This window comes from Impatiens glandulifera, chromosome 4 (genome assembly GCF_907164915.1).
Source record: "Impatiens glandulifera chromosome 4, dImpGla2.1, whole genome shotgun sequence".
Classification (NCBI taxonomy): domain Eukaryota; kingdom Viridiplantae; phylum Streptophyta; class Magnoliopsida; order Ericales; family Balsaminaceae; genus Impatiens; species Impatiens glandulifera.
This window is the reverse complement of record NC_061865.1, coordinates 48,548,589-48,620,677: the sequence shown is the minus strand read 5'-3', so window position 1 is coordinate 48,620,677 and position 72,089 is coordinate 48,548,589. Positions and strand designations below refer to the sequence as shown.

Genomic DNA, 72,089 nt, shown 5'->3' with positions numbered 1-72,089 from the left:
TTTCTTATACCCATGTCAATTATAATTCAATTTTCAGATAAAAAATTAATTAAAAATGCTTATTATATATATAAAATGATAACTAGAGTAATTAAATCATTTTTAAAAACTTTAACAGAAATTAAGCTATTTAGGTAAAAGTTTTTTTTAGTTAAATAAAAAAAAATACATTTAATAAAAGAAAATTAATGGTTTTTGTTTATAAACATTTTTTTAATCCAAAAAAAATTACACAACATTATAATTGAGAAACAGTTGTCACAAGTAGGTCCAAAATTTGACACCTATTACAAAATATCTAAATTGAGTAACTTTTAGTTTTTATTTTTATATTACACATATTATCACACAATAAAAATAACATAAATATTGTCCCTAATTATATATTTTTATTATTTTCTAATTAAAGTTAGAATATAAATAAATAAATTATCTAAAGTTTTAACTAATGTTAATTACAAGTTTATATATATTAAAGATAAACAAAACACGACTTAAAAAAAAAAAATTTTATGATATGTTCATATTGGATGTCCACGTTAATGCGACACCACATGGTGTTAGTCACCATGCTAAAGATGATTTTTGTCATTTTCGTAAATGACTGCAATTCAACATTAGTAGACGGTGAGAGCGTGACCATTAAATTTAAATTTATTGTTAAATCATTAAAAAAATTCTAAAATAATTAATCTTTTATGAAAATTAAATCTTATTACACTTTCAGTGAAGGATATTACTTTAAGTAGTTAATGTAATTACTTGAAAATATATTTTACCAAGAAAAGAAAATGAAAGTTAAAGTAAGATCTTGCTTTCTAACTACCCTCTTTGCAATAATAAAGTCAAATATATGTAAGATTATCTTCTCTTCTTTAATCTTAAATCATATTTATAATTATGTCTTTACAGATCTTATTTAATAAAAAATAATATTAAACTGATTTTGGAATTTAAAATTATTGTTTTTTACTCTATAATACTTGTTGATATTTTAAGGATTTGACAATGTCATATGAAATAAGAAATTTCTAATATTTCTCAAAGTTTTAAAATAAAGTTTGATAAGAAAAGGAGGTCTCTGATAGCTTGTGTGTGTAAGAAGAGTAAGTTCTGGAAACATGCAACAAAACAGGCAGACATTACTTATTAATATTATTATTAAGATAAAATGTGGAATTTAATATTTTACTTTTTCTAAAATCCCAACCATTAAATAAAGAGTGTGTTCCCATTGCTGAAAACTAAGTTCACTTAAAATTATATCTCTCAAATATTTATTCAAAATTTATTTAACTGATAATGGGATAGCTAATGCAAAAGAAAAATATTTGTGACCCACAAAATTATAACATTTATATTAGTTATAAATTTTGAGAAATATATATATATATATATATATAAATTAAATATATAATTATTATAACTAATATATAAAAAAATTCTAATCTAAATCAAATTATTAATGTAATAAGAATAGAAATAAACATGACAAATAAAAATAGATGAATATATATTATAACTTATAATTAATTAGATAATTAATAAAAATTATATATTCAAAAGTTGGGGCTAGTAGATAGGGTGACCCTATGCATACAAGAACCTAGTGGCATCCCTTATTGATTTGGGATGAGATTACTATGATTTTCATTATAAATATTATGAGAATGTGAAATTATGTGGGTATTAAACGAAATTTGATTTTGTGTATGTACTTATTTCTTGATTAACAATAATACGACACGACCTTAGCACATGTATAAATAAATATCGTGTTATTTTTATAAATCGTGTTATGTCTTATTAATTCATTACCACAACTTGATTCATATTTTCAATAACACTAAATTTTAAAATGTAATACAAACTTCATTTTTAAAATAATAATACTAGTTTATAAAAATAAATAAAATTATATTTATTGTTTTATTAAATAATAATTATATTTTAACCAAAAATTTAATTATTAAAATATAATAGTTGTAATTTTTATTTGCTTAACATTTCAAAATTTAATATAAAAAAAGTAATTTAATTGTTTATGTATAATATTTAATTATATTTCAAAATGATATAACTTTACGACTTTAACTGTTAATTTATAATTTAATTTTATTTATAAAATATTATTTAATTATGTGATATAATGTAAAATTGGTAGGTCAACTTTTTCATTAATGAGTTATGAGAGGATTTAATCTATTATTATAAACAAAATGTTTACAGATATTTGTCACTGTTAAAAGCGTTTGATTAATATTTTATGAAAAAAAATAAAAATGTTTAATATTATATTTTTTAACTTTATGTAATAAATTAATAAAATTATTAAATTTACATAAATTGGAGATTTTGAAAAATATATGACAAATATAGCTTAAATGTTAGTATCATTTATTAAAAGATGTTGAGATTGATATTATTACATAAAGTTAACTTATTTGTTTAAATCAATTAATAAAAAAATCAATTATTTATTTAAATTAATTCAATTATGTTTTATTTTATTTTTATGTTATTGAGTTTAATTTTTTTTTCATATTTTAAAATCTTTATTTATTATTTTTATAAAACACAAATATTTATTTATTTTAAAATAATATTACAAATAATTTTTAAAAAAATTAATATATTTTCTATAATAAATGTGTTTGTTTCTTTTGTCTAACCTTTTAGTTATTAGTCTGATATTATTATAGTATATTCTTTTCTTTAATTTTATTGTTAAAAATATAAGGCCAGTCTTTTAAAAAAAACAATATTGGTTCAAGAAAAGTATAAAATTAATATTTTTTTATGAGAAAATAAATTAATTTGTAAAATGAGAAGTCACAAGTTATGTGAAAAAAAAAAACAATATGATATCTAAACGACAACCATACATTAAAAAAAAACTATAACAGAAAATAGTGTATTTGATGTAAGTAGTTATATATCTTTCTTAATTTCTCTTTCTTTCTCAGCCTAGCTACCACAATTTATCAATTATATGATTATTTAAATAAGTAAAATAATATATATATATATATATATATATATATATATATATATATATATATATATATATATATATATTTAAAGGGATAAAGAACAAAAAAAAATAATAGAGGTCTAAATAAAAATCAGAATGAAATTTTAATCACTTTAAATACACATTAAATATTATGTTGATCTAAGTAGACATTCATTTTATCAATGAGAAATGATATTCTCAACGAAATTCTCAAGAAAGTTAAGCCACGAATCTCACGTGTGGGTAGGAGAGAGTAAAAAAAATAATTAAATTGAAACTTTTCATTTTCCCCCAAAACCAAAACCCTCTTCTTTCTCCCTCTTTTGTTTCATTCTATCTCTTTCTCTTTTGTTTCATTTTCCCTAAACCCACTGGCGACTCTCTTCTTTCATTTTCATCAACTTCTCTTCCGATCGATCGAAATTGTAAGACTTCTTTCGTTTATGAAACGTTTCATTTTTTCCCAAAACCAAAACCCCCACGACAATATCTCTCTTTATCTTTCGTTTCACTTTCCTAAAACCCAATCCATTAACGATCTTACTGAAACGTTTCATCGACTTCTTCTCTTCCGATCGATTGAAATGGTAAGTCTTTTTTATTTCTTTCGTTCGAAATGATTGTCATATCAATATTTATGTTTAACGTTTATGGTTTAACTGTTGAATCGATTTAGATTAGGGTTGTAAAAGATTTAGATATCAATATTCTATTTTAGCTACATTTTTTGTTTAGCTGCTGAATCGATTTGGATTAGGGTTGTAAAAAAGAGTTCCGAAACCACTATTTCTGGTTCCAAAACCAAAATTTATGTTCCCGAAACCACTATTTTTAATCCCGAGACTAGCATTTCGAGGTGATTTCTGGTCCCAAATTTTGTGGGGTGATTTCGGGCCCCGAAATGGTTTCTATAAGAACTTTTATGGCTGTTTCATTTCTTTGTAATTAATTGTCATTTCTCCAGCGTAGACAGTGAAGAATAACAATGATCTATTGGAGAGGTCTGAAGAATAGATTACATTTGAGTTGTGTTGTTGGTTTATTGTAAAGAACAGGCATATATATATATATATATATATATATATATATATATATATATATATATATATATATATAATTTTTGCTCAAAGAATTTAAGTAAACTTGATTGTTTTTTCGTTGCACTTTTTCTATATAAAATCTCTAATACAAATGAATGAATAATGAATCATATGGACAAAAATGTCATCTCTGGTTATAGAGATCATAAGGAGTCCATTAATGCAGAGTAAAAAAATGATCTTTATGAAAAAGAAAGGTGATATGAAGAAGCGTCCAGCGTGTACTCCCCTGAAAAACACGTTAATTTAGCTTCAATATACATTAATTGAAAACTCATCAGTTTTTTTTATAAAGACTTGTTTGATGTAAGATTATTTAGAATTGTTTTAAAAATATATATTTGTTTGATTTATGCCATGTAGAAACACTTTTTTGAATATTTTTTAATCTGAAACATTATAATGAAGACTAGAAAATCAAAAATAATTGAAGACAATGTTGTTATATTAGAAATTTACATAATTAAAAACTTTATTTACAATGTTACAATTTGTCCTTTATAGCACATTTAAAATACAACTTATTATACATTTCGAGAGATCTCAAATAATCTCATTTCTTCATTAACTTGATCAATAAGAAGATCTGGATTTTCATACATGACCTATAAATCAAATTAACATTACAATAAGATTATTGGTTTAAAAAATAAATAAAATAACCATAAAAGATCGTATAGAAATCATTTCGGAGTCTGAAATAACCATTTTGGGTCTGAAATAACCATTTTGAGGCCCGAAATCACCCTGAAATGGTGATTTCGAGATAAGAAATGACCCCGAAATGGTAGTTTCGAGACCAAAAATTGTGGTTTCGGGACCAGAAATACTAGTTTCGGGATAAGAAAATGTGGTTTCAGGACTAAAAATGCTGGTTTTGGGACAAAAAAATGTGGTTTTGGGACCAGAAATACTGGTTTTGGGACCAGAAAAGCTAGTTTCGGGACCAGAAATGCTGGTTTCGGAAACAAAAATGTTGGTTTTGGGACAAAAAATGTGGTTTCGGGACTAGAAATACTGGTTTCGAGACCAAAATTGCTAATTTCGGGACAAAAAATGCGGTTTCGAACCAGAAATGCTGGTTTCGGGACCAGAAAAGCTAGTTTCGGAACTAGAAATGCTGGTTTCGGGACTAGAAATGCTGGTTTCGGAACCAGAAAAGCTAGTTTCGGGACCAGAAATACTGGTTTCAGGACTAGAAATGCTGGTTTCAGGACTAGAAAAGTTGGTTTCGGGACTAGAAAAGCTGGTTTCGGGACCAAAAATGCTGGTTTCGGGACCAAAAATGCTGGTTTCGGGACCAGAAATGCTAGTTTCGGGACCGAAAATGCTGGTTTCGGAACCAGAAATGCTAGTTTCTGGACCAGAAATGCTGGTTTTGGGACTAGAAATGCAGTTTTAGAACCAGAAAATGAAGTTTCAAGACCATAAATGCTGGTTTCGGGACTAGAAATATTGGTTTTGGAACCAGAAATGCTGGTTTTGGAACTAGAAAATGTGGTATCGGGACCAGAAATGTTGGTTTCGGGACCAGAAATGACTCTTTTTTACAGCCCTAATTGAAATTGTTTCTGCAGCTAAACTCAAAATGCAGTTAAACCCTAATCGCTAAATACTAAACCCTAAACCAATCATCTAATCATAATCATCTTAACCCTAATCTCATGCACTAAACCATTAATGCTAAACAGATTCGATTATAAAAAGATGAATACATTGTGTTTTTACCTAGGAGTTTGTGTTGTTTTGTCGGATGATGAAACTACACATGCCCTAACCTGAAGACGAGAAGAAGTATAAAATGAAAGATAAACAGAAGATAAACGGAAGATAATGAACAATAGATAAACGGAAGAAGACTTACAATTTCGATCGATCGAAAGAGAGTCGATAAAAACGAAAGAAGAGAATCGCCGGTAGGTTTAGGGGAAATGAAACGAAAGAGAAAGAGAGAGAAAAGGGGTTTTGGTTTTGGGGGGAAATGAACGTTTCAATTTATTTTATTTTTTGTCTCTCTCCTACCCACATGGCAATGCCACATAAGATTCGTGGTCTTGTTTTCGCTAATATTTCGTTGAATTTATCATTTATCTTTATCAATTTCAAAAATGTTAACAAAACTGTTTAAATAATTGTTATTTGGATTGAGAATCCCAATTTAGTTTGCCTACATTATTGGTTAAAATTACCAATGCTTATTATTAGGCTCAAAATGTGAGTGAAAATCTTAATTATGGAGGAGATGAAGAAGTTTCTAATTTTATTAAAATAAAAAATTAGTATTTTATAATCATGACAAATTTTGTTTGCCTTTTCAAATCAAAATTTGTTTAAATTAGATGAGCAAGAATAAAACAAATGATTGTATTTATGTAAATAATCTTATAAGAAGTGTGAACTTTTTTCGGTTAAAATTATTTAAATAAATTTAACTTAATCAAATATCATTTGCTCAATTTTTTATTTAAAGTGTGTTAAATTCTTTTTATTCTGAAGTAAAAAATTTTAATTTAATATTTTTTTTTAAGATTTACACATTTTAATCAATAAAAATAGTATGGTTCACTAAAAAAAATGTCTAAAATATTTAAGAATACCAACACCTTAAATGTATTTAAGTTTTAAAATTGAAAATTTGATATATATATATATTTAACATATTTATATTTTAAATTGTGTGTTTTTTCAAAATATATACATTTTAAATTGCCAAAATACCTTAATAATATATGAGAGTAAACAGATAAAAAAAAATTGTTATTTATTTTTACAAATATAATAAATTATTTAAGAAAAAAAAATACAAAAATGAACTTTCATTTTTTTTTTAAAACCTCAAATAGTTAAAATTGTGATATTTAGCACAACTCAAATTGAGTTTTGAATTTTAAATAGCAATTGAGAAAAAAAGAGAAGAAAAAAAAACAAGAAAAAGAAAACAGCAAAGCTCATACTTAACCTCAAACATTGTCTTTTCAGATACACTTTTCAGAAACAGAATAAAACCTGGAACTTCATAAATTCCATATCAAAGTAGAAAAGAAAATGAAATCAAGGAAAGAAAAACATCAAACTAACACTTGAATATGTATCAATATCAATATTTTTTGGGTTAGGATTGTTATTGTTGTCCAATCTTTAATTATTCAACATCTTTCTCTTCATCTCCATTAACACCAATTCAAAGGAAAATGATAGGAGGAAGAAGAAGAGGTTTAGGTGTAGTTAAGTGGAAAATGATTCAGATGAAGAGGGGCAGGATGCAAGTTGATTACCACCAACCAGATAATGAATCAAATTGTGTAACAGAAAAGTAAGAGATGTTTAAATTGAACAATTAAAGGTAATAAAAGCACAAGGAAATCAATTTTTATGCAAAAGAAAGATGCTAGCTTGTGTCTATGTAAAAAAGGAACTACAACATCTTTATCATGCTCACAAATAAATAATAGAATCATTAACACAAGAGTTGTTTACGTTGAAAACAAGTATCGACCAAAAAGGAAACAAGTAATCGATTAATCCTTAGAAAATCTTCAACAAACATTGAGAAAAAATGACCACTTACTTCTCAAGCCTATGTTTTAAGAATAGCATATAATGTCAATGATATTACACAATTTAAAGATGAGAAAGATAGGCACCTCAACTTTCAGTAGTAGTAGTAGTGATGTAACCTTCTTTCCTTCCTTCAAAACCAGGCCTCATGAGCTTCTTCTCTCTTTTTGCAATTTTCTTCATCTTCTTCTCATGAATTTTACCACTTATATTATCTGTCCTCTTCTTCTGTTTATCCTTCTTCATCTTATCCCTAGTCTCAATTCTATCCTTCCACTTCTCCACATTCTTCTCATGCTTCTTCTTCTCCTTGTGCATCCTTTGCTTCAGCAATTTCGGATCATCGTGCACCTTCACTCCAGACGCCCTGCTCAATGCAGCCGTCCAAGAATGTTTTTTCCCTTTCTCTGGGTCCTTCTTTTCTTCTGCCAAACTCATAGCCCTCTCCAGCTCCTTTTCTTTCGACAACTTCCTTCTCTTATTCTTCCTCAATTCACTTTCATCCTCTCCTCCAAGCTTCACTTTTCCAAATTGAATACCACTAGCAGCCTCTTCCACGTGCTTCTCTGTTTCCGCCTTGGCTACAACCTTTTTATTCTTCTCTCCATTCTCAGACATTCTTTTCCTCTTATTCATCAAATAGATATCTTTCTTCTCTCTCCTTATAGCCTTTGACTCCTCACTACCAAACCGGTCCCCTCTCATCTCTTCAAGCCTACGGTGAAGGCGCTGTCGGAGCTCGTCGTAGGTAACCGACTTATCATCAACACCACCAAAATTCTTAATTGGTTTGATATCTTCTTCCTCCTCCTCCTCCTCCTCCTCATCTTCTTCTTCTTCTTCTTCATTGTCTGACTCATTCTTCTCTCGTTCTTTTTCGATACTTTGTTTAAGCAAATCTAGGGTGGTGGTTTGAGATTTCTCCGGGTCGAGGCGTTCGCGACGTATAATCTTTTTGTGCTCTTTGTTTTGCTGTTTCGCGGAGGCCTTGGCAGCTTTGCTTAACCCTTGGAACCACGGTTTAGGCTCATCACTCGGAAGGTAAAATTTGGCTGGAATAAGTTCGATTAGATTATCGAAGAAGAGAGCATTTTCGCGAATCAGCGACTTGAAATCTGAGACAGAAACAATGGAAGCATCATGATTGGACTTTTCACTCTTCTTCTTCTTCATGGGTAAAGATCTCTGAATACACACAATACATTAAAATTAAATTTAGTTAATAATTATATCAAGTTGTCAGATAAATTAAAACTTTTAGAAATAAGATAAAAAAAAATTATTAGACAGTATCAATTATTATTAATAATAAATAACACATTATTATAGGGATAAAAAAGTTCAATATGTTTCCTCAATTTGCATTGCATCATGTCTCAAATTAGTTCTTTTGGCCGGTTTTAATCAAGTTATTAAATCATATATACCCAACATTTGTAGTTCCTTAATCTAAGTCCTTGGCTGAAATTGTTTTTTCCTTAAACAAACAACTAAGTTTTGATACCTTCATTAGCATGTCAGTATATCAATAAGCTTATAGAACACATAGGACATCATCCCTCTTAAGTTGTTTGCTTCATCATCCTTGTAGTCTAATCTTACTTCCACATACACTTGAATTCAATACTCATAATATAAATTCAACCCAATCAAATAAATTAAAAAACAGTTAACACACAAATTATTGAGAAAAACATGTTTGAATGTAACCCCCAATCAGGCCAAGTCAAAAACAACAACGATTAAAAGAAGCTAAGAATTTCTCGTTTGAATGAAAGCATTCATAGATATAATAAGCAAACATTAAGCTACATTATAAACCATGACGTCCATAAACTGTAAGAAATTGATAGATTCATGGAGATCAATGAAATGACTATGGAGATGGGGGCAGTAGGTTACCAAAAGGAAGACCATTAAGGTAACCCAGAGCATATACACACATAAATCATAAGAATAATGTGCATATATGAAGTTTCTATAGCGCAGTTATGACTCGACACGCTTTCATTATAGAGAAAGGCGATCTTAAGGATTGCGCAGTTGTAGCTAGCCAAAATAAGTACTCAAAAGCTAAAACGTTACAATCCATGTACACATAGAAGTTATTACTGGTACTACAAATATCAATTGTAAGTCAGTATATCAATAAACATTAAAATTTGAACACATAGAAGACATTAACCCTCTTTGCATAGTTTATTTCATCATTCTTGTAATTTGTAAATTAGAATACAAGTATAATTTACTATGACCTTGACTATTGCTTCTATAATATCATCTATAACAATTGTCAAGATCTAATACAAGAAGAGACTCATAAATCCTGCAAAAGCTACATATTGAATGAATCAATAACCAAGAAGATTTTATATTGTACAACTTATTCTTAAACTTATCAATCAATTAAAAAAACAACACAACTTAGTAAAACCCTACCTCAAGTATTAAAGATTTGAAATTTATTGACAAGAAGTAGGCAGATTATAGGAAAATCGAATATTTGAATGTAACCCTCAATCAGGCCTAACAACAACGATGAAAAAGAGCTAGGAATGAGACATTTCCATACAAGTAGAAACCTTAAAACATAGAAATAGATAGAGATGATTCACGGCCTGCTATATGAATTCAATTCAACGTTTATTAAAAGCATTCACATAAATTATCCATGGAAATAGAGAATTAGAATAATACTTGTTAGATATTTGGAGGTGACGATTTGTCAGCGGTAGCGTTAAGATGGCGGGTCTCGGCGGTTGTCGGCTGAAGCAATTGGGAGATGAAATTGAGAATGGAGGAGGGTTTACTACTCAGGCCAGTGCGGCTGGCTGAAACCTAGACAAAGAGAGGTTTAGCCATTTATAAAGAAAGTGGGTTTTAGGGTTTTAGGGTTTTTAATGATATGTAAGGAATTTTTTATTTTATTTTTTCTATTTCCTTTATTATTTATAAATAAATATTTTATTATTATTATTATTATTATTAATAATAATAATAATGATTATTTAAGTTAAAATTTGATAAATTTTTATATCAAAGAATATTTAATGTTAATTTAGGTTCGAAAATAAACTTGTCTTTTCATTTTTATCTGGACAACTAAGTTAATTTTAATATAATTCATTATTTTATTTATTTAATTATTAAAAAAAAATTATCTTTAGTTTTTTTTTTATCAAAAATTTATTGTTATTTATTTAAGTCCACTATAATTTTTATTTAAGCCCAACACAACCATCAAATCTGGGTCCGTGAATACCCTTATTTTAAATTGGGGTCGGATTTCAGAAATTGGTTTATTGTACTTAAATTGGGGTCGGATTTCAGAAATTGGTTTATTGTACCCGTAAATATACTTAACAAAATAACTTGGCGATATAACATTTCATCCCTGATCCGAGTGGATCATTGGCTTGGGGTGAAATCGGCTTAATTAACGGTATGGATGATTCGCCTAAGAGTAGAATTACTCCACAACTGCTTTCCTTCGGAATACTTTCACTGAAACGTTATGCTAGTGCATCATTAACAGCTTTTAAATAGCCGTTTTTGGGGGCGGGTCTTATGCTGAGGAACTGGTGTTCCACTCTTTCAATTAAATACCGCAGACAGTTTTATTATTCAAATGCAAAAGCACACAAACGTTTTTGTTTTTAATACCGGTAAATATACTTAAAAAAATAATTAGGCGAGCAAAACTTATTCAGAACCTCAAGGAATTTCACCTCTTTTTACCGCTAAACTAAAAAATTGTGTGAAAATTTGAAAATAATATCTAATCCAAATGAGAAATCCTGAAATTTCTAGTTGAACTGAATTTTTTTTCATTTCTTGAAAAAGGAAACATATGTAGTTAGGTGAGATCACACTTCATTGGACAAATATTTTTTTTGTTTGAAACAGTCAAGATCAACAACAAGAAAACAAGAACAAGCAAAAACATTTGGACAGATTTAATTGTCTAAACAAATGCATAAAAGTCTAAACATGTGTCTTAACAATATTCTTCAAATATAGAACATCAGATGACTAAACCAATTCTCTTCCAAAAGCGTAAAACAAAGGCATGTATGTACGATGAAATCCAGCATAACCAAACAACTGAAACCCTAATTTATGTCGAACACTAAAGCAGAAGAGATATTTACAGCCAAAGATGATGCAATCTACCAGAAGGATAAAGTTGGAAGTCCCAAGAAGCAATCATTGTAGAGAATATAAAAGCCAATAATTTTTTTTCCATCCTCCCATAATCAATGACTCAATGAATGAATCAGCCTGAAGATGGCTCGGCTCCATCGTGAAGGGCACAGCAAACAGCTGCTTTATGATGCCCCTGATACACTCTTATGTCTTCACCAGTCGACATCGACCATAGTCGAGCAGTTGTGTCCGAAGAAGCTGCAGCAATTTTGTAAACAAAATTAACAGGTTTAAACATCTTCATAAGGGCAAGCATGCTATGTTATTATTTGATTAGGGGTGGAATTTGAGTTCAAACTGAAATTCAATTTTCAATTACTATGTTTGTTAGAGAGAAATTATAATAGAAATCAAATTTCAATGGAATTCGCACCTATACATTTTCTTCACTCAATAGAATTACAATTCTAATGATTTTAAGGCTGTTTGAACGAGTGAAATTGAAAAAAGAATTGAAATTTCAGTTCTAAAAAAATTACAATGAATTACAATTCAATTCCTATGTTAATAAAATAAATAATAGAATTGTAATTCTTAAGAGATTATTTAATTTTCTTCTTCCTTTTTTCTTTTCTCTTTAACTGTCTATAAGCATCTAATAGCATATAAACCAATTTTAGCCAATTAACAAAAGTTGGGAACAAATAAATAGAAACTATTATTACCTAGTTACTCAAATAGAACGAAATAAAACTAGTCAAGCAACATTTTCTCGAAAAAAAAACATATAGTTGGAAGCATGGTGATGGCTTTAATCATTCGAGAGTATATTTACAGTTGCGCCTAAACAAATTTTATACATTTCAATTTCATGAGAATTCAACATCTAATTTCAATTCCTACTTTAAGTCCTTAACTGCATGGTCTTGGGTTTTTTAGATGGAACATATGTTTAATTTGATTTGAGAAAATAATTATCCCATACCTGTTATAAGGAAAGCACCGTCTACAGAGAAGACACAATCCCATACCCAGCGAGTATGTCCTGAAATAAGTTGAAAACAGTTTTTACACCCGTCTCTTTATAGACAGACGATGAGAGTAAATCTGGAGATGATGAAGAAAAGGACTGGGTAGTACATCTCTAACATACCTACAAGAGTTTTCTCTAAAGTAAAGCCATCCACATTCCATATCTTAACTGTATGATCCGATGAGGCTGTGGCGAGATACCTAACACAATAAAAGTAAATTAAATTAACTCTTTTTAAATATACAGTGGTAAATATGAAGATCACACATAACATTGTATCTAGATAACAAGATCAGTTTGAAATACATGTGAGTCGTGAAAATAAGACACTACCAAAAGAGAACAAAAACAACAAAATTGTAAGTGAGTGGAGAGCGGACAAAAAGTCAAAAACAATATCGTCCAAACCCCACAGTGCAAAAATAGATGTGGGATGCTCTCCTTAATGGACATGCATGCATAGTACGCATTGACTTACCATGCTAATTAAAATAAGTCTTTTTAATTGTGGTACTGGGGGAGTTCCTATATACCAAAGAACATACAATTTTTTATAAATTTCTGGAGTTACAAAGTTTAACAGAAAGATATAGCAGTTCACTCTATAATTGCATTCACTCACCTATGTGGTGTTAAATGAGACAATAGTTGCCTCCAACATCCTTGTAATATATTTCATGACATCAGCTGCAATAAGAAATCTTAACCATACTTATGGTCATCTCAATGAGCAAATTCTTTCCTTTTCTAGGTAGACTTACAGGGAAAACTTGTTTTTAGACTAAGGAAAGTATTTTTTAGACACAAGATCATCATTTGGCAAGCTATGCATAATCTTATGCAAACCAGAGACAAATTTAGAGAATCATGGGTATAATTGCCCCTATTTTTGCATTTTGTAGATGGTGACATGAGAGTTTTTGACACTTATTCTTTAAATGTAGATTATCCAAAGCTATCTGGTATAAAACTATAACTTTATGATGATTAGGAGCATCCCAGTTCCTTATTATTTAGTAGATTATTGACATTACTAACAAGCACAGCTAGTTCTCCTGTGAGCTTAGATGTACCTTTGTAGCCATCAAGATTTGGCATGAGAGTTTTAATCATGTTGTTATAAATCGATGACAAGTAAAGATAGAAAAGCATGTAAATAACACATAGATTTACGTGGAAAGTGGAAACTCAAGACGGAAAAAAATCATGGGCAGAGGAAAAGTCTTTCACTATATGTATAAAAAGTAGGTTACAATGGAGAATAGAGAAAAATGAAGGACAACTAAACCCTAGAAGGACTTCATATTTATAAAGGTCCATACCCATTCGAAATTCAGGTTTCTTTTGTCGTACAACAGGCCCAGCCAAACCCATTCAGGTCAACAAAACTCTAACCCGTCTGGAAGAATAAGAAGGAATGAAGAGCAAGTATGGAAAGTTATTGGAGTGTGTTGTGTCATTAAATGCAGAAGTTGGGGAAGATTTGCCAACCACTATGAGAATTAGCTCGTTTAAGCAGTAGGGACTTTATGAGGCTCTTTATTGTTCCCTTTTTCATGTTGTGGTCCAAGGTTTGTTTGAGGTGTTTTTTTAAGATTGGTTATACTTTTGGATGGTCATGGACAAGACACCATCAACTCCTTCTGAGATCTTCGATGATTGTTTGTATCTACACTTGATTGATGAAAAAACAATCTGAGGGTATCGGTTCATTTGGGTTTTTGTCAATTATGTTGTCTAGTACACTGTATAGGGCCTTGGATCCTATTTTGTTTTATTTTGCTTCAGCACCTTTGATGTTGGGTCCATTGCTTAAGTAAGTGTTGTTGGGCTTCATTTTTCTATTTAACATGGGCACATTGTGCCTTCCCAAGAAAAAAAAAATAGTTTAGTAGCTATTTACACATTTTGGTAATTTTACTACTCTTGTCTACTTTTCTCAATTTGTACTTCCTTATTACATCAATGACAAATTTCTAAAAGAAGATGCTTCACTTTAAAAAGTTTGTTGCTGGTCATCTGAAATATCTGCCTCCTTCTCAGTTATGCTTCCTCAATCTAAACCCTTAATTAGCACATATAAAATTCCGTTCATACAAGGGAGTTCTCTCAAAATCCAGAAAACCAATGGCAATTATTGATATAAGGGAGTAAAGGGACTGTAAGTGAAGGCTCGTTTAGTTCATTGGTAGAGCGCAAAGCTCATGGCCATAAGGTTGTGGGCTCGAGTCTTCATGATCATTTTCAAAATAAATAAATATAAGGGACTGTAAGTGGTCTTCTAGTTTTCAGCAGTGGCTATTTTGGAGGCAGACAAAAGCAAGAGAGGAAATTTGAGATAAAAAGAATGTAAATGAACTAGTTATTGTTTGCATGAAATAGTGCTTGTGAAGTTATTGGAAGTCAGGTCTTTATAGAAAGAGTGAGGTTCGAATCAATTCCTTACTATTAATCAGTTAGAGTAGGTACATGTTAGCTAAATTAGATTAACACCCTTAATGAGGCCAGGCAACATTTAAATGGAAGTCGCCATAGAAAATAGATATGCACGTGAAGGTGATGATGGCGGCGAATAAAATTAATACTTTAGTGTTTCAGATGCGCAAGAAGAGAGCTGAATTCAACCTGTTAGGCTCGGAAAACTCAGGAGAGAGAAGACATTTTAAAATGTATCCGTCATGTGCCTGTAGTTTGTGAAGTGGCTCAAAGTTGGTCATAGTCTGCATATGTAACATAAATTTAAGAGAGATTTAGCAGAGCTGATTGCGCACACAAAAAAATAATAATAACTGAATTACTCAAATAACCTAGATATTACCTGTGTCCCTTGCAGCAGGCGCCAAACGTAACATGTTCCACGGTTATTTGCAGCAACAACCAAAGATCCATCAAACATCACTGTCAGAGACCTAACAGCTGTATCAACCTCTGGAACCTGAATCAAAACAAGGCAACTTCATGTTAAAATACATGCAAAGTATCTGGATAAGGAGAAGAAAAATTACACTTGGTGAAAAGACATCTAACAAATGTAATCCTAATTTAAGGAGGAGTAGGTACCAACTCACAGCTGCAAGAATTTGCAGTCAAGTCCCAAACACGAATATTGCCATTTTGATCCCCTGATATAAGTTCTGTCTACAAGAGATTGCATGCAAGAAAAGAAAATTAGATTAAATGAAAAAGAACCCTGCAAATTTTATTGATTGACAGAAAAATGATAATGCACATGAAGGAACAAACGAAATTTCAACCAACAAATGAGGTCCTTCATAAAGGCAAGTCAAATGACCAATTCATTGTGGCCCGATGGTTGAGTCAGGTTATGTGTTCAACAATTGGTATAGACATTGTTTGAATTGTTAGAAGTCACATTTGTGACAACTCTACAAACTTTAACATTTCATAAATAAGAAGGAAAGTCAAATGAACATAGTGAAGTTACAAAAAGGAAGATTTCTAAAATTAGTTACAAATTAATCAAATTTGGACATGAGAAAAAATGGAAATATCCATCTTTCATTTATCATTAATCTTACAAGCCTGAGCTTAAGTTATTTCAACATGTCTTTACTACCAACTTTCGCTGGGAGTTTGTATTTTCTAGTTTTTTTGTTGTGTTTGAAGCAGCAATGAGAACACGTTATCTAGGATGGGTTGAGCTAACTCGATCAACTCAGAGATGCTCGTCAATGATTCTTCATTCAATATCTTGAAAGATCTTACCTCCGATGAATAAATGAATACAGATCTTGGACTACGAATTTGGAACAAGTGTTAGAGCAAAAACAATATTATGGCAATATCATTGGTTAGAAGAAGCTTTACGTGAATGAGAATAGGAAATTTGAGAAAGTATCTTCATCTATTAGATAACCATAACTTTCAAATTTGAGGGACCAACTTTTCAGAAGGTTAGGAGAGTTGCAACAGCTGAAAAAATAAAGGAAGAAAATAGAGAACGGAGAGATGAAATAATCTTGAACAATGGAAAAAGACAAAAAGAGATGATTTAGTGTTCCGTACACATTGTCCCGCATTTGATAAGTTAGAAAGGATCGTCCGAACTTTCTCTTTGTTCTAATACTTTTTTATTCCATTTTGTAACGTTCGAACGCATCTTGCGCTCTTTTTAATAAAAGTTGACATTTTAAAAAAAAAAAAAAAAACAGTTTTGGTGCACCTTTTTTTATGTTGGGTGCATTGCTTTAATACATAGGCACATTGTGTCTTCCAAAAAAGATACACAGTTATTTACATGGGGAAAAGTAAAATAAAAATACACGCAATTCATCTGTAATTCATTAAACGCATATTGAGTTTTCTTTTAATGAAAAGTTGACCTTTTTCAAAAAATACAAGTAATTCAACCTTTCCAAGTAGCTCAAATCTTCGTACATATATATGTTCCCAGATACTCTAAAACTCGCCACAAAAGAAAAAAATACCAAAGAACATAAAGATATAAGAGAGCAGAACACTCTTTAAGGTGAGAGTGACTATGTCAATACAAATCTGTTAGCCAATAAAAACTGCAGATTAATCTCTTTGTGCTACCTTTGAACTATGTTGGGAAGGAGAAGAAAAGCTCTCTAATATGTGATGAAAGAGAGAAATTTTATGCAAGGAACAAAGGAGGCGTTTTTGGTTATGTATTTAGAGTGGAAGGAGAGATAAGCTATCTGATGTAGTGGTGTATGTATACATAATCAGTTAGATATCCATATATTAACAATGAACAAAATGCATATGTAGATTAGTTAAATTGGTAGGATGAAGATGATCATATATGGAAATAATAATAAATAAATATACTTGCAAAATTTAATGTATAAATTTAAGAGATAGAAACCTTGTAATAAAGAATGGTGTACAGATATAAAAAGTAACATTTTGCCCTCATACTTCCATTAAAATATGTTTAAGCAAAGAGGGAAAGATAATGATTAAAAAGTCTGTAGACCTTACAAAAAACTTAATATAGTTTAGAAACAAATTTCCTAGTGAGAAAAAATATATAAATATATCAGTAGACATGTGGATAAACATTTACCAAAAGAAATTGTAATGTGCCTATAATGTTACTTCAAAATCTACTATAAAAAAAATGCAGTGAGTCATGATAGCTTGCTCCCAAGTTCAACATGAAAACATGTCCCTCCAGAACCAGATCAATTACAAATAACACATTGATTATATATTTCCAGATCAACCAATATGGGACAAATGGTAAAGAAAATATTCAGCATCTAAACCTGATTTGGATGTAAAACAACAGTGTTGACAGCAGCCCGACTTTCATATTCTCTTTGACAACCTGGAGCCCTGATCTCATACAAGAAAAGTAGATTTACCCACAAACCAAAATAGGCCAAACAAAAGATAAAATAGAGGATAACAGAGTCAAGCTCAGAAGGCACCTTAAGTCCCATATCTTTACAGTACCATCTTCAGAACCTGAATACATCCACTTTCCCTCACACTGAAACCCAACTGCCATAACGTTGCTAGTATGTGAATCATAGCTCATCACCTGCCATAAAAGTAAAGGAAAAGCTCCAAATAAGCAAGATTTTGTTACTCTGGCCTATTAGAATAAATTTGTTGATAAAAAATATAGTTTAATATAAGATGATGTACCGCCTGAGGACTGGTTGAATTAACATCAAACAACCGAATGTGGGGATTACAAGCAGCAGCTATGTATCTCTTGTCAGGGGTTATTTCAAGCCGGTTTACTTGCTGTACACCACAAAGATCCCAACCAATTCAAAATGATGTTAGAAAGAATTCACAATAGATTGTACTTATGTCAAATATAAATTAACTAAAGAACTTGTATTTATACTTTATACAATTATAACATAAGAGTTATATTTAAAATAAAAAACTTAAGAATTAGATTCCTAATTAAAAATAAAATATGGTTATCATTGTAACTGATAATTTAAAATCCATTGTTGACGATCCAAGGCTGCTGTTAAATTTGATCACATAGTGGCGCTCCAGTCCTTGTAAACTTCTACTAATAATTTGACTCATAACTATAGATTATGTATAAGTTATAACTTATCAACATGAAAGTTAGAGCTATATTTGAATAAAATAAAACATACATATTTAAGTTAAAAAGTTTGACTTATAAGTTAAGTTAATTTTAATTTATAACATTATCACTGTGAACATGGTTTGTATATTACCTTTTTTTTAAAAGGCCAACTTTTTATTGAAAAGGGCAGGGTTGTATGTTACCTAAAACTATAGAATTTACATAACTTAAGAATTACAACATATAAATAATATTTCAACTAAAACTTAAGGATTTTATAAGCTTTTGGGGTACTTTGCATATGACAGACTTCTGAGACAAATGAATTACTTGGGGATCGAACAATAATATCGCGGACGATTGGAAACCTATCCCTCCCATCATGTAGTGGACGATTTGGAAAAAAAGTAACCGTAAAACATTCTATGGGAAAAGCTTCAGCTTTACAGAATCAAGGGTTTCATGCCTCACGTTTTTGCTTCTATTAGGAAAATAGGGTTTTGTACGGGTTGAGAACTCTTTGATCTTTTGGGGATCTAACCCATCTTTTTGTTTTCTAGCTTTTTGTTTTTCTCCCTCCCTCCACCCCATTATATGTATTATGTTTCTTTTTTCAATAAAATGTGGACCTTTTCAATAACAAAAATTTATTTTTTCATATTTTATTCAAAAACTTTGTATGTCTCATTTATCAAATAAAAAGACAATGTCTTCACACAAGAAAAAAATATACCTATAAACAAAGTATGAAAAAGATGTCTTACAGAATCAGGATATTGGATAGTACGATAACAGCGCCCACTTTTTGCTTCCCAAAAACGAATTGTATGATCATAACTGGATGTTGCAAGGATTACTGAAGGCTGAGTCATCTTTGCTTGTCAACTGCAAAACATTGTTGTAGCTAATAACCAAAAATACAGAAAGACAAGTACATACACCTATGAACATATACACCACATCAATAATGTTTTATTCAATTAAAGGGCAAGGCCCTTTTGGTCTATGTAATCTATCGCTTGTATTAGATTTTGAGTAGAAAATGACTCACATAGATGTTTTTACCCCTTTTGCAACTCTAGAAAAATTGTAAGGTGTGCACTGATATTTCAAATGAATTCCATTTAACGGGTTGCCTGCAGTGAGGATGAAAAGATTTGGCGTTGGTGCAATGCAAGAATCACAAGATAATGTATGTGCACCTATCTTCCATCCTCAATAAAAATGAGTTGTTTAACCTAGACCACCTAAGGCTAAGTTTGGTGCATCTTATTGTAATCACTAGTTCATTTAACTTGGCTCTTATGAATATTGTAAGTACTATCCTTATCAAAGTATTTATTTTCATACCAAAAAAATTAAAAATAGATCACCTATGGATCTCCTTATCAAAGTATTTATTTTCATACCAAAAAAATTAAAAATAGATCACCTATGGATCTTGGGGTACTTCTCTTACATCTAAGACATAAGATATCCTCATTTTTATCTAGTATCTCCGCAAATGTGATGAGAATCGCCTAGTCAAAAGTGGTATTCAAAGGCTTCCATTTGTAGATTTTATGTGAAGTGTCTGGTTTATATGTGTGGTATACGAGTGTGTGTCATTTGTGTATTCAATACTGCTTTTAAATGCATTACAACACAATAAAAACTTATATCAATCTATTGATTATGTTTCTTGATCATTGAAGAGAACACAGAGGAGTTAAGTGGTTTATCAGTTTTAAACTGTACTGATGTTTTCATCTGCTTTGATGTTTGACAAGAGGAGTTCTTGCTCCATTTCCTAGTAATAAGAGATACCAACCCTTTTACTTATTACTTACTAGTTTATTCAGAAGCAAAGAAATGGATTGGTGTATCAAGGTCATACACCAATTCCTAATGTTGTTGTTACAGAAGCTGTTACTGTTGTGGCTGATTGGTTTCCTGTAAATGAAGTGACTGAATCTCATATGAGGCTAATTTCAAGAGAGCAAGTCCTTTGGCCTCCTCTTTTCGATGCAATTAAAATCAAAATATGGGAAACGGGTTGCTGGTGGTTTAGTCTTATTATGAAATGTTGAAGTTTTGGGATGCAATGTAATAGTGTCACAATTGAAAGTGATTGCAAGGGTGCAATATAAAATACATATGAAAACTCCAAATATGATAAGAGATGCAATCATGTATCATCATCATGTTATACATACATTCTCATCAATCTATCAAAACTAATACATAGTAGCTGTTTTTCATTGATCAAATAATCAGAAAACGATAAATAGGAGTTATACAAATCTGAAACAGATGCAGGGGATACTGACAGATTTGGTGAGCAGGGTGATCGGCTGGTAGCAACTGAGGGCGAAGGCGGAGGCGCGATCAAGTGGGTCAAGTGGGCAAAGTTGAAGGCGCAGTTAATCTGAAACAGTAGGTCGGTCTATTGCCGCTATTAACTAGAGTTCGAAGGTCGACAGCATAGAATACGAAGGTTGTCGCTGTCTTCTCTCCCACCTCCTCCTTGTAAATCTAGTTTAGGGGAAAAACTTCAATTTTTTACTTTAATATTTTTACAATGTTTTTTTTCTAAATTATTTGAAATATTTTGTTTTGGGTTATTTGAAAACCATACTCCTTTATGTAAGACTCTTTTCTATTCAAAAGTTTGAAGTTCAATTTTTTTTTAAATGACGCGATCAGGCGACCGAAGTTCCGATGAATGAAAATGCGCAGTTAACTAACCAATTACGATTAGGGTTGTAAATGAGTCGAGTTAAGCTGAACAGTTCCAGGCTCGAGCTTGGCTTGTTTAGCATAATATTCGGTAGTACAAATGGTACTCGTATGTTGATATATGTGGGTATCCGATATTTGAATATTTTAAATTGGGTTTCGAGGATGGGTTCGAAGTTGAGGACGAGGCTAAACCTAAACATAAAATCTTACTATATTAATATAAAAAAAAAATTAAAAAATTAGTAAGTATTAATATAACATTTCAAATTATCAATGATTATATCCTTAATAATAATTATATCATTTATTTATTTATAGTTACTTGTTACTCTTACCACACTTTTTTTTTATTAAAAAAAACAAACTTATTTAAACAGAGTTATCAACTAGACTTTCATCACAAATGATGACTAAGTTTATTTATTTTGTAAATGGTTTATTTATTTTGTAAATGGTTGGCTTTTGTTTTTAATGATTTTTTTAGTTTTTCCAAATGATGTATATTTTGATATTCTTTTAATAATATTTGAATATAGAATTCAATTGCCTTTGTTTTAATTGATTTTTCTAGCTATTAAAATGATGTATATTTTATTTGTTAGTTTGATATTTTTATGTTGGCTTGAAAATAAAAAGTTTCTAAGTTAATTTGATTTTTATTTTCTTTTGCAATTAGGAGAGTTTTTTTCTTAGTGAATTTATTTTTTCTCATTATTATTTAAGAGATTAATCAAAGAAAAGATATATAATATATTATAAATTAAAGTAAAATACTGCCTAAAAATGAAGTGTCCAATACAACAACATATAATACATGAAGAATAAATACAACATTACATTACAACATATAATACATTACAACATTAGAAACCACATATCTAAACATCCTCCTAAGTCCTACCTAAGAAGCTCCCTAAGAACCGAGGGTAAACACGGTACGCACCTTTCGTCAAGGCCCAACGCGTGAATATGAAAAAGGGCATCACCCGCAACCTTCCACACAAATCCACACGAACTAACCGAAGACCTCAATTGAGCGTATTGATACGTCACATGATATATTGCAACTGCCTCATTGCAAACATCTTCCAAATTCCTCTTACGTAGTTCAAACTCATCCGCGCCATACAAAATCTACATTAACCGCTTGTTAGTCAGGACCCATTTCAAAATTATAAAAAAAACTTCAAACCTGTTTGTATTTCTTGATGATTTGGCTTGCAGCTTCATTAATAGAGTCTTTATCTAGCTTTGAACCTTCAGTTGAAGAACTTCCGGAACTTGTATTACTTGATTGTAATGCAGAACTCATCTCTTTTCTGTAATCATTGTACCTCTGACTCCAAATGGCCATAGCTGATTGAGGAGGTTGTATGTTGAAACTAGGCAATTTCCATATCTCTAGATAAGCAATAAATATATTATGTTTGGTTAGAACTTAGCACAAGAAAAAAAAATGATGATTTATATTATGTATTATTGTTAATTCACCTTGTTGTCCAATTTCTCCTTCAGCTTGAAATGATTCCACTACAATATCATATATTTGTCCCAAAATAGACTTGGAGCGGTAGCTTCTACTTCGTTCCATAAAATGAGGGTACTGCTCGGTTTTCAATTCTTTTGGAACCACAACTTTTTTTCCAGTTTTAGGTGCATCTAGAGAATCGTAGTATATATCTACCAATTGAATCATTTTTTCCTTCAACCGTTCCTTTTCAGAATGATCCTTCTCTTCCATTGTTAATAAACGATCCATGAATGTAAGCCAACTGTCAGCTGCAATACCGCTAGAGCTACTGCAATGGGAGTAAATATGATGTTTGTCATATCCATTTTTCTTGTATTTCTGTTTGTAAATCTTTGTTTTATTTTTTCTAATAGGAAAAATATAAATAAATGTACACATCACACCTTTGATGAAACCTGGTTTCAATGAATTGTTGAAAGAGCTCGTGTTCCAATTGTTCGGGTGAGAGGTCGCCAGGCTTTTGACTTGGCTTATTTGGAACTGATCGAACGCGTCTCCATGGTTCACTCGCCTTAAAATAATGTAAAAGCTGTAAATCAACATAAGTTTAGATACAAAAATCAGTAAGTGCTATGTCTAATACAGAAAAATCACTAAAATAATTACATAACCTGAGGATTTCTTGAGACCCAATACATATCACCATCAAAATCACCATTTGCAATTTCAGAAGCAGCCGATCTCTGGCCATTTATTGAGAAAAATATCCCATATTTAGCATTTCCAACGATGAACTCCATGTCTGGTACATAAACTGCTTTCAGTATATGTACATCTCCAAAATGGAGCCCTGGGTTTCTGTACACTAAAACATTCCCTGAAATTTGCCCATTCTCCCTAATAACAAAATAAAAAAAACCGATAAGAAACAAACTGGAATTTTTATGTTCTTCCTTAAACTATGTAAGAAATAAACTTACAGAATAACACAAACTTCGTCACTTTTTAGAACTCCAGTTGGATCGGCTGTCCCCATGAGGTAAAAGCTTTCGTCAATAGGAAGTTTGCCTCCTTTTAGTCCTGTTCGTTCGACTTTTCCAAGGATAGACAAACGGTATTGCAGGTATGGTTCATCCAAAGGAATACGGTTGAGAATCATCTTGGCAACAGTGTAATAATCGTCAATTTCTCCATAGTTTATTGCAACTGCAGTAAACAATGTCATTTTTTCAGGATCTAATATAATTTGGATGTGCAACATTTTAAAATAATTTTAGTAATTTAATCCAAATAACCCAGCATAATCTATTATTATCATTAAACAATATTATTTTCAAATAACCTATGTTATTTCCAAATAATCCTACATCAAACAAGCTCTTGAAGAAATAAAACAGTCTAAATTGTTTTTTAAAGATCATCATTTGGATTGTTCCTTAAGGACAACATCCATCGCCATGACTCCTCACTTCAATCAATGTGCTTACAGTGAGAATCGAACTACAATAGTCCAGATCCTAAACAAAAACCGCTAAAAACCAAAAATACCTCGTAATGCTGCAGTATGACTGGAGAAAATATTCCGGACATCTTCCAATGTATTCATGAGAATATTTTTAAAGAAATTTCCAGGAATCCCTCCATAGGTAAGTAACGCAATCAGATTTTTTGATAGAAAGGTTTTCTTTGGTTTTCGACTGCAAGACAAAACACAAAAAATGGCCCATGCTGAGTATTGACTTATTGTCTTAGTGAATAGAAGAAAGTTACCTTATAGCCACCAACTCTAGCGAATCTAAAGTTAGTAGATTTTTAACCTCGGTGTCCCTTGTAACCTTCACCATTGATTGTCGAATCTCAATTCTTCTAGACGGAAGCTACATAAATTTGAAAAAATTAGTAGAATTTAATCTTAATAGAAAAAAACAAGAAAATGTGAAACATCATATTCCTAGGGTGTCCGGGCAAACTTCCGCGCACCTCCATAATATAGTGTTTTCAATGAGAATCAAACCACACATCAAGATAGTAAGCCCCTTAGTCCAAGCATTTTTGTCACTGAATTACCAAGGGTGGATCAAAGGTGAAACATCTACTATACATTGAGTTGATGACAATTTTTCCTTACTAATCAATCTTCTTACAACATAGATAACTACCAATCGACAGCAAAACAGTTACCTTTTTGTTGACTAGAAAAGTCCCCTTCACAGAATATCCTTTGTAAAATAATCGACACTGCATGAGCAAAGGCTAGAAAAGGAAAAAAAATAACTGAAAATAAGATTTCCTGAAATCGAACTCTGGAATCAACAAGGAAATTTAATTTGTCCAGTATATACCGGATCTGTAGCAGCAGTAGCGTGATTTTCTGAGACTCCAGATACCATATCGTCATAAATATCAACATGATCTAGATGTTTCTGGAGAAATGTAACGGAATTAGAGCTGAAAATTAAACAATGTTTAGAAGTATCTTACATGCTTTGAGAAATCCTTGGGACATTTGATAGCAAGGTCTTCTGAAATAAACCCAGTTCCATCTGTATGTATAAGAGGTTCATTGTCTTCATTATTTACAATAAAACCAGTTGCATCCTACAGTCAGTGAAACAAGAATGACACATTAATGTGTGAAAGAACTAGTTGTTGACTAAGAAGTAAGAACACATAATTTAGAGAGAAAACAGTTGAAAATTATACCCGACATGGAATATCATCAATGAAGACAACTTCCACAGAAGTAAGATCAATTGGCAGTGGTATCGTCTTGGATAGTATTAAGGAAAACCTGAAACAAAACATTAATCATTAATGAACAAGGCCAAGAAAAATACATGGAAATCCAAAATTACCAACCTTGCCATATATTTAGTCATGCTAGATGTAGTATGTCCATGCATAAAAAGACATCTAGCTTCATAAACTGTCTTGTCCGACAGAATATAAGGCTCTTCCTCATGAAACGGAGCTACAGACTGCATTCTAACAAAGTAACATTTGACAGGTGAAGAAGTTGGATCTTTTTTCTTCTCCTCTTTACCTCCATCTTTATACACTAGTTCATTGACCAGATCAAGATTGGAAATTAAAGGAATTAGTATATTATTTATCGCACACTATTTCCATTTTTCAAAGTTAACTCACCAAAAAATCTATACAGCCTCAAACCAACTAGAACTCCTTGTTCAGCAACTTTCCTAAAACCAGCCTCATCAGTAAATTTCACCAGCAGTACATTTTCATCTCCTAATTTTCTTTGAAGATGAGTTCTCGTTGTAGTTAAAAATGGCCCCTGGATAAATATTATGGCATTTCAGTAATAATGCTAAATCAATTAAGAGCAAAGAAGCATATACCTTAAAGAAGTAAGCTCCATTAGAATTAACATGACAGTGATATATATGTGTATGTCCAGAATCCCAGTCCACATACTGCAAGTAAGACAACATCAGAATTCAGAACCTATGACATTGAAAAAAACAACATTATATCTTTACCTTTGATCTACTTCCAGGATCCCCAATTTGCTGACCGAATTTGTTCCACATAAGGGACTCAAAGGAAATCATTGGTGTATCTTTATGATTTAGAATATCATCAACTGTCAAAAGATCTTCTACATTCTTCCTGCATATAAAGCAACTTTCCTAAACTAGGCAGTTTTAGATTGTGCAGATGAAGATAATGGAGGATCAGAAATTTACCCTCTAATATAACTAAGTATTAAGAATGATTTCCTAAACTCAAGTTCACTCAAGGCAGACAACTGGGGGCTAATCCCTTCAATCCTTTGTCTCTCTGGAGTGCCAAAAAGTGAGCATGAACCATATTTTTGTGCAAGAGAGTTAGATATAGAACCTGTAATGAAGAATGGTCAGTAATTAGTAAAGTAGTAAAAAAAAAAAAAAAAAAAGATAGAGAATTTAGACTGTACTGGGGCTGATACTGCTAGGGGAAGCAGTTTTTTGTGGAGATTGATCTGAGAGATAATCCTTAGACAAGTGTACAATAAAGGCACTGAGGCTCTTCTTAATCGTGCACGACGAAATGTTTGTTAAAATTTGTAAAGACGCATCCTCTCCAATTGCAGCTAGTCTGCGTCGGACATATAAGTCAGGCGGCGTTTGGCACTGCTTGGCACAGATGGTTTGGAGCAAGGATTCTACGGAAGGAGGGAGATAAACTCTTGCAGCGGAGGAGGGATGATCATCCATGAGTTGGGTTCTGAAAAGTTTGGAGCTTTTTTGGTCGGTGGTAATGGCGGAGAAAGAATGGTGGTAATTGCAGGTCTGCTAGCATAGAGGGAGAAAGTGTCATGGGAGGTGAGAGGAGTGAAGTGTAGTGTAGGTACACACACGGCTAGTCTGTCTGATTGAACATTTCAGAGGTCTTTTCAGAAACTTTTCACAACTTTAGTATTTATTTGAATTGAATTTCAAATAATCCTCAATTGTATACTTATTATACTCAACCTATAAGTTTAATAGTAACTTTGATACAATTTATACACCAAATTTATTTATTTTATATTTATAATATTATTCAATAGTTATTATTATTATATATATATATAATGTTATATACATACTTATTTATTGCCAACACTGTCAAGAATTGTTCTTAATATTGATAAAGATTTTTTTTACATAATTAAATTTATTTGTTCCTTTGATTCCTATTCATCTTTATGGAACTAAAATGAGTTGTATTTTGAGTCATCCTAACAAAATACAATTTTTTGTAATTTTAATTTTTGTAAATTTGATATATTATTTAATGTTTAACTTATCATTAACCATTTTAATTGTTTATACTTATATTGTATAAATTTGTATTATTTATAAATTAAATTTGCATATAACCCTCCTTCATTTATTAAGAATTAACTTCTTATAAATAAATATATATACATAAAGAATTTTATATTTATTTTTGATGTTATGTAATTTCTTAAATTTATCATTAACATAAAAATTTGTTTTTTATATGCTTAACATTACTAAAAATTATCAAATTTATTAAATTAACGATAATAATAAAAATAAAATAGTATTCATATATAAATATTTTAAATAAAATAAATATTGTTCAAATATTTGAATTGATTTTAATATGTAAGAATTAAGTTTAATCCAAATGTATCGTTTACTTGTATTTTTAAATTTATCGTGTTTATAAAGTTTAAAATACATCTAAAAGACATAATGTATACATACCAATCATATAAATTGACAACGTCTATTAAGTTAAAATAATTTAAAAAAATAAATCAAATTACTAATTAAATTATATAGAGTTCTATGGTCTAATATTCTTTATTATTATATACTTATTTAAAAAATTAAAAAATTAATTAATTCATTCATTTAAGTTTTTTTTATATTTTTTATACCTATAATAATTTTGATTATTTAATAATAAAATTTAGTAGGAATTGACATTTATCAAAAATAGAAAAATAAATAAATTGAATATAATTAATTATTTAAAAATAAATAAATTAATATAATAAATATTTGGATAAATATAAAAAATATATTTAAAATTAATATATATATATATAAATAATTTTAAAAAATATATATGTGATAATAAAATTATTGTACCGTGTCTTGATTTAATTTTTATAATAATAAATTATTATATAGACAATTAGACAAATATTAAAAAGTAATTAAATTAATATAATAATTAAATAAAAAAATATGTTCCTATAAAAAAAGATTGTTCATACAATTCTCCAAAAATAATTATTTCAAGTGTTGAAATTTGTTTTTCTATAATAATAAATAAATTTTAAATATATTTTTTAATAAATTTAAAACTTAACCTATTTAGTTAAATATATTTTTAATTTTTTTAATTTAAATATTTTTATTAATTTGATTTATAGTTTTTATTTTTATTTTTATTTTAGTATTTTTAATTAATAATATAATTATATATATATATATATATATTAATATTTTTCTTTTTAATTTTTTTACAAAATTCTAAAATATTTTTTAAAATATATAATATCTTATTTTGATTTGATAATAATAAATAAATAAAAATAGATTTCTCAATCACTTTACAAACTTAACTTATTTAATTAAATATATTTTTAATTTTTTTTTCTAATTTGTATATTGTTTTAAAATATATATAGGGACATTATAAATTAAAATAATAATATTATATTTTATGAATTTTGTATATATTTATAATTAATAAATTTAATACTAAAATGGAAAATAAATACATTATTAAATTTGGCGCATCTCCATCTCGATTACAACATTTACTTCTCTATATCTCTTGTTATAATATTAAATAAAAATATTTATGTTAATAATTTATATATAATAAAAATAGAAAATTTTGTTTTAATTTTTCTTAATATATTATATAAATTTATGAATAAAATAATTTTTATTTTTTATCTATTATATTTATATACGAAAAATGATAGAGAACAAGAAAACAATGATAAAAAAATGTAAAAAAATGATGTGTATCTTTTGAAATCTAAAAATTCTCTCTCTTATTAAACTTTCAATCCACTCAAGAGATAACACATTTTTATACACTTTCTTGTCATTATTTTATTGCTCTTTATCATTTCTTTATATATATAATATATATATATCTCATTCAAATAAAAAATTATTCCTTATTTATTAAGTATAAAACACAATTAAAACATATTTTAAAATATTTTAATTATTTTTTAAAATCTTTTGTTTTTATCTTTTCCGTGTGTATTTTCACACGAATTTACCTAATATTTATTAAAAATATTTAATAGTCTTGAACATCTTTAACTTTTACTCACCCTTAGTGGAAAAAACAAAATTTATGATGGAGAAAAAAAATGATAAATGAAATTCATTAAGAAAAAATTTAAGAGAATAATATATAATAGATATTCTTGTATTGAACCTCCAAAATTTTAAATTATATACAAGTTTTATCCAATGTTAAATGTGTTTTGAAATAGTAAATTATATTTTTATAAAATAATTAAATCATTCATTTAGTTCATTAATTTTTTGAAGTAAAATAAGAGTGACATCACATAAGAGAGAAATTAAGAAAAGGAATGAGAGAATGAATAAAGTGTATAATATATAAAAAAAATCATAAAATATTTAAAAATAAAATTTAATTTAAAATAAAATTTATTATTTATAACTTTCTAATTTAAAAATAAAATAAAGAGACAACCATAAAAGTTATATATATATATATCAACATCTTCTTTTATTAATAATAATAATTATTATATTTGTACAATTTTTGTTTCCTCGTCTCTTTTAACACTAATACATTTTTCATTTGCAACTGTCATAAAAATGTTTACTTGAATAATCGTTTCCTATAAATCATTGGAGTTAGATGTGCCGAACAAGTGCAAATGACTTGTAGTAACTCCATTTCAGCTGGTCCAAACTTTGACAACGCAGATCTCGAAGCTAATAATATGTGGACGGTTTACTGGAAAGATCGATGGTCCTGAGAAATATTGAAAAATTAAAATTTCAAAATTATAGGACTTTCATTTTTCATAATAGATCGTTTAAACGTTAATAAAAGAATATATAATATTTTATACCTTTTATCCTTTGATTTAGTCTTGAATATCGATAGATTTTCAAAAAGCGACAATGTGCCCAAACAACTCATGACCAGGTCACGTTTTAGATCGAGCATCAAAACCATGATAGATCTAACTTTATCTAACTTATACATGTGAAACCTCTAGTCTTAAACATCAATGTTTGAGAATCTCGCTAGCACGATAGTGATAACTTGTGGTTCAGACTTATTCAAATGAGTGCCTCGAGAGAGAAAATGAGGAGGCAACACCTTATAGGCATACAACCAAAGACGTGAGCGATTGTCCATGGCATAAGAAAACACATATTTATATACAATATTAGGTTTTCATTCACAATATACGCGTGAGCCTAAATCGGCCCAACCTTGGGCGCATGGGCCTTTTCAGCCAAACCTTATTCGGCCCAACCTTGAGCGCATGGGCCTTTTCAGCCCAACCTTATGTGCAAGTTTTATCAACTATATATTTATCTTTTATGTTTGGTTAAACTACATATTAAGTATATACTATCCATAAATATGGACTCAATCAAATCTAATCCGAAGATACAACAATAAGAATAGGCTACATGTTTAAAAGAACGTGACTAAAAGAACGTGTAAGTCACATTTTGTGCTTAATGCATTTAAATCAAATCCTTGCAATAAGGAACTCTCTAAATTTGTTAAATAATATATAAAGGAATAGTATAAAATTTGTTTTCTAACTTCTTTCCATACAAATAAAGGAATAGAAGAATAGTATAAAATTTTGGAATACTTTTGCTTAATTATGACAAAATTTGTCATAAATGTAACATATTCAACTATATAGGTTCATACATATCAATTTAAGAACAAAAAAACATTTAAGTTTTACCTTTATCACTGATTTTCAATAGGTTTCCTCTATTCTTCTAAATTAACAAATCAATCAATAATTTAATTAAAAAAAATGACACTTAGTTCTTCCAAATAACAAGTCATTTTTTTTTTTTATTTTTAGCTGATTAAACCGTAAAATCAAACAATGAACAAATCATCGTTATAAATTTGTATTCAACATTTGTATGTCTTGTTGAACCTGAACATTGATTTCCTTTGAAAATTTGTCATTCTTTATCAAAGTCTCGTTGATCTTTTTTTTTTAACTATTTGTCGCTTTTCTTCCGATATACATCAAGTCTCATAGTCTAGCAAAAACTCTCAAATTAGACGTTACCTTCTTGAACGAAAAGAACCTATTATTGATGGATGGTTCTTTCTTTACTGCAGATCTTTTTAGAAAATTAACATGATCCTCCTACTTCTAAAGATGGACACTAGTAAAAAAAAGTATTTTTAACAACCAACATTAACCACGGTGACCATACACAGTGGTTAATGATTTTTATTAGTGTCAGCGATCTATACGCCGTGGTTAATAATTTTTATTAGTGTCAGCTATGTAACGCCCACACTAATAAGTATTATTAACCACGACTTTCATTGTATTCGTCGTGACTAATATTTTGGCTTTCCCGCCACACTCCTGCCATTATTATTAGTCATTATTTTATGATGAATGTCGTGGCTAAAAGTCATTTCTTCCCGCCTTTTTTAGAGAAAATTAATAATCACGACGATAGCATAAAACCGTGATTAATAAACTATTTATTAATCACGGTTTTACGATAACGTCGTCCTTAATAATCCTCCATTACAATTTCTAGATTATTGATTATTAAGGACGACATTATCATAAAGTCGTGATTAATAAACTATTATTAATCATGGTTTTATAATAACGTCGTCCTTAATAATCGTCCACTAACAAATTCTGAATTATTGATTATTAAGGACAGTGTTATCAAAAAGCCGTGATTAATAAACTATTATTAATCACGGTATTCTATTTAGAATTTTTGTTAAAGATCACAAAAGAGAAATCAATTTCTGCAGTAACTTAGCACGTTCCTTACATAATTTTCTCAATGATCATCAATCTCTCATGTGTTACATATTTGGAGATTGATTTTTTTGTAAAACAAATAATTAATAAGATAATAATAAAAACATGATATGATATGGTGTATGACTTAATGATTTCTTTTGTTGATTTATAAAATGTAACTATTTAGGCGGTAGAAGGTCTCTTTAAATGAAACGTTTTCTTAGTTCACGGCAGATATTTAGGATTGGTAAAAGATTAATTAGGTAAAAAAATTTTAAGTCGAAACTCATGCTAACTTTCTTCAGTTAAGAATGGAACAAGGTTAATCTCTAATAAATATAGATTAAGTGAGTTTGAATAAAAATAATACATTACATGATCAAATTATTATCGTCCTAATGAATTTATGTAATAACCTATGAAGATTATTAAACTCATTATATCTGATATTTTGGTTACCAGTGTAGTTTCTGAAACCTATGAAGATTATTAACTCACTATCGATCTATATAATTTTGCACAATATATAACTTCGAATATGTATTAACTTACCAAGCTAAATATTTTTATTTTATTTTACTTGTCAGACTTAGGTAATGATGAGAGGTTAATGTTTAATGAGCACTAAAGATAGAAATTATTAATATTATATTTAGGAATATTTCATTGTTCATATTTTAGAATTTTATTGTTATTAACATTTTTGAGAGACAAAACATTAATTTAAGAAATTAAAAGTTATAAGTGATTTTTATTATTAAAAAATATCTTAAATTAAAGTGCTAACGTGATGATGACGACGATGTAAGAGTTGTATCAATTTACAAATAAAGTTAGACTGCATGAAAATAATGGAAAAATAACTTTAGTAAAAATATTAATTTATTTATATAAATTATTTAAGATATAGATAGTTATATAAAAGTATAAATTACACAAATGTATAAATAATACATAGTAATATAAGTTATGTATATTATTATTTTATATTGGGTTAAATTATAAAAATTATATAAGTTGTATATTATTTATTATTTTGTATTTGGTATTTAGTAAAAAATGTAGTATAAAAATAAAAAGATAATTTTATCATTTTAATTAATTAAAGTAAAAATATGAATTTAAAATTATTTTTATATAATAATATTTAATTATTATTATTCTCTTAATTTATTTATTATTATAAATTATTGTATTATTATTTAATATTATAATTATTATATTTAGTAAATAATGTAATTTTAATTAAAGTATAAAAACTAATTATAATATAAATTGTAAATTATATTTATTTAATTTAAATATTATTAATAATTGTAATAAAATACAAATAATATATATAATAAACAATATAATTTATAATCTAATTACAATATAAAAAATTATTATAATAATAATAATTAGGAAAAAAGTTTATTTAGACGTATGCACTTGTACAACTAACTCACTTAAAATATATGTACTAATAAAAAGTCATTTAAACGTATGTACTATTAAAAATTGGCTCCCTCTTTTAATAACCATGATTAACTTTTATTTTTAAATTTATATATTTATTAATTAAATATTAATATATTTTTTCTCTCTTTCTTTTTCATTTATTACTAATAAATGAACCCTCTATTTTTATCTTTTTTATAATTTTTTATTATTTTTATATGAGTATTTATGATTGATTATTTTTATTTTATTTTATATATATATGAGCATTCATCATTAATTATTTTAACTCTATATTTCTTCTTCTTTTTTATATATTTTTTTTTATATTCACATTAATTATTAATTATTTTAAAATTGTTTGATCTCAATAATTATATATAACAATGAAAATTCTTTCAACAATAAAAATCATTCAACACAAAAATAAATAAATTAATAATTAAGAATTGAATAATAATAAAAACTCATTCATCAAACACCAAAAGAGTAATAATCAAATATTAGACAAAACAATTCATTTACTACTAATATAAGTCGTGAAAAAAAATTAAATAAAAAATTATTATTTTTATTTTTAGTTATATTAAACTAAATAAGAAAAAACATTTTTTCATTTTTATTATATTAAATTAAATAAGAAAAAATCCTTTAAAAAAAATATTACAATAAAACATAAAATTCATAAATAAGTTGTTATTTAAAAAAAAATAAGAATATAAGAAATATGAGAAATAAAAACTAATAAAAAAAGAAGATGAAATATAAAAGAGAAATTAATATTAAAATAATAAAAAATTTAAGAATAAAATAAATTACCTAGTTTAATTAATGAAAAAGAAAGAGAGAGAAAATATATTAATATTTAATTAATAAATATATAAATTTAAAAATAAAAGTTAACCATGGTTACTAAAATAGGCTAAATGAGCTAATTTTTGATAGTATATATGTTTAAATGACATTTTATTAGTATATACGTTTAAATGAGTTAGTTGTACAAGTACATATGTGAGGTTTTTTCCTAATAATTAATATAATTATCATTATCATTATAATAATAAATATATATTTTTTAATTATAAAATTATAATATTGGACTATTTTAAATAATAATATTAAAATTATATATATATATATAATAATAATATAAAATATAATATATTAATAAAGGATATATTGAAAATTTAAAATTAATTGGTATAAGAAAAATTTTATACTTAGGGATTAGTTATAATTTTATAACAAATATAAGATATAAATTGTATAAAAATTAAAATATAAACTTATATTAATAATAAATTAAACATTAATATTAAAATAAAACAGATATAATTTGTGTTATAAATAAATACTAGACATTACCTAAAATTACTTGGCACAATATTACTCACAAATTAAATTTTAAAACAAATGTCACCAATGTCCTTCTATCAACTATTTATTTTTTTTTTTATTTTTTTTTACATAAAAACAAATTGATGAGTGAAATAGAATATGATATTATTTTACCTATATTATATTTAATTATTATTTTTTATATTTATATATAATTATTAAATCGTTTATATATATAATATATATATATATATATCTTATCATTATTTTTTATATTTATATAATTATTAAATTTCTCTTATATATTAAATAAAATTTTATATATTATTTATTTTTATCTATATAAATCTATATCAATACATATAAAATAAAACTTAAAAATAGTTTATATATATATATATAATTTATATATAATATTTTCATCATTAATTTATATATTTAGATATATAATTATTAAATTTATATAATATATATTTTTTTAAATAATTTATTCCCATAAAGACTTCCGGCCAAATTGGAACGCCAGACAGATCACCCGACAATCTTGAAGCATCAGCGGACTCCACCTTCATTCTTTAGAGAAAATTAGTTCAGAACCGTTATTTCTTCTGCGGTGTTCAATTCTCTTTGTCCTTCGTTTGTCCTTCAATTAATAAAGAATATATTGAGAATTTAAATTTAATTGGTATAAGAAAATTTTTATACTTAGAGTGATTAGTTATAATTTTATAACATATATAAGACATAAATTGTATAAAAATTAAAATATAAACTTATATTAATAATAAAATAGACATTAATATTAAAATAAATAACTTGGCACGATTATCTAATTACTCACAAATTAAATTTTAAAATAAATCTGTGTGAAATAGAATATGATTATTTTACATATATTATATTTAATTATTATTATATATATATAATTATTAAATCGTTTATATATATATATATATAATATTTATATAATAATATATATATATCTTATAATTATTTTTTATATTTATATAATTATTAAATTTCTCTTATATATTAAATAAAATTTTATATATTATTTATTTTTATCTATACATATCTATATCCATACATATAAAATAAAACTTAAAAATAATTTATATAATATATATATATATATATAATTTATATATAATATTTTCATCATTAATTTATTTATTTATATATATAATTATTAAATTTATATAATATATATTTTTAGAAATAATTTAATGGTTAAAATAAATGAGTGGCTGAAAGGTCACCCAATAATTTACCTTTTGTTTTATATATGTATATATAGATAAAATAAATAATTTATATTATATAAATATTTTATATATATATATATATGAAAGATATTTAATAATTATATATATATATAAAATAATGATAAAAAATAAAAAAATAAAATATTTATTATATATATATATATATAAATATAATAATTAACTATTACAGATATTATATATAATATTTAATTACAACGGTTAAACATAACTGAAAATTTGAAAAAATATCATTAGTGATTTTTATTTTTTATTTTTTTTATTTGAGGAGATTTGGTTTAAATAAATAATTTGAGGGTCACGCACGCACGCACGGAATTTGTCATAATATATATTATAATTTATTTCATTAATTATATAAAATTGTACAATAAATCACATTTAAATTTATTTTTTATTTAAAATTCAAATAAAATCTTGATTTGATTAAAACAAAATAAATTCTTTTCTTATTATATATTATATAATTTATTATATTTAATTAAATAAATATATATTAAATTAGATAAATACAAGATGTAATTTATTTAATTTAACAAATAAAAGTAAAATAAAATTGAATTTAAATTTGAAAAAAATTATTTCGAATATTCCTAAAAACATGAACACAAGAAGAAAAAATAGCGTAATTATTAATAGATTTAGTATAATTTCCTTGTAAATAGGGCCTACACGCGTTGAAGGCTAATTAACAAAATTAACAAAATTTATTCCCATAATATAGAAAGAGGAGTAGCTAGGGTTTCCATATTTCTACTATAAAACCATAGAAAGTCAACTTAACTTCGTCATTCTCTTCGTCCAAAATATTCATCAAAAAATTTCTCAAGGAAGAATGGGTGTCTTTACTTTCGTCTGCAGGACTTCCGGCGCCGATTGGAACGACCAAACAGATCACCGGCAATCTTGAAGCATCAGCCGAGAAAATTAGTTCAGACTGTTTTCTCTGTTGATTCTTCTAGCGGTGTTCAATCTTCTTTCTCATTCGTTTATCCTTCTTCCGTTGTTTTTCAAGTATCGATCTCTTATTTTCCTTTTTCCGTTTGTTTGTTCTTAGTTAATTCATTGTGAGACTTCGTAATTAGTGTGATTTATAGATGTTATGGATTAGTTTTGATCTTGTAATTTCATGATCAAAGTTTGACAAATCTTAATCATGTGATATACATTGGTTTTTGATTTGTTTTTGTCATGTAACTTCATTGACTGAATTATGAATTATGATTAGTCAAGAACGATAGCCCAAATTATTGTGTATGTAATGACAATAACGATAAGTAGAGAATTTTTGTTAAAGAGAATTAGCGACAGTAAATTATGTATATTTTTTTTATTTACTTGAATGTAGATTTTACGAAAAGTTTATAAGTTGGGTAGATTTTAAATTTTGGTTTCGTACTAGTGATCAGTAATGAATGATGGTTTTGATGATCCTACAATGTTTAAATAAAACATTTTATATATGTGTTTAACATGTGACTGTCAACCTAATTGGCTACCCAATTGACTATGTGAAAATGAGATTATGTGAAAATAAGATTAGATGATCAAACCCTAGCTTCACCTTTAATTTTAAAATATAATATATCTATGAACTAATTCATAATTATATTATTTTAATTTTAAATATAATTTTATTAATATTTTTTAATATACAAATATTTATAATAATACATAAATTTTAATTAATATATAAATAAAATTTATTTATATAAATAAAGTATAAAAAATTATATATAAAATAATGTAAATCATATAATAATATTATTTATTTTAAAATTATATTTATATAATAATTATACATTATTTTTATTTATTTCAATATAATATATAATTAATAATACAAATTATTTATAAGGATAAAATATAAAAATTAAAATAATAATAGTGTTTTATATTTTTTAATTTTAAATTATTTCAAAAATTTATAAGAAAATATAAATTAATATTAATAAACAAGTTAAAATAGTTATATTGGTTTCATTCGGTATTTAAATAAAGAATTTAATATCCCTGCTCAAGAATCTAACAAATCTCCTAGAATTGATGTTGATGTAAGTTCTCTTAAACTTGATCCAGAATTACGTATTCCGATATGGAAATATCCTTTTAATCAAAGGGATGAAATTAGACGAGCTTATATCAAGATGGGGTCATATCAACCTATTAAGGATGAGTACCTGCCGACCAAATTTAGAAATCAAAATCGACGGTTCCAAAGTCATTGGTTTAAAAAATTTACTTGGTTAGAATACTCTCTTTTGAAAGATTCTGTTTTTTGTTTCCCATGTTTCTTGTTTGAACATAAGAAACCCCAAAAACCTACATTTACAATAGATGGATTCAAATATTGAAAGCGAGTTAATGATGAGGATAAATGCTCTTTTGTTATGCATATAGAATGTAATATTTCACCACATAATAGGGTAGTTGAATATCTTGATAATCTAATGAATATCCTTGTCATATTGACAAAGTACTGAATGCACGGTCTTCAGATGAAAAACAAAATAACAGATTACGGCTTACAGCAACTATTGAAAGCACTCGGTGGCTCATTTTGCAAACGTGTGCATTGAGAGGGCATGACGAGTCTCCATCTTCGAATAATCGTGAAAATTTTATTGAAAAAAAAGCGGAGCATTGAAAGTTAAATCTGAGATGCAAGTTAGAGTCAGCCCCATGCAATTTTTCATCCTGGCTCCGCCCCTATTCGCCGATGCCAGGTTATTATTGGCGGTGGTTTGGTCGGTGGAGGAGCTGCGACGGTGGCAGCATCACCGGCGACAAAAGCTGCTGAAACTCCGGCAGCTGAAGAGAAGAAAGAAGTTAAAGAGGAGAGTGATGAGGAAATATTTATTTTTTCTCTTTTTGATTAGATGAGTTTATTTTTGAAATAAAATGTTATTATTTTATTATGAAAAAGTATATATATTTTTAAAATTTCATATTAATATTGGTATTAAAGTGGTTTAAAACACATCCAATAATATTATTAATTTTGGAAATTATATATTGGTTTTTGTTATTTCATGATAAAATTGACATAAAAGATTGGTTAAAACATCTTAAATAATGCTACTCTTCAAGATAGAAGTCTTAAGACTAAAATCAAATCAAGTTTTGCCTTTTCAAAAAGAGATACAACCAAAGAAAAACATTTTCATTAATAGGAATATAAAATGACTTCTTTGTTAGGTGAAGATTTATTTTAATTAAATATTGGACGACTTCTCCAAAAATCTTCATTCACTAGATAACTATCTAGTTAAATTCTTTGTTTTTAAATGTGGTCAAGTTATATTTCAAATTATTTATCAAACATAATAATCAACTAATTAGGCACATTTTCATTCATCAACTAAGCATACACATCTTAACTAAAAAAAATTAGCAAAAAAAACAAATAAAAAATCTTAAGCAATCATCTTTTCAACATTTCAGTAATCAAATTTCAAATTACATCAATATTTCAACACAATTTTAACAATTTTCAGCAACACATTTCAGTCTTTATAACACATTTTCAGCATATTCTTATAACTTCTCATTCACCATCAAATTCATAAATATTCTTACATATAAAAAATTTAGATTATAAAACAAAGAATATGACACAAATTAGTCAAAAACATATATATTAAACACTAAATTACTAAAACAAAAATATAAATAATTAGCCATTGAAAAATAAACAAATAAAACTACTAATTAAAAACATTGAAAAATCAGTCACAACAATTAGCTAGTAAGCACTATAAACACTAAATCAAAGCCATTGAAAACTAAATGAATTATTGAATAAAAAGAAAAAGAATACTAAAATAGTATTGAAGAAAACATGTCCTAACTAACATATAAATGAGAATTTAAAATATTATAAAACACACCTAATCAAAACATACATAAAAAATCGCTAGTAATATGATTTATGGTCGTAACCCAAAAACAATTTATATATAGTCCGGTCTAAGGATGACAATGACTACCTATATATATTGTGGGTACCCGATGATCAGGTTCATGTATTTTAAATTGGGTTCGAAATCGGGCAACGAAGGTAGAAAGGTACCCGACCGCATTCGGGAATGAAGGGTGTGCGAAACAAAAATCTAAAATCCAGTATCGGACTATATTAATAATAAACATAAAATGTTATTTTTATTAAGACTTAACGTGACCTCTTACATTCCACGTTAGGACAAATATCACAATAAATATAACATTTATTTTTGGCAGTATCACTTCATTTCAACTTATTTGTTAAGATTCTTCACAAAGGTTTATTTTTTTGTTTTTTATTACTTTTCATCTTTAATTATTTTTAATAACAAAATGTTATTTCTCTTCTCACTTTTTATCTTCAATCTTTACTCTTAAATTGTATTCAAGCTTTATTTTAATATATTTTTTCAACGGTAATATATAATAACAAAATTGTAATATTTTTTAACATATACTAAATATGTAAGTAATCGGGTATGTTAGGTATATGTAACATCTTTAAAATTATGTTTTCTAAATTTTTATAACCTTATAAGAATTTGATCGGGTAACAGGTACCAGTTGAGGATCGAGTTCCAAAGAATCGAGAATAAAGATAGAAATAAAATATTCATCGGAATCAAGTAATAAAATAAAAATCAAGTTCGAGAACAAGTACTTCACTCTCCCAAGTAGTAGTCATTAGTCATTGTCACACTAATCCGGCAAAATGGACCAAGCCTAGGATTATTAGCGTATGTACTTTAGACTAAATTATTATATTAGAATTTGTAAAGGAAAATGAAAGTAAAATTATGTTAACATCCTATTCCAATTTTTTTTAAATATCAGAAATAACATATTCACCTGACCATAACTAATTAGAAATTAACCATATTATATTGATTAGTCGTATATATAATAATGGAACATATTATAAAAACAATATTAATAACTCACCAATACTTTGTAAAACCATTTATCGAAATAAAAAATGTTTAATCAAGTTAGAAAGACATCTGATTTTTATTTTTAGGTCAGGCTTTTCACTACTTTCGCGTTAGAGTTTTGAAATCCAGTTATTTAGTTAAAAAAAAATGTACCTATCAATTATACTTAAATCTAGATCATGCATCACATTTGGAGTACATGGAGTACGTTGGCTCACGTGCACACCTAGTGTTCAAACCCACTCGTGACAAGACCTTGATCATGTAGATTAGTGGATATTCTTTTAGAAAAACAAAAAATCTTTAAACTAATTGAAAAATGAGTTTTAGGATTTAACCATGGATATTATGAAATATTTGAAAATATAGTGTTTGAAAATCTTCCTGAGTTCTCTTCTAGACTTAAAATCTAGACTTAAAACTTTCTTTAGAATATTCTAAGAAGAAGCTTGAAGTGTGTATGCTTGTGTGTCAATTTATTTATTTTGTAGTTTTACAGTATTTATTTACGATTATTAATTGGGTAAATTTATGTGTTAAAGTTAGGACGAGTATTTAACGAATTAACCAGACACGAATAAGATATATTTGTGTATTAACTAATATATGATTTATTATATATATATATATATATATATATATATATATATATAAAATGATGCTTAATTTTTAAAGTGTCCGAATTTCTGGGTCGAGACACTGGTGAAAAAGGGGTCAAAACCGAGAGTAAAAACTCTCGGTTTTGGCCCTATAACTTTCGGTAAAGACACCTTACCGAAGGTTTTAGTAACTCTCGCCATCCCTCGGTATTGACTCTCTCGGTTTTTCCACAAAGAGAAAAACCGAGAGTTATATGAAAACTTTCGGTTTTTCTCTTTGTGGAAAACCCGAGGGTTTTACAAATAACTTTCAGTTTTTCTCTTTGTGGAAAAACCGAGGGTTTTAGAAATAACTTTTGGTTTTTCTCTTTGTGGAAAAACCGAGGGTTTTACAAATAAACTTAATTTGTCTAGAGTTGTGATTAATTTGAATATATATGTGAGAGTAAATGAATATTTGGGTCGGATTGTGGGTTAACCCGCCCATAAACTTAAAATGGTTAAAAATAAAATAAAAAATGTTATAGGTATGGTTTGAACTTGCAACATAACAAAATAAGTACAACCCTTTAACCAACTAGACTAATAACAAATTATTTTTTAAATTCAACATCAAATTTGATGAACGCAGGACATTATAACAATATAAGTTTAACTTTTTAACTAACTAATCTATATATATAATGATGCTTAAATTTTTAAGTGTTCGGATTGTCGGGTCGAGAGCTGTACCAAATTTGATGAACGCGGGGCATTTTAACAATATAAGTTCTAACTTTTTAACTAACTAATCTATATATATATATATATAATGATGCTTAATTTTTAAAGTGTTCGGATTGCCGGGTCGAGAACTATGGTTAATTTGGATATATATGTGAGAGTAAATTGATATTTGGGTCGGATTGTGGGTTGACTCGCCCATAAACTTAAAACGGTTAAAAATAAATTTAAAAATGATAAAGGTATGGTTTGAACTTGCAACCTAACGAAACAAGTACACCCTTTAACCAACTAGGCTAATAACAATTTGTTTTTAAAATTCAACACCAAATTTAATGAACGCTGGACATTTTAAAAATATAAGTTCAACTTTTAATTAACTAATCTATATATATATATATATAATGATGCTTAATTTTTAAAGTGTCCGGATTGCCGGGTCGAGAGCTGTGCTTAATTTGGATATATATATCTGAGAGTAAATGGATACTTGGGTCAGATTATGGGTTGACCTGCCCATAAACTTAAAATGATTAAAAATAAAATTTAAAATGTTATAACTATGATTCGAACTTACAACCTAACAAAACAAATATAACCCTTTAAACAACTAGACTAATAACACTTTATTTTTTAAAACGCGAGAAATTTTAATAATATAAGTTCAACTTTTTAACTAACTAATCTATATATAGATAATGATGCTTAATTTTTAAAGTGTCCGGATTGTCGGGTCGAGACCTGTGGTTAATTTAGATATATATGTGAGAGTAAATGAATATTTGGGTCGGATTGTGGGTTGACCCGTCTATAAACTTAAAATAGTTACAAATAAAATAAAAAATGCTATAAGTATGGTTCGAACTTACAACCTAACAAAAACAAGTACAACCATTTAATCAACTAGACTAATAACAATTTATTTTTTAAATTCAACACCAAATTTGATGAACGCGGGATATTTTAACAATATAAGTTCAACTTTTTAACTAACTAATCTATATATTTATAATGATGCTTAATTTTTAAAGTGTTCGGATTGCCGGGTCGAGAGCTGTGGTTAATTTGGATATATATGTTAGAATAAATGAATACTTTGGTCAAATTGTGGGTTGACCCGACTATAAACTTAAAACGGTTAAAAATAAAATTAAAACTGCTATAGGTATGATACGAACTTACAACTAAACAAAATAAGTATAACCCTTTAACCAACTAGACTAATAACACTTTATTTTTTAAATTCAACACCAAATATGATGAACGCGGGACATTATAACAATATAAGTTTAACTTTTTAACTAACTAATCTATATATAGATAACAATGCTTAATTTTTAAAGTGTCCAGATTGTCGGGTCGAAAACTGTGGTTAATTTGAATATATGTGAGAGTAAATGAATATTTGAGTCGGATTTTGGGTTGACCCGCCCATAAACATTTTTACCGTAATATTTTTTCACGGTTTTTATATTATTACTCGTGCAAATGCTAGTTTTGTTAGAGGGACTAATGAATCTTACAACACATTTAAATGGTCAATTAAGTACGGATCATCTTTATGATATAGGTAAAGACTTTTTCATCCACGTTGACACTTAAGGATGATGGTAGATAGAGGGTTGAGAAATATAATCTCAACATCAAACAATTAAGAAACTTGACTCATTCAAGTTATTTATACGAGAGATTCAAGATCAAATAAAGATCAGAAAAATGTCTTTATTAAGTTTCATTAATTGTGAATTCATGTTTCCAAATTTATAATTATTTCCATGAATGTCAAGGAACATTACATTGAAGACATTGAATAAAATGACTTTTATTTGATTTCATGGCATATTTTGACTTGGAGATACATTACATGAATATATAGAATGTGTTTTTCAATGATAACATCAACAAAAAAAACATTTTATATTGAAACATTAAAATTTTGTAATGAAAAACCCAAAATAATGCTCTATAAATTAAAGAAATTCATTGATGAGTTCAATAAAGCTTCTCAGTCATATTTATCACAAATTTTATCAAGTTATTTTATCTGGTTTGGAGAGGAATATAGATGATAATTATAATGTAGTTAAATAATTGTGTAAATCACAAATTTAGTGGAGTGAAATAGATGATTTTTATTTCTAAATTATGGGATTATATAACTTTCCATTAATGATATTAACACACCAATAAATTAATAACATTGAAAAGGAAAAAGATATATGTGACAATCTAGTTATCTAGATCTTGGTGATGTCTATTTTGTATTAGAATCTCAAATAATCGAAATTGTTTTTTAAAGTATATATGAATTATCACAAAAAAAAAATATATTAATAAAGTTTAAAAGATTAATTTAAAATGTATGACGTTAAATTAGGAGATAATTTTGTAATTTAGAGAGATAAATTTAATCTATAATTACATCAATATTAGCCTTCAAAATGGAGAAATACAAAAATAAATACTTAATAATGGATCATTAGAAAACAACTAAATGATTATTGTTATATTTAAATAATAAAACATTACATATTCACAAATTACAACTCTTTTGTTTTTAATCATTCGATTATAATTGTTTTATTTCTGATAATTATTTTGTTAAATGCAACAAACTAGTGTCTATGATTTACTTTTATCTACCAATAATGTATTTGAGGGTTTTTTCCTCACAATTTGTTATTTAATATTATAACTATTATATTTAATAAATAACGTAATTTTAATTCAATTATAAAAATTAATTATAATATAAACTGTAAATTATATTTAATTATTTAATTTAAATATTATTAATAATTGAAATAAAATATAACTAATTGATGTTTCTTATTTTCATTTTTTCATTTTTTTATAATAAATCACATTTACAATTATTTTTTATTTAAAATTCAAATAAAATCTTGATTTGATTAAAAAAATAAATTCTTTTTTCTTATTATATATTATATAATTTATTATATATAATTAAATAATTATATATTAAATTAGATAGATACAAATTAAGATGTAATTTATATAATTTAATAATAAAAGTAAAATAAAATTGAATTTGAATTTGGAAATAATTATTTGAATATGTCTGAAAAAACGAACACCTATTTTAAAATTTTATTGTTATTAACATGTTTGAGAAGATAAAAATTTAGTTTAAAAAATTAAAAGTTATAAGTTAGATTTTCAATTAAAAAAATATCTTAAATTAAAGTGAGTTTTGTATTAATTTACAAATAATGAAAGTTAGGAAAAACAACTTTAGTAAAAAAATTAATTTATTTATATAAATTATTTATGATATAATTATATAAAAGTATAAATTATAAAAATGTATATATAATATAAAATAATATATTTTATATATATATTGTTATTTTTGTTTGGGTTAAATTATAAAAATTTGTATAAGTTGTACATTATTTATAATTTTGTGTTTAATATATATAAATAATAATATAATTTTATATATTTAATTAATTAAAGTGAAATATAAATTTAAAAATATTTTTGTATAATTAATATTTAATTATTATTATTCTTTTAATTTATTTACTATTACAAATTATTATTATTTAATAGATAATGTAATTTTAATTAAAGTATAAAAATTAATTATAATATAAACTGTAAATTATATTAATAATTGTAATAAAATATAACTAATATATATAATAAATATTAAAATATAAAAAATATTATAATGATAATAATTATAATAATTATCATTATAAACAATAAATATTTTTTAATTATAAAATTATAATATTGGACTATATTAAAATTATATATATAATAATATTAAAATAAAATATATTTAATATATTATAATAATAATATTAATAAAAGGTTTATTGAGAATTAAAAATTAAGCGGTATAAAAAAAATATTGTATTTAAAGTGATTAGTTATAATTTTATAACAAATATGAAATATATATTATACAGAAATTATGGATATAAATTTATATTAATAATAAAAATCTAATTAACACCTTATTAATAAATATTAAACAGTATATATTATGATTTATGTTTATTGATTTTATTGAATTTTTTTAAATAAAATTTTAACTCAATTCAAATTCAAATAATGTTATGATTTGATTAAAAAAAATTAAATTTATCTTTTATTATATATTATATAATTTATTAGATATAATTAAATAATTGTAAATTTTATTATATATTAAATTAGGTAGATACAAATTAGGATGTAATTTAAAAATAAAATAAAAATAAATTAAAAAAAAAAATTTTAAAATAACCCTGAAAAAACGAAATTCTAATAAGGAAAAAATTGTGTAATTAGAAATAAATTTATTAATAATTAAAATAAAATATAAAAAAATAATAATAATTTTAAAACATAATATAATATAATATAATTTACTCACTTAAAGCATCAACCGACACCATCTAGAAAATTACTAAATGCTATTCTTTCCGTACATCCTCTTCCTCTTTCGTTTCTCTTTTTTTCGTTTCTTTAATTTCTTATTTTCCTTTTTCAGTTTTTGTACAATAAATAACATTTAAAATTATTTTTTATTTTTAATTTAAAATTCAAATAAAATCTTGATTAATTTTTTTTTTCTTATTATATATTATATAATTTATTATATATAATTAAATAATTATATATTAAATTAGATAAATGCAAGATATAATTTATTTAATTTAACAATAAAAATAAAATAAAATAAAATTTGAATTTGGAAAAAATTGTTTCAAATATTACTGAAAACTTTTAAAATTTTATTGTTATTAATATGCTTGAAAAACAAAAATTAGTTTAAAAAATTAAAAGTTATAAATTTGATTTTCAATATTAAAAAATATCTTAAATTAGAGTTAGTTTGGTATTAATTTACAAATAATAATGAAAGTTAAGAAAAAACCACTTTAGTAAAAAATATTAATTTATTTATATAAATTATTTATGATATAGTTATATAAAAGTATAAAATTATAAAAATGTATATATAATATAAAGTAATATATGTTATATATATTGTTATTTTCGTTTGGTTAAATTATAAAAAATTGTAAAAAATTGTATAAGTTGTACATTATTTGTAATTTTATTATTTATAATTTTGTGTTTATATATAAATAATAATATAATTTTACATATTTAATTAATTAAAGTGAAATATAAATTTAAAAATATTTTTATATAATTAATATTTAATTATTATTATTCTTTTAATTTATTTACTATTACAAATTATTATTATTTAATATTTTAACTATTATATTTAATAAATAATGTAATTTTAATTAAAGCATAAAAATTAATTATTGTATAAACTGTAAATTATATTTATTTAATTTAAATATTATTAATAATTATAATAAAATATAACCAATATATATAATAAACAATATTATTTATAATCTAATTAAAATATAAAAAAATATTATAATGATAATAATTAATATAATTATCATTATAAATAATAAATATTTTTTAATTATAAAATTATAATATTGGACTATATTAAAATTATATATATAATAATATTAAAATAAAATAGATTTAATATATTATAATAATAATATTAATAAAAGGTATATTGAGAATTAAAAATTAAGCCGTATAGAGAAAATTATTGTATTTAAACTAATTAGTTATAATTTTATAACAAATATGAAATATATATTGTAAAGAAATTAAGGATATAAACTTATATCAATAATAAAAATCTAATCAATACCTTATTAAAATACTAATGTTAATCAATACTAAACATTACTTAAGTATATATTGTAATTTTGTTTTATTAATTTTATTGATTTTTTTTTAAAAATAATATTTTAATTCAATTCAAATTCAAATAATGTTATGATTGGATTAAACTAAAAATTAAATTTATCTTTTATTATATATTATATAATTTATTAAATATAATTTAATAATTATATATTTTATTATATATTAAATTAGGTAAATACAAATTAGAATTTAATTTAAAAATAAAATAAAAGTGAATTTGAAAAAAAAAATTCAAAATATTCCTGAAAAAATGAACTTGCTTAACTAGTAATAAATTTATTAATAAATAAAAAAAATAGAAAAGAATAATATTTTTAAAACATAATTTAATATAATATAATTTACGTTACCTCTCTCCTTGTGAATATGGACTACTACGCGTTGAAGTCTCTCCTTGTGGATAGGGCTTTTACTACGCGTTGAAGGTTTAACAGAATTTGTTCCCATAATATAGCATAATATAGAAGAGGCATAGGGTTTCCATATTTCTCTTATTAATCCAATAGAAACTCATCATTCTCCCTAACTGCATCATTCTCCGTCGACTTCCGACACCGCCGATTGGAACGCCAAACAGATCACCGGCGATCTTGAAGCATCAGCCGACTCCACCTTCAATCTCTAGAGAAAATTACTTCAGACCGTTCTCTCAACGTCCGTTGATTCTTCTGACTGTGTTCAATCCTCTTTCTCCTTCTTCCGCTGTTTTTCAGGTATCGATCTCTTATTTTCTTTTTTGTTTGTTTGTTCTTAATCAATTCTTATAAAGGCCTTGTTATTAATGTGATTTACAGATGTTATTGATTAGTTTTGATCTTGTAATTTCATTATAAAAGTTTGACAAATCTTAATCATGTGATTTACAAAGGTTTTTTTTATTAGTTTTTGTCATGTAATTTCATTGATTGAATATGATTAATCAAGAGTGGATCTATGTAGCCCGGGTAGCCTAGAATATTGTGCATTGTGTACGTACATAACAATAACTACGAGTAAATACATTAGTTATTGAGAGTTTTTTCGTCGCTATAGAGAATTAGTGACAAACTAGTTATATTTTATTTTGTTTTTTTGATATTATTATTATTTTAAACCGGGTAAATTTTATGAAAATTTTTTAGATTTGTTAGATTTTAAATTCTGGTTTCGCACTTGTGATAAGTAATGAAGGATTGTTTTGATGATCTTTATTAGTATTAATTTTGATCTTTGTCGGTTGCAGGTTATTATTGGCGGTGGTTCGGTCAGTGGAGGAGCTGCGGCGGCAGCAGCACCGGCGGCTGAAGCTCTGGCAGCGGAAGAGAAGAAAGAAGTTAAAGAGGAGAGTGATGAGGAAGACTTTAATTTTTCTCTTTTTGAATAGATGAGTTTATTTTTATTATGTTTTTTTATCTTTTGATTTCACTTTCTAAGATTTTTATTCAAACTATTGGAAACTTTTGCAAGGAGATCATACAATGAGTTTTATTTCATATTGGAATTATTTTTTTGATTTTTATTGAATGTTATTATTTTGTGGAAAATAATAGTGTTTTTATTCATTGTTTCATAGCAAAGTGTCATAAAAAATAATGTTTTATAAGTTTAAAGTTCAAATTCTTTGACTAAATTTAATTTATAAAAAGATGAAAAATATTTTCAAATTATGGCATGGATTGTTTAAGCGATTTGGTTTAGTTGTTTATTCTTTAAAAATAATCTTTCTAATTATGGGTATAATTTTAATTATTTCATGTTAAAGTTGGTATTAAATATTATTATTTTTTGGAAATTATATATATTATTTCATGGTAAAAAAAACACCTTAAATATTGTTATTATTGTTTGAAAATTATATATGTATTTTATTGTCTCATGGTAAATTTGGCATAAAATGTTATTATTTTATTATGGAAAAGTATATATATTTTTTTTATAATTTCATGGTAAAGTTGGTATAGAAGTGGTTTAAAACACATTCAATAATATTATTAATTTTGGAAATTATATATATTTTTTGTTATTTCATGATAAAGTTGACATAAAAGGTGATTAAAACATTCTAATAATGTTACCCTTAAAACTAAAAGTCTTCAAGACTAAAATCAAATCAAGTTTTGTCTTTTCAAAAAGAGATACAACTAAGGAAACATTTTCATTTATAGGAATATAAAATGACTTGTTTTGTTAGGTGAATATTTATTTTAATTAAATATTGGCCATCCAAAAATCTTTATTGGACTATTTAATTATCTAGTTAAATTCTTTGTTTTTAAAAGTGGTCAAGTTATATTTCAAATTATTTATCAAACAAAATAATTAACTAATTATGCACATTTTCATTCATCAACTAAGCATACACATTTTAACTAAAAAAATTTAGCACAAAAATTTAAATAAAAAATCTTAAGCAATCATCTTTTCAAAATTTAAATAATCTAATTTCAAATTACATCAATATTTCAACACAATTTTCAGCAACACATTTCATTCTTATAACACATTTTCAACATATTCTTATAACTTCTCATTCACTGTAGTCAAATTCATAAATATTCTTACATATAAAAAATTTATATTATAAAGCAAAGAATATGACACAAATTAGTCAAAAACATATTAAACACTAAATTACTAAAACAAAATATAAATAATTAGCCATTGAAAAATAAACAAATAAAGCTACTAATTAAAAACATTGAAAAATCAGCTGCTAAATCAAAGCCATTGAAAACTAAATGAATAATTGAATAAAATGAAAAAGAATACTAAAATAGTATTGAAGAAAACATGTCCTAACCAAGGCTCTCAAAATCGAGAGTTTACGTAAAATCATTAGACCATTGTAAACTCGGATAGTAAACTTGAATCGTGAGAGTTTATTTAAAAATAATATTTAACTATTAAATAATAAATAGCTCAAATTATTTTAAATTTAATAAATAAAATTTATTCAAAAATATTTAATAAATTTTTCATAACCAACTTTTAATAAATAAAGTGTATCAAAATTTTAATAAACTTATATATTGTTTTATAAGTTAAACTAACTTTTTAAAATATAAATCAACAATATTATTAAATATATTTTATTTTATTTAATATTCAACTAATATAAAAGAAATAAAGAATTTTATTTAAGTTAGTAAGAATTTAAACTGAACAAAATAAGTATAAGTTATAAAATTATAATTATTTATATATTTTTAATTTTAAAAATATTTTTAACATTTTTTAATATAAAAAACTTAATATCATATATAATATTAAATTGTTCAATCAATTATTAAATAAATATCTTTATTATATTATATTTTACCATAGTAAAGTAGATTACTCCATCCCACTTAGACCTACTTCATAGCCTTCTAAAACTCCATCTGTCTTCCATGTTTTTTCTCGCATAGAAAGAAGTTACATATCTACGTACATGTCTAGTATATCGAATAATGGAGAAGAAGATTTGAAAGATCGCAAAGAAGGTAAGATCCATCGTAATAGATCCAAGAGTGTAGAGAAAAAAGAAAGTAATATCGACCGATATTAATGATTTTATATATCGAGTTTGTCGATTTCACCGAGTTAACTTGCGATTTCATTATGATTTTGTTTCCACCCGAATTTCTTCGACTCGTGACTTGATCTCCATAAGTTAACTCGCGAACTCGTGTTTACTCGCGATTTTGACAGCATTAGTCCTAACTAACATATAAACCAGAATTTAAAATATTACAAAACACACCTAATTAAAACATGCATAAAAAATCACTAGTAATATGATTTATGACCTTAAACCAAAAACAATTTATATATAATATTTATGACCTTAAACCAAAAACAATTTATATATAATCTGGTTCTGGTCTAAGGATGACTATATATATATATATATATAGTATATATATATATATATATCATGGATACCTGATTATGAGAATTGGGCAGCTAAAGTAAAGGTACCCGACCGCGTTCGAGAATGGGTTCGGAATCGGGCAACTAAAGTAAAGGTACCGACCGCGTTCGAGAATGGAAGGCGTACAAAAATCTAAAATCTAGTAAAAATAAGACTCAACCTGACATTTTTCATGTGCATGACAAATATCACAATAAATATAACTTTTTCTTTGACAGTATCACTTCATTTCAACTTATTTGTTAACATTCTCCATAAAATCATTTTTCTTGTAGGTCATTACTTTTCATCTTTAATTATTTTTAATAACAATTTTTTTTTTCTCAATTCTTATTTTCAATTTTTACTCTTAAATTTGTATGTAAGTAATCAGGTATGTTAAGTATATGTAACATTTTTAAAATTATGCTTTTTCTTTTAAATTTTTTATAACCTTATAAGAATTTGATCGGGTAACAAGATACCTGTTGAGGATCGAGTCTCAAAGAATGGAGAATGAAAATATAAATAAAAATATTAATCGGAGTCGAGTAATGAAATAAAAATCAAGTTGGAAGACAACTCAACAAGTAGTAGTCATTAGTCACTGTCACACTAATCCGGTCAAAATGGACCAAGCCTAGGATTATTAGCATACGTACTTTTGAGTAAATTATTGGATTAGAATTTGTAAAGGAAAATAATTAAAATTATGTTAACATCCAAATTTTTGTAAATATAAGAAATAACATATTCACCTGGCCATAACTAATTAGAAATTAACCATATTGTATTGTTTAGTCATATATATAATAATGCAACATATTATGAAAACAATATTAACAACTCACCAATATTTTGTAAAACCATTCATCGAAATAAAAAATGTTTAATCAAGTTAGAAAGATACCCAGTTTTTATTTTTAGGTCCGGCTTTCCACGACCTTCGCGATAGAGTACTATCAAAGAATGAAATTTCTTTATTAAAGGTGCTAAAAGACCGCATAAAAAATTGGTCGCAAGATCGAAACTCAAAGAAGTGACTAAATTAACACATGAGATGAAGCATGTGGTTTATTTAGTTAAAAAAAAGGTCCCTATCAATTATGCTGAAATTTAGACCATGCATCACATTTTGAGTACATGGAGTACGTTGATGCTAATTTTGTAGGTTAGGTAGACAAATTTATTCTCATAATTGCATAACATTACCCTGAAAATGTACAAAATCAAATACATAAAAATTGATCATTACAAAACAACTAAGTGATTAATGTTATATTTAAATAATAAAACATTACATATTCACAAATTACAGTTTTTTTATCATTAGATTATAATTGTTTTAATTCTGATAATTCTTTTGTTAAATGCAACAAATTAGTGTCTATGGTTTACTTACTCTAATAATAATGTATTTGAGGGGTTTTTTTCTCTCACAATTTGTTATTTATCTAAGATAAATTGAAATAAGAAAAATGATACTCATTTGTTATTATTATATATAATAAATTGTACTCATGATACAAATTAATATTGTGAAATTAAATGATAAAAGACAAATCCCTCAAAATAGATAGACATGAAGGAGACATCTTGAAAGGAACCATCTCCGGTGAAGGTCTGATCATTTCATAAGGAAGGCGACGGCGGATAGAATGAGAGATGAAGAGATGATTCCGGTGGAGATGGAAGATGAGAAGAAACCTGCGCCAGTTTGGGATGAAGGTGCTGGGGCAGGGGCGTCTTGTGCAGCCACCATGGAAACAAATGCAAGCACTGTGGCCATGGCGACTAGAAATTGGGCTGCGAAATTGGCCATTTTCGGGTTTTTAATGATTGATGGGGGTGTTTGGAGATGAATCAGATGATGATTTTTGAGTAGAAATTGTGGGTTTTTATAGTTAGGGTTGGGGAAGAATAGGAATAGTGTCAAGTTTGAATGAATTATTATTTTAACATTTTTTGTTTGAAATTATTTCGGTGGCTTTCATTTTGTGTTTGGGTTTCTTGATACGGTTTGTAGGACCCCCACGTATATGAAGAAGTTGGCCATGTTTGCCTACATCATTGCTCTCACGTTACTAATATTAAACTTTTATTAGTTGTTTGTTGTTACAATCTGTTAGGGCTTGTTTGATACTCACTTTCTCATCACCAATTATTTTTTTTTTGCAAGGAAAAATGACACACACAAAAATAATTGTGATATTGAGATTAAAAAAAACAAGTGTTACATCTAATGGTGAGGTCAATCGAAGAGACTATAAATTTAGGGTAACGAAACTTTTTTTTTACTAGGACCACTAGGAAGGACAGCTCGGGATCGAAAGGGAAGAAAGTAAAAAATTAAGAAGATAAAAAGTTAAAGATAATTAAAACGGTTTAATTAATTTTAAGGGTCTTCTAACCTAACGATAATAAGAGGTGAATACTCACTCTAAGGTCCTGATTTTGAGCCCGCCAGACGACAACAAATTTTGTGCATGGTTAAATGTGTTTCCGAATTACCTACATAATTCGTTGTCTATTTTTTTTCCACAAAAATACTGAGGTGACTCTGAATAAATTACTAAATAATATATACATGATTAATTTTTGAGAAATGATTAGGTGAGGGAATTTGGTGAGGGAATGACTTGGCAAAATCTTATTCGCTGAAAAAATTAAATAATTTCTCTCTTTTTATACTCTTTTCTCCCACTTTTACATTTTCCAACCAATGAAGGTGATGCCAAGTCAATCCCTCACCAAATTCCCTCTCTATCACTTCTCTTAATTTTTATGACAATATGAATTTTTATTACTTTAAATCAACTTAATATATTTTGTCAAGTTCAGTAAGTAAAAACAAATATTATTGATTCTTAAGTATATTTAAAATTTGAATCAATTTCGTCTGACAAATCTAATATTATTCTCAAATATATATTTTGATTTTGACACCAAAATGGAAAAACTTACTTTAAGTATGACTAATTTTGACCTTGACTTGCGAATTGGCCAACTCCAAGTTGGTAAACCGTCTTCTTTAATTTTGTTTATTTTAGTTTAATTTCAAATAAACAACATTTAAAAGATAAATCACTTTATTCATTATTTTTAATTTATTTGACAACATTGTATTGTATTGTAAGAAATGGAAAATCTTTATCCTCTTCACCCCTCTTCACATGACAATTTACAACAGTAATGTATTATTAATGACATAATAGAAATAAAACTAGTTTACAACAAACATGTATGAATGAAATACTATAAACATAATCCATTTATAGTAGTTATGTACTTTACAACAATCTTTTATTAATAAAATACTATAAACAAAAATTAGTTACAACTAGAGGTAAACGAGTCGAGCCAAGTACCATACTACTCGAACTTGACTCAAATTACATTATAAATATTCGATTCGAATTACATCGAGCACCAATATTTATACTTGAACTTGACTCGATGACAATTCGAACTACTCGAGTTCGAACTCGAAAACTCGAAAATTAAATTTTACAACCATTAAATAATATCTCAAACATAATATATTTCTTTTATAGGTACTACTTACTAGCTAGTTAGATTATAATAGATTTAAACGACAGAATTAAGTTAATCTGATTAACTACACATGTTATTTCGGTGAGATTAAGATATGCATTAAATTTTACTAATTTTAGTCTTAATTAAAAGTAAAGTATGCTAAAAATAATAAATTGTATTAAACATAAACTCAAGTTCAACAGACAATCTTGACTGTTTCTCTCTATTGGTCATCATTGTGATGGAAGTGTGTTGGGATCAAGTAACTTCCTCCCTTGGAACTGCATCACCTTCTTACCAGCTTCATTTTCTTCTTATATATATATCATCATCATCTTCCACTTTACTTGTATCATAAAATAGGCTGAATGAATTAAAATTGTTCTTTATGTTATGTTGCAGTTTGAGGGAGCTTATTTGAGTGATGGGAAAGGTTGGAATAACTGGGATGTTTACACTCATAAACCTGGTGAGATCTCGCAAGACATACAAAAATAAACATATGTTTGTTCCAATTATTTAACGAGGTTCTCTCTACCTAGCTATGTATTACTTACAGGTACAATAATCGATGGAAGTAATGGGGATAATATTGCTGTTGATCAGTACCACAAATATGGAGTACTAATTTTTCTTCATTTCACAAACATAATTTTGATTTGCTCAACTTACTACTACATTAGTGACATGCTTAAACAAGAAGATATAGAGCTCATGGAATATATCGTTGTTGGAATTTTTAGGGTCACTTGTATAATAAATAATTGTGCATGTGTCATATTTAATATAAGCCAAAATAATGTGATCTAATGTGAAATTAAGTTTATGGCTTATGGGTGTATTTGTCATGAAAATAAAGTGAGGATACCTAAGTGACATTTCTAATTTTATGAAGGGGCTAAATTAGAAATTGTCAAACTATAATAACTAACTTATTGTTGGTTATATGTAATGGTAATGGTCCCCATTTGAAGTAACGTCAATTCTCCTTTGCGTCCCCATCAACAGAGAGAGAAACCTATTGACTTACTCATCAAATGGAAGAACCATTCCATATAAGGAAAGTTTAAGGAAAGAATCATTCAATCCATGTAAAGTTTAAGGAAAGAGAAGATTCACAATTCATGCGATTAATTAAGGTACGCTTCCGCCGCATTCAGATTTTAATTTCTCACATATTAAATTAGGATCTAATTAGGATAATTCTAACAATTGGTATTAGAGTCATCCTAATTTAATTATGTGAAAAAATTATATCGGTGTATATATATATGCATGAAATTTATAGACATGCAATTCATAATAAAAATAAAAGCATGTTATTAGGAATATATATATATATTAATTTAGTATAAAGATATAAAGATTTATCGATTTATAAATATTTAGATTCTCTGGTTTTGTTAAGTTCCTAGATCTTTAAGTTTCTGTAAAGAGGAAAAAGAGGAAAAAGAGGAACGGTTATATATTAATTAATATCTTATGATGTTATCATGAAGATTGATGGGAAAAGATATTTGAATTATCTCATAATTAAGATTCTTCCTCGGTTTAGGGATATTTAGATTCTCAGTAATCATAAATATATATATATATATATGCATGAATTGAATTTATAGATAATTTCATGTTTTCGGATTATATATATTGGTTTTGATAATTTCAAAGACATAATATTAGGTTATAGATAATTTCATATTTTCGGATTATATATATTGGTTTTGAGAATTCAAACATAATATTAGGAATATATATTGATTTTGATAATTTTAATAAATTATGATGAGAATATATATATATATATATATATATATATATATATTTATATTTGAAAATTTTAATCGGATATATATATATAGATTAATAGATTAAGGGATATTTGAATTTTACGATAATTAAGATGATAAAATCCCTAAAAAGAATTTTCTCTCGGAATATATGGATATATTGATTTTTGATAATATATATATATATCGAATAATTGAGTAAATATATATATATATATATATATATATATATATATATATATATATATATATATATATATATATATATATATATATATATATATATATATATATATATATATATATATATATATATATATATAAAGATTTATAATATTATTTAATAATGTTTATTAAATTTATTGATAATTAGATTAAACGGTTTAGATTTTCTCGTTAAAGGGGTTAAAGGGAGAAATTCTCTGTTTTAAATTGACCGTGTTTAGATTTTTTTGTTAAACGGTTTAGATTTTTTCGTTAAAGTTAAAGGGGTTAAAGGGAGAAATTCTTTGTTTTAAATTGACCGTATTTTAAATTGACTGTTGATATTTGTTGTTAAGGGATTAAATAATATATAATATATTATAAATCAAGAGATAATTAAGGAATAATGATTAAGATTATATATATATAAATCAATATATAATAAAAAATTAGTTATATCCTTTATTTTAGGATTAAAAGATTAAGGTTAATGATTATTAATAAATTAATTAATAATTGAATTTAGGCGAATATTTGAAATTTGGCAAATCTTTAATTTAATTAATATAAGATATTACAAATTTCAAAATCAAGTAACATTTGGCCTATGTAAAATTTTATTTTTTATAATAAAATAAATTACATGTTTCTTGAAAGATTATATATTATTGATTTGGGTTATATACAATAATGTGACATTTAAATTTAAAATAATGATATTATTGTTCATTATTTGGATTGTATTGATTGATACAAATAATCACCAAAGTGACAATGTTTGTTAAAATTAATTCAAGACAATTTTGAATGGTAGTATTGTGTAATTCATGTGATTGTATTATTTGGCCCAAAGGCTGATAATTAATTGACAAAATTGCATTAATACTTGTGATGATAAATATGTAATAATTATAAAGTCTTATTCATGTGAATAATTAATCTATCCAAAGATAGATTGATTATTTGACATGTCTTATTATTAATGTTTGATCATTACACCAAAATACTATTAGCAATTAATATTACTGTCCAAAGACTTGATATTAATGTTGCATTAAGTATTTTGAGATGGGATAAATCATTATTTGAATTTAGTTGTTACTTAAGTTTATAAATGTGAGCAAATAATTTATCGAATATCCTAAATAATTAAGGGCTATAATTTTTTTATGATGTCAAGTTAAAGATATTATTTTTTATACGAGACTGCAATATTTGTTTTGAGGATATTGAGTTTGAGGGGAGAAATGATTGTGTCTTTAAAAATGATTTAGATCAATAATTTCTATTCTGGAAGATTTGATTTATATCTCAAGTGTTTTTGACATTGATAAGGATTTTATTGATATTGAGGATAATGTTCAAAAAATCAAGAGTAACAAGACAATATGATCAAACTCATTAAGTACAAACTCAACAACCTCAAAATCAAGTGTCTTTATGACAATCTAATTTAATTGAATTACTCTTTAAGAATAATTTATGGTACCCGTTACATATTTTGATATGGAGCTTCACCATAGTAGATGTTAAGGGGTTTTTCAATAGAGACATTGAAAAAACAATTTGGTGCAATGAGAATACTTTGTGTCGAGAGACCAAATTAATATGGTTTGCAAATTAAAGAAATTCATCTATAGACTTAAAGAAGCGTCTCGTTAGTGATACCACAAATTTCACAAAATAATAATTCTCTCTTTTGGTTTTGAGGTGAATTTAATTGATTATTTGTGTATCACAAGTTCAGTGGGAGTAAACGTCTATTTATGATTTTATATATGGGTGACATTTTGTTTGTCACAAATTTTGCTTGACATTAAGTAGACAATACTTACGAGATATTTGAAAAGAATTAAGAATTAAATGCTCACATATAGAAAGTCGGAAAGTCTTGAGATCATTGAGTATTCTGACTCCGATATTACGGGATGCCAAAATAGTATGAAATCTACTTTGGGTAATATTTTTCGCTAGCTGGTTTTGTCATTTCTTGAAGAAGTGTCAAACAAACACTTATGACGTCATCCACTATTGCAGCGAAATTTATGACATGTTACTAGGCATCAAATTAAGTGATTTTGACATCAAATTTATTTTATGAAAGAATTGATATAAAGTGGATAGAATTCTATAAAATATATATGTACAAACTCTATGGTTATGAACCTCATGGAAATAAGTTTATCATCTAATGTCTTTCATGAGGATATTGCTCGTATGAGTGTTATAGAGATCAACGATCTCTAACTTCAGTGGGAGTTTGTAATTTTGACATCTTCCAGTTTAATTATTTTATAGATATTTATAAAGTTTTTTATTCTGATCAGAACTTAAGTATTATTCAGTTCATTACACTTTGTATAATTATGTTTAAAGTATAATCTCACTAAAGTTAAGTAGGACCAGTTGAAAATTGACATGAAAAGATCACCTTGCATGAAATTTTCATTCCTCACATTCATGATATGATTTGTCAATTAATTGTATTGATTTATGTGATCATTGTTGGGTCTAGTAGTGTGCTTAAATACAACGACGAGCTCTTTGGTCCTATATTGATATAATTAATTGATAAAATTGTTTATACAACATATGATTAAGATGACATAAAACTTCAGGCGCATTATGGTTGATACATTTATTTTTGTACATACGTGACCCAGTGGGAGATTGTTGGAATTTTTAGGGTCACTTGTATAATAAATAATTGTGCATGTGTCATATTTAATATAAGCCAAAATAATGTGATCTAATGTGAAATTAAGTTTATGGCTTATGGGTGTATTTGTCATGAAAATAAAGTGAGGATACCTAAGTGACATTTCTAATTTTATGAAGGGGCTAAATTAGAAATTGTCAAACTATAATAACTAACTTATTGTTGGTTATATGTAATGGTAATGGTCCCCATTTGAAGTAACGTCAATTCTCCTTTGCGTCCCCATCAACAGAGAGAGAAACCTATTGACTTACTCATCAAATGGAAGAACCATTCCATATAAGGAAAGTTTAAGGAAAGAATCATTCAATCCATGTAAAGTTTAAAGAAAGAGAAGATTCACAATTCATGCGATTAATTAAGGTACGCTTCCGCCGCATTCAGATTTTAATTTCTCACATATTAAATTAGGATCTAATTAGGATAATTCTAACAATCGTTTCTCAATATCCTAGTCAAGAATTTTACCAAGTTAGTTACTTGTTCATTCATATGATCATTTGAAGCATATTATTGTCGCTGCTTGTAACTATAATCAAATCAGGGGGAAGATTCGGCGAACCAAATATGGCTGGCATTCATCACTACAACAACTTCATTGATGCCCTTTTAAGCAAAGGTTACTAGTATGTCAATGATCAAATGAAAAGGAAACAAAAGCAATTGGAATTGATGAATCATTTTCATTTTGTTTTATTTTGATAGGAATCATTCCAATTGTGACTCTAACTCATTTCGATGTTCCACAAGAACTTGAAGACAGATACGGGTCTTGGTTAAGCACAGAAGTGCAGTAAGTTGCACTTAACAGTTAATCTTTGTGCACACAGAAGTGCAGTAAGTTGCAGTTAACCGTTAATCTTTGTGCAGTAAGTTGAATTCCCCTGAAACTGGATATATTTCCTTTATAGTTACTATCAAGCTACTCAAACTCGACTCGAGCTCGGTCAAACCGAGTTCGAGCCGAGCTTTGACCGAGCTATTCACGAGCAGCTTGACTCGTTTACACCCCTAGTTACAACAACTAACGGCGTAACCAGAAATAAAAACCATATAGGGCTGACCTGTACAAAAAATAGTTATAAAGGAAATAATATAGAAAATTGTAGATTCTGAATTGAACTACTAAAGTTGTATCCTGCGATTTTTCATTGAATAAAACTCATCGATTATTGAATCGATATCTATCATTGTAGTAAACTCTCTTTCAATGTAGATAATCATAGAATTTGTCAAAAAATTTCTTCCATCTTATTCCGAATAGATATTTTAAGAGGTTTCATAACTGAGAATGATCGTTCCGTTGTTGCAGTAGAAATATGGAGCGTTAAAACAAGATGAATCAATCTGTCAATTAAGTGATAATGATGTGTTTTTTCAGTCTCTACAAATCGTCGACATAATTACGAAATGGTGGAAACATTCTAAAACCTTTCATGATTAACTATATCAAGCTTATAATGCTCCAACTGACTTCTCAAATAATGTAGTTCTTGACCACTAAAATCATTGGGATAATTTATTTTTACAAGATTGTGAATATCATTAGCATTAAACAACTTAAAGTTGTCTCGAAGTTCCAAAGCAGAGCTAAGTTTAAGAAGTTCTACAGCCTCATCATCAAATCTGCTATTGAGCTTCTCAATTTGATAAACTATTCCAGCATGAAATACGTCAAAATGGTAATGATGCTCAACTGTAATAGAATCTCTTTGTTGACATGAACGTCTTGTAGTTGATCTATAACAATCATTCATATTAGGTATCTCAATACCATTATTTTCACAAACTGATTGCACAATCATTAGATAATTATCATAAGCTTCTGTTCTCAAAGTATAAATGATTATCGTTAATTGTCCAGAAATGAATGGTTTAGAAGAAGTCTAAACTGGTAAATTGGCAATGATCAATTCTTAAAGGTGATGGATATAGATTGGTAATTAAGTTACGGTAATATGTATTTTGAATCATCCATTTCCAATCCTCCTCTTATGGGTAGAGCTTCATTTGAACTATATTCAGTTTGGTTGGAATCATGTAATGGATTGTTGAAAATCAAGGCAATACTGGGTGGAGACAAACATGAGTATATGATTTATGAAAATGCCTAGATAGATAGGGTTTGTAATTGTTTGTGTGTGGTCAGTCTTGTTTGATTTGCCAAACCCATATAGTTGCTTTAAAAAAAAAATTAAATGAAAAACCAAAAACATACGCCCACCGAGGGGCTCGAACCCTCGACCACAAGGTTAAGAGCCTTGCGCTCTACCAACTGAGCTAGACGGGCTTGATATTGTTTTAATTTTATTTTATTATAACAAAATCAATCCGGGCCAGCCAGGGCTATAACCCACCATAGCCTTTGGTGAAGTTACGCCCCTGACAACAACCATGTATTTTTTTAAGTGGTGGCTATTGAAGAAGCCAATGACACTTATCAAATACTAGCTAATGAACTTCAAAATTCTTTAGTTGTACATGAGCAGAAATTCAAATATTCTACAAAAGAAGATGATCAAGTTCTTAGAGTAAGAAGTGAAGGAAAGAGAGGAAGATGAATATACTTTAACAGATCTACAATAAAGTGTTATGGATGTCACAAAATGTATATTATCAAAGAAAATATCCCAACTGGGAAAATAATGCGCAATATATTGAAGCTGATGTGGAAGAAGAAATGCTCTTAATGACTTCAATAGAACCACTTGAAAAAATGAATGAAGGGTTATGGTATTTAGACTTTATGTGCTCACATCATATGTGTGGGAACTCAGAGTTGTTATTATTAGTATATTGTATATATCTTGTTACCTTGTTTAGATTCCTCGATTAGTGGGTTACCTTGTTTAGATTCCTAGATTAGTGGTTTACCTTATTAAGAGTCTTTTGACTAGTATATATTGTAACATTGTTTATCAATAATAACCATGGGATTAATCTCTATCATGGTATCAGAGTAAAGATCCTCTCAAGATCATCAATCGAATTTTTTTTTTTTTTCTCTTCCTCCCACCTTGCTGCCTCACGCACAAACTTCTAATGTCTGTCCCACCTACTAATTCAGACTCCTCCTCCAATCAAAGTCAGACGCCCACCACCATGTCTGTTTCTCAATACCACTCTGCTTTCTCTGTTAACAATCTCCGCTCCATAATTCCTATCACCCTAGAGATGGGTAGCGAGGAATATCTCTCTTGGGCAGACCTTCTCGAAAACCACTGCTTGATTCACAATGTTTACGAACATCTCAAACCAAAAACTCCCAACGCCTCCGAAACACCTTCAACATCTTCCGAGACCGACTCTCTTCTGTGGAAACGCCTTGACGCCCTTGTCAAGCAATGGATATTTGGAACAATATCCAAGGATCTACTAAACACGATCCAAAAACCTGGTATGACGGCTGCTCAGGCTTGGGAACGTTTAGCGAATACATTTCAAGATAACACAGGTTCTCGCGCTATGTATCTTGAAAATAGGTTTTCTCAAATTCGTCTCAATGATTTCCCAAACATGAGTGCTTATTGCACTGAATTGAAGATGATTGCGGATCAACTTGCTAATGTTGATTGCCCCGTTTCTGAAAATCGACTGGTGTTGCGTCTACTTGGGGGTTTGAATGAAAACTACGAAACAATCGCCACCATAATAGGTCAAAAGAAGCCTCTCCCATCTTTCTACGATGCTAGATCTGATTTGCTCCTTGTTGAAACAAGGAAGGATGAATTCGTCCACACAAACACCTCTTTTATTGCCTCGGACGATCGTAGCCAAGGCCGCGGAAACAACTCTAGCCAATCAGCCCGTGCTACCGGCCAGCAGCAGCAGCAGGGCACCTCTAGCGCGCAGGAACAGGCCGGCCAGGGCCGAGGACGCAGCCAGCGCGGCAGAGGACGCGGTCGCAACACCAGCCGCACATACCACCAGTAGCAGCAATTCTGGGCACCTCCTGGCCAACAGCAATGGGCACAGTGGGCGCCTGCGGGCTGGACAGCACCCCCTTGTCCCTACCCGACACAACAGATCTGGCCGCAGCAGCAAAACGCCCCCTGGCACGCATCTGGTCAACAGCAACAAGGCGCCTCCTGGCGCGGTTCTGGCTATCAGCAGCAACACACTCGGACAGCAGGAGCAGGCGTACTCGGTTCTCGGCCACAGCAGGCCTACATGGCTGAGACGAGCCAGCAGCAGCCCCAAAGTTACGTTGCAACCGATATCAATCAGGCGATGCACACTTTATCCCTTACTCCGCCTGACGATACTTGGTACATGGATTCGGGAGCAACTTCACACATGACACCCAACTCAGGTAGTCTCTCGCCTTATTCTAATTTAAATTGTGTTAAAAATATCATTGTTGGGAGTGGACAGGAAATCCCGATTCGCGGTATTGGTAAAACTAACTTAAAACCACCCTTACCACCCTTACTTCTGAACAATGTTCTACATGCTCCCAAACTCATTAAAAATCTTATATCTATTCGTCGGTTTACTCGTGATAACAACGTCTCTGTAGAATTTGACTCACTTGGTTTTTCTGTAAAGGATTTCCAGACGGGGAAGGTTATCATGAGGAACAATAGCTCGGGGGATCTCTACCCACTCTCTCTGTCGAGCCAAAGCCAAAAACCCCCAACTAATTCTTCGTTTACTGCAATTTCGTCAAATTTATGGCATAATAGATTAGGACACCCCGGTGTCGATATTTTGCATTCTCTCAATAAATCAAATTCTATTTCTTGTAAGCCCGTTTTAGGGTCTAAACTCTGTGAGTCTTGCATCTTTGGTAAACAAGTTAAGTTACCATTTACCAATTCTGTCTCTTATACTACTTCCCCATTCGATATTATTCATAGTGATTTGTGGACGTCGCCTGTGCTAAGTACAAATGGACATAAATACTATATTCTGTTTCTTGATGATTACACAAATTTCCTTTGGACTTTTCCAATTGGAAACAAATCCCAAGTATTCTCCGTCTTCTCTACACTTCAAAATCAAATTCAAACACAATTTCAAAAGCCCATTAAAACAATCCAATGTGACAACGGAACTGAATATAACAACAGTCAATTTCGTACATTTTGTGACAAAAATGGTCTACAATTTCGCCTCTCTTGCCCCTATACTTCTCCTCAAAATGGTAAAGCAGAAAGAAAAATACGCACCATAAATAACATGATTCGAACATTGCTTACTCATGCTTCTCTCCCGTTAAATTTTTGGCATCACGCCCTCGAAATGACCACTTATCTCCTAAATATTCTTCCAAATAAACAAATTCGAAATTTCTCACCCACTCAACTTCTATATAACCGAACTCCTTCTTACTCTCACCTAAAAATTTTCGGTTGTCTTTGCTATCCTCTTCTTCCTCCAACCACTATTCACAAACTTCATAAACGCTCTACCCCTTGTGTCTTTTTAGGATACCCCTCTAATCATCGCGGCTACAAATGCTACGACCCAGCCTCAAAAAGATTTATCATCTCTCGTCACGTCATTTTTGACGAAACAAAATTTCCCTTTTCTCTTGTCCAAAACCCAAACTCAACTCACCCATCTCAATCCGAACCAATAACCATCCCAATACACATCCAAACCCCGCCCATCACCGAGTCCATTTCCCCACCAAACAACACTCCATTACCGAGCCCATTATCAACTCAACACACTCCACCAAACCCACCATCACCCATCACCACTTCACCAGGCCCAAACCCAAACACGACCAGCCCGTCCACAAGACCAAACCGTCCAAATCATTCACCAACCATCATCAATCCAACACGGACAATACGAACCCGCGCAATGGATGGGATTGTCTGTCCAAAACGCATTTTCAATCTAAACACACTCACATCTCCATCGCCTATTCCCAAAAACCCAAAGTTAGCTTTATCAGACCCGAATTGGAAAGCCGCCATGGACGATGAGTTTAACGCTTTAATTAGTAATAAGACTTGGGACTTGGTTCCGCGTCCTCAGGGTGTTGATATTATACGATGCATGTGGATTTTTAAGCATAAAACTAACTCTGACGGCTCTTTTGAGAGGCATAAAGCCCGTCTTGTTGGTGATGGCAGGTCTCAGCAGATTGGAATCAATTGTGAAGAAACCTTTAGTCCTGTTGTCAAACCAGCCACCATACGAACTGTTCTGAGCATTGCTTTATCGAAGTCTTGGTCCATTCACCAAATGGACGTCAAGAATGCATTTTTACATGGTAATCTCAACGAAACAGTTTACATGCATCAGCCTTTCGGTTTTAGAGACAAAATCTTTCCCGACCATGTTTGTTTATTGCGCAAATCTTTATACGGCTTAAAACAAGCTCCTCGTGCTTGGTATCAAAGGTTTGCAGATTTTGTCTCTACAATCGGTTTTACACACAGCACGACTGATCATTCGCTTTTTATCTATCAACATGGGTCCGAAATTGCCTATCTACTCTTGTATGTTGATGACATTATCATTACGGCTTCGTCTGATCAGTTACGTCAGACTCTCATGAAAAGCTTAGGCGCAGAATTTGCTATGAAGGATTTAGGTAAATTAAGCTATTTCTTGGGAGTTGCTGTATCGTATACTAAGGATGGACTTTGTCTTAGTCAGAAGAAATATGCTGAAGAAATTATTGATCGTGCTGGAATGTCTACTTGCAAATCAACACAAACGCCGGTCGATACAAATGGCAAACTTGGAAAATCAACTAGTCCACCAGTCTCTGACCCCACTCATTACAGAAGTTTAGCCGGAGCACTACAGTATCTTACTTTCACACGTCCTGATATTTCATATGCAGTCCAGCAAATTTGCCTCCACATGCATGATCCGAAAGAGGCTCACTTGGCTGCCTTACACAGAATCATTCGATACTTACAGGGTACAAAGCACTATGGCCTTCATCTTTACAAATCCTCACTGTCTACACTCGTTTCATATACTGATGCAGACTGGGGAGGATGTCCAGATACCCGTCGCTCTACATCTGGCTATTGCGTCTTCCTAGGCGATAATCTTCTGTCTTGGTCGTCAAAACGGCAATCCACACTTTCTCGTTCTAGTGCTGAAGCTGAATATAGAGGAGTTGCCAATGTTGTCTCCGAATCCTGTTGGCTTCGCAATTTATTGTTAGAACTTCGTATCTCATTGGACAAAGCCACACTGGTCTACTGCGACAACATAAGTGCGATTTATCTCTCCCAAAATCCGGTCCAACATCAACGTACCAAACACATCGAAATGGACATACACTTTGTAAGGGAAAAAGTAGATAGAGGTAAAGTTCGCATTCTTCATATGCCTTCTCGTTTTCAAATCGCTGACATATTCACCAAAGGACTTCCGCGCATACTATTTGAAGATTTCAGAGACAGTCTCAGCGTCCGAGAATCTCCCGTTTCGACTGCGGGGGTGTATTAGTATATTGTATATATCTTGTTACCTTGTTTAGATTCCTCGATTAGTGGGTTACCTTGTTTAGATTCCTAGATTAGTGGTTTACCTTATTAAGAGTCTTTTGACTAGTATATATTGTAACATTGTTTATCAATAATAACCATGGGATTAATCTCTATCAGTTATCTTAGTTGAATACTGACTTTAAACACTCTATTTAGCTTGGGGATAACACGAGGTTGGTTGTTACAAGAAAAGATAATGTGAAATTAAAGATATAATATATAAGACAAATGATTTCAGAAGTCTATTATGTTATAGAGCTAAAGAACAATCTTCTAAGAATGGATCAACTTAGTGAGAATCAAGATTGTTATAGAATAGGGAGAATGTAAATTGTATCACCCCACAAAAGGATTGTTCATTACTGTGCAGATGAGCGCAAACAGAATGCTCAAACTATCAAGTATCTTCCTAAAAAAAGAAACAAATTAAGAGCTCGAAAACTATTTTAAATATACTACAAAAAGTGAGTCATGTCTTTGGAATTGCAGGCTGGATCATCTATATTATAAAAATTTAGAAACTATGAAACTCAAGAGAATGATGGAAGGATTACCCAAAACTATTTGTCTCTCTAAAAAGCAATAAAGACGTATTATTTCAAAGAGAAACAAGTGGAGAGCAACTAGAAAGCTACCACTCATACACTCAGACATATGCGGTCCTATAACACCAATTTCGAGCAGTAAAAGAAGGTACATTCTCATAAACAAGTGGAGAGCAACTAGAAAGCTATCACCCATACACTCAGACATATACGGTCCCATAACACAATTTGGGGCAATAGAAGAAGATACATTCTCATATTTATAAATGATTTTAACAAAAAAAAAACTATGGGTTTATTTTTTAAAAACAAAAATAAAGGTATTTGATTTGTGTAATAACTTTAAACTCATGGTGAAGAAAGAGTGTGTACAACCTCTAGCATGTTTAAAAACAAATAAAGGGGGAAATTCACTTTCAATGAATTCAATAACTATTACGGATACTCGTACTCTTTAGACTAAATTTGAAGAGTTGTATGAGAGAAAACAAGTAATAACAAGTTGTTTTTGATAAAACAATTGATGTCTTTAATGTATCAAGTTGGTTCTCCGATGACTGGCCACTTGAATACTTTTGTGGGAATTGTTAATTAATTGGAGGCGATGAAACTCAACTTTGTTGACAAGATACATTGCTTATGTTTACTTGGTACTCTACCTAACTCATGGGAGACTTTTAGAACAATTTTTCCAATTCTGATCCATATAGTGTTCTCTCAATAATTTAGTAAAAGTAGTGTGTTGAATGAAGAGATGAGATGAAAGACACAAGATTGTAGGTCTTGGTTACAGAATCCAGAGAAAGAAGTAAATGGCGAAATGTAAGTAATCATAGAAAATCTCGTGGGATTTCTAATAAATAGGTAAATGTTGAGTATCATCATTGTAGCATGAAGGACCATATTAAGAAAATTTGTTTTAAATTGAAGAAGGAGAACAAGAAGAAAAATCAGAACACAATCACTACTTCCAACCACAAAGAAGGTAAAAATTATGATAAAGTTGTTATTGTTGATGATTTTTTTACTATTTGTTATAATGATGTTGACAATGTTAATGTGTATTGTGATGAGATGGACTGAATTGTAGATAGTGATGTTTCTACTCATTCTACATCACGACGAGATTTTTCCTCAATATATGAGGCTTGTGATTTTGGTATTGTTCGTATGGGTAATACTGGTCAAGATAAAGTGGTTGGAATTGATAATATTTGAGTTGAGATGAACAATGAAACTACACTTGTTATAAAAGGATTTAAGCATACTCTTGATATTCACTTCAATCTATTATCGGTTGGAAGATTGGATGAAGGCTTTTGTGATTCTTTTTCTAGTGGTGAATGAAAACTTAAAAAGGGATCGATGATTGTTGATAAAAGAAAGATGTTTTCGAATTTATATATTGTTCGTTCTAGAATATCTAAATGTTACATCAACACTTGTCAAGTGAATTTTTCTTCTAAGTTGTGGAACAAACGTTTGGCTCATATTAGAGAGAAATACTTAGATATGCTAGCTAAGAAAAATGTGATATGTGGGGTTTCAAATGTGCACTTGAAGAGATGTCGAGATTGTTTGGCTGGAAAACAAAAACGAGTGTCATTTAGATCACTTAAATTGAAGAGAAAGTTAGACTTACTAGACTTGGTGCATTCTGATTTATGTGGGCCAATAAAGTCAAGATCACTTGGTGGTGCATACTACTTTGTAGCCTTCATTGATGACTATTTCCAAAAGTTTTGGGACTATACATTGAAGACGAAAGATTAAGTGCTAGACACATTTAAAGTGTTTCAAACATAGTTTAGAGGGAAATTGGAAAAAAGGTGAAGTGCATTCGAACGGATAACAGGGGAGAGTCATTGAGCCTTTTAATGAGTATTGTCGAAAGTAAGATATTTGTAAAAAATCACCTCAAAAAACACTGCAGTTAAATAGTTTGGCTGAAAGAATGAATATGAAACTAATAGAAAGAGTGAGACATGTTTTTTCACAGGATAAATGATAAATTTAGGATTCTTGTTAGAAAATTTTGTCAAATTTAAAACTCTCCTAAATTTTTGTCGTTTTAAGAACTATAGTTACAATATTTTGTTATATGTAAGACTTTCTATCAACTATGTTCATTTATGTAGAAGTTTTTTAAATAATTTACCATATTAAATATATATTATAACTAATCAACACCACCTCTTAAATTCTTCTATTTTTGATCCTCTCTCTTTCTCTCATTACTTCACTGTTGTCACTACTCACTCTACTCTAAAATATAATCAAATAATGAGAGTATAATAATAAGATCAAAGCCAACCAGTTATGAATAACTAACATATTCTGAACTCATCCATCTGTAAAAACTGTCCTCTCTTCTTTTGACTCCAAAAATACATAATATTCTTCAATATTAAGAAAGTCCTAGCGTGTCCTGATAGCTAAAAGAGCTTACCAACTCTCATAGCTTCGATGTTGCACTTCTTTATATTAAACATGCAATTTGTCCTTGCCAAGTTCCACCATTTCATCGATTTCAGCATGCGAAGCCAAGCTTCTGGGGGATTACGAGACTTGTGCAACAACCTGCTTACTAACTCAAAATTCATGATCATTTGCAACCGATGGATCCGTCTCATGTTCACGTAACTCCTCCTCAAATCGAAGATGACGATGAATAGGGTCAGTCATATTCCTTCTTCTTTGACTTAACCATTGCAATTTCTAACCAACTGATTTCATTCAACTCTTGAGTTTTATTATGCGTTTGATAATCCATCCATCCATTCTTTTTGCTTTTAAATGTATAGATGATCTTTCAAAACAAATTCCTTGCCGACTGTTCTTAGTGATTTTATAGCTTGTTTGTTTTATGTTAACTATGTCAATGATGATGTTGATATAGAAGTGAATTAAAGTTGTTATATTGTTAAATAGGCATTCTATTAGTAGATGATTGTTGTTTAAACTCATTCCTTCAAATCAAACATGTTCATTGATGACATGAAACTCAGACCAAATAATAGACTTGATTCATTTGTGAAACTTGATCAAGTTACTACATTCTGAATCTATCACATCACAAATTCCGGCAAGCTTTGTCCTTTCTTAGGGAACACTAGTATCATATTTTGAGAATTTGAAGAGATATGAAAATAAACAAGGCATCAAAATCACAAAAATGGTGATCAACAAAATAACTGATCAGATTGAGTGCTTACCTTACGTGGGAAGATAACGAAGACAATTCATTTGAGGGAAAT

General features: G+C 28.1%; 3 protein-coding genes, 1 non-coding gene and 1 pseudogene across 5 annotated transcripts; 1 reads left to right on the top strand and 4 right to left on the bottom strand.

The window, feature by feature from the left end:
* Positions 1 to 7,548: 7,548 nt before the first annotated feature.
* LOC124936633 (ribosomal RNA-processing protein 14-like) lies at positions 7,549 to 10,458 on the bottom strand. The gene is made up of 2 exons (XM_047477146.1): positions 10,372 to 10,458; positions 7,549 to 8,859 (listed from the first exon to the last, which is right to left on the bottom strand). The coding sequence occupies exon 2, from the start codon at positions 8,845 to 8,847 to the stop codon at positions 7,762 to 7,764; it is 1,086 nt and encodes a 361-aa protein (XP_047333102.1). The 5' UTR covers positions 8,848 to 8,859; positions 10,372 to 10,458; the 3' UTR covers positions 7,549 to 7,761.
* Positions 10,459 to 11,634: 1,176 nt separating this feature from the next.
* LOC124936283 (target of rapamycin complex subunit LST8-1) lies at positions 11,635 to 21,417 on the bottom strand. Of its 2 annotated transcripts, none has more exons than XM_047476770.1 (11): positions 21,182 to 21,417; positions 19,667 to 19,787; positions 18,494 to 18,595; positions 18,274 to 18,386; positions 18,109 to 18,178; positions 15,914 to 15,991; positions 15,672 to 15,788; positions 15,479 to 15,573; positions 12,974 to 13,053; positions 12,806 to 12,865; positions 11,635 to 12,078 (listed from the first exon to the last, which is right to left on the bottom strand). In XM_047476770.1, the coding sequence occupies exons 2-11, from the start codon at positions 19,772 to 19,774 to the stop codon at positions 11,951 to 11,953; spliced, it is 951 nt and encodes a 316-aa protein (XP_047332726.1). In that variant the 5' UTR covers positions 19,775 to 19,787; positions 21,182 to 21,417; the 3' UTR covers positions 11,635 to 11,950. The 2 variants fall into 2 exon arrangements, with proteins under 2 accessions (XP_047332726.1, XP_047332725.1); XM_047476769.1 differs by having other exon boundaries at positions 21,212 to 21,417.
* A 943-nt stretch (positions 21,418 to 22,360) lies between these two features.
* Positions 22,361 to 27,425, bottom strand: LOC124937019 (probable RNA-dependent RNA polymerase 5). The gene is made up of 18 exons (XM_047477535.1): positions 27,032 to 27,425; positions 26,802 to 26,955; positions 26,595 to 26,724; positions 26,454 to 26,528; positions 26,242 to 26,389; positions 25,954 to 26,152; positions 25,798 to 25,885; positions 25,576 to 25,692; positions 25,437 to 25,517; positions 25,276 to 25,347; positions 24,865 to 24,971; positions 24,643 to 24,791; positions 24,075 to 24,300; positions 23,766 to 23,991; positions 23,538 to 23,683; positions 23,115 to 23,422; positions 22,816 to 23,024; positions 22,361 to 22,757 (listed from the first exon to the last, which is right to left on the bottom strand). The coding sequence occupies exons 1-18, from the start codon at positions 27,309 to 27,311 to the stop codon at positions 22,521 to 22,523; spliced, it is 2,952 nt and encodes a 983-aa protein (XP_047333491.1). The 5' UTR covers positions 27,312 to 27,425; the 3' UTR covers positions 22,361 to 22,520.
* A 10,082-nt stretch (positions 27,426 to 37,507) lies between these two features.
* Positions 37,508 to 39,551, top strand: LOC124936922 (annotated as a pseudogene).
* A 23,484-nt stretch (positions 39,552 to 63,035) lies between these two features.
* Positions 63,036 to 63,108, bottom strand: TRNAK-CUU. The gene has a single exon. It is a non-coding gene; the product is annotated as a tRNA-Lys (tRNA).
* Between the last annotated feature and the right edge of the window lie 8,981 nt (positions 63,109 to 72,089).

What these genes read in the sequence shown, in the direction of transcription:
- LOC124936283 (XM_047476770.1), bottom strand. Translation starts at nt 19,774, where the DNA reads ATGACTCAGCCTTCAGTAATCCTTGCAACATCCAGTTATGATCATACA. An exon ending in GTAAAGATATGGGACTTAAG is followed by an intron (nt 18,179 to 18,273) that starts GTGCCTTCTGAG and finishes GTATGAGATCAG; the next exon opens with GGCTCCAGGTTGTCAAAGAG. An exon ending in GAGTTTTCCGAGCCTAACAG is followed by an intron (nt 13,054 to 15,478) that starts GTTGAATTCAGC and finishes TTATTGTGTTAG; the next exon opens with GTATCTCGCCACAGCCTCAT.
- LOC124937019 (XM_047477535.1), bottom strand. Translation starts at nt 27,311, where the DNA reads ATGGATGATCATCCCTCCTCCGCTGCAAGAGTTTATCTCCCTCCTTCC. An exon ending in CCCTAGCAGTATCAGCCCCA is followed by an intron (nt 26,956 to 27,031) that starts GTACAGTCTAAA and finishes TCTTCATTACAG; the next exon opens with GTTCTATATCTAACTCTCTT. An exon ending in AGGAGAAATTGGACAACAAG is followed by an intron (nt 23,025 to 23,114) that starts GTGAATTAACAA and finishes TTGCTTATCTAG; the next exon opens with AGATATGGAAATTGCCTAGT.
- LOC124936633 (XM_047477146.1), bottom strand. Translation starts at nt 8,847, where the DNA reads ATGAAGAAGAAGAAGAGTGAAAAGTCCAATCATGATGCTTCCATTGTT.